Here is a 70711-nt window from a genome sequence, read left to right as displayed (position 1 = left end):
GTCAGGGGCTATGGGGACCCTCACCCTTCTTCCTCAGCTGAGGGAGTCTAGCCCTCTCTAGGCACGTCCCCTCCTGCAGACTACTCCTTCCGCTGGGGTGCAGAGCAGAAGCCTAGGGACCTGTCACTTACCAGATGACTATTGGGGGGCTGTTTAGGTTCTGATAGAGTGGGCTTTTCATTTTGAGAGTTGATTCTCTTTCTTCATTAGTAAGTAGGATCTAGGGGAGAGAAAGCATGCAAAAGGGCAAGAATCAGGAAAATTGGAGTAGTAGCTGGACAGAACTCTAGATGTGTGTTTGTGTGTGAGAGAAAGAGAGGTGGGGGGAGGGAGGGAGGAGTTACCCCTACGATGACCTCCAGCTTCCCTCTCTTCACCCTCATCCTGGGGATAGCGCAGGCTCAAGCCTGCCCTGATTGCCCTGGCGATTGGCCTGGCCTGGCCTGGGCTCTGTGGTCAGGGCGGGGTGCCCCACATTAGCACCTGCCGTACTCCCAGCCCATGCAGTCCTCCTGCTCCTGCCACTGCATGTCTGGGCTCTGGTCATGCCAGGCTTCCTTGTGTCCTGTGTCTGTGGCCTGGTCCTGCCAACCTGTCTAGTCTTTCCAGGCTTGAGGCCCTGCATTGCTCTTTCTGGCCCTCTCCCCTCCCTCCTGCTCCTCATCTAGCCTTTTTTGGGTTCTGGGATCTGCTGACAGACTTTCTTCTTGCTGCCTGCCTGCTTAGATTTCAGAAGACCCCTCTGGAACTGCCCATGGCTGTGATCCACCTGCTGGTAGCAATGCCCTATTACCAAATGCTAGATGATCTGCCGCCGACTGGTGCTGAGCTGCCACCTGTTGTCTCTTTCCACACCCTTGTACACTGCATTCTGCCTGTCACTCTGGATGGCTGCCCAGCAGCTGCAGCTGAGGCTGTCCTGCCAGCACCTTCCGCAGCCTCATGGGTGGTCCTGTCCGGTTCCTGGCGCTCCCAGCCTGCCTCATCTGCTGTACTTACAGAGCCACATCTGGCTGAATACAGAGCTGGGGTAGCCTGGATGCACCCATGGCACACTCATCCCCAGAGAAGTAGGCGTCCTCCCTCTGGACCTCTAGGGAAGGGCCAGATCAGGAGCCCAATAATGAAACACAGTAATGATAATCATAGCTAATGTTTACTGAGAACTTAGGATGTGACAGGCTCAATGATTTACCAGAATTACTCTATACTGCATAACTACCCTATCAGGTAAGTACTATTAATATTCCCTTTCCCAGATGAAGAAACTAAGGCTAAACAATGGAAATTAACCTGTGTGTGGTCCCATGGGCATAATTCAGGATTATTATGAGCCAGGATTCAGAACCAGGTGCTTGACTTCAGGGCTCATGCTCATAACCACTAGACCAAAGCTCATAACCACTAGACCAAAGCGCCTCCTCCGTGACCTCTGCGGAAGGCCCAGCAACGTTCTCTATTGTGTCCAATGACTTCTCCCTGGTCTGAGATCCACTGACCCACAGGGGTAGGGTTAAGGTTAAGGCCAGAGATTTAGCTAAGCTTTGACTATCCCGATCTCCACTCACTGCAAGCTCCGCCTCCTGGGTTCACACGATTCTCCTGTCTCAGCCTCCCAAGTAGCTGGTACTACAGGCGCCCACCACCACACCTGACTAATTTTTTGTATTTAGAGAAGTTTGGAATAAGCGAATTTCTGCTCATCTTCAAGAGTGGCCTGAAGCCACACATCTCCCAGCTCTCCTTGTGTGTCTCCCAGACCCTTCTTCCATCATGTCCCCTCCCTTAGGCTCCTGGAAAGTTTTCAGAGAGAATCACCAAGTAGTAACATTGTTAAACAAAACAGGAAAATGGGACTTGTATGTATATATGATGAAATTATTAATTGATGGATCTACCTTCTTAGAAGGGTCAGAGACTGAATGAATAGAGAAGAAGAAAAGAGAGGGTACCCTGGGGGTGGCAAAAGTCCTTTTTTTTTCTTTTTTTTTCCTTTGAGACAGAGTCTCACTCTGTTGCCCAGGCTCACTGCAAGCTCCACCTCCCGGATTCATGTTATCCTGCCTCAGCCTCCTGAGTAGCTGGGACTACAGGTGCCCGCCACCATACCTGGCTAATTTTTTTGTATTTTTAGTAGAGATGGGGTTTCACTGTGTTAGCCAGGATGGTCTCCATCTCCTGACCTCATGATCCACCCGCCTTGGCCTCCCAAAGTGCTGGGATTACAGGTGTGAGCCACTGCGCCCAGTTGGCAAAAGTCTTTTTTATTTATTATTTTATTTATTTATTTATTTATTTATTTATTTATTTATTTATTTTGAGACGGAGTCATGCTCTGTTGCCCAGGCTGGAGTGCAGTGGCGTGATCTCCACTCACTGCAAGCTCCGCCTCCTGGGTTCACATCATTCTTCTGCTTCAGCCTCCCAAGTAGCTATGACTACAGGTGCCCGCCACCACGCCCGACAATTTTTTTGGGTTTTTAGTAGAGATGGGGTTTCATCATGTTAGCCAGGATGGTCTCGATCTTCTGATCTCGTGATCCACCCGCCTTAGCCTTCCAAAGTGCTGGGATTACAGGCATAAGCCACTGCGCCCAGCCTATTTTGTTTTTGTTTTTTGAGATGGAGTCTCACTCTGTTGCCCAGGCTGGAGTGCAGTGGCATGATCTTGGCTCACTGCAACCTCTGCCTCCTGGGTTCAAGCGATTCTCCTGCCTCAGCCTCCCTAGTAGCTGAGATTACAGGTGTGTGCCACTACGCCCAGCTAATTTTTCTGTTTTTAGTAGAGACAGGGTTTCCAGGCTCATCTTGAACTCCTGACCTCAGATGATCCACCTACCTCGGCCTCCGAAAGTGCTGGGATTACAGGCGTGAGCCACTGTGCCCGGCCAAAAGTCTTTAAGGAAAAGAGGGAGGGGCTTCTTGGAAGAGGCAGTGGTGCAGATCACCTTGGCTTTAGCCCTGCCTAAAAGCAGCTATGGGGAGAGAAAAAGGAAGGATACGTGCTGGATTGGGGGTACTTCAGTTTCTAACAGAATAATTACATACAGGTGCTCCTTGACTCATGACATGATTACATCCCAATAAATCCACTGTAAGTTGAAAATATTGTAAGTTGAAGATGTGTTTAATAACACCTAAACTGCCAGACATCCAGCTTAGCCTAGCCTACCTTAAATATGCTCAGAGCACTTTAATTATCCTACAGTTTGGCAAAATCATTTAACACAAAGCCTATTTTATAATATGTGTTGAGTATTTCATGTAATTTATTGAATATTATACTGAAAGTGAAAAACAGAATGGTCATATGGGTGCTCAGTGTACAGTTTCTACTGAATATGTGTAACTTTCACATGTTATAAAGTTGAAAACTTGTAAGTTGAACCATCATAAGTTGGGGACCATCTGTACTGTGGATTGGTGAAAGGAATGGAGATGGCGTAGGATGGTGGCTTGGAGGGGTGGCGTGACTACAACTGGGTCAATTCACTGTTTCATAGTGAAAGAGTGTTTTGTGATTTCTGAGTCCCATTTATTCTTGGAAAAACAAGTTCTTGAGAAAGATATCAAGGGACATCTCCCCTTCTCTTAGCAGCTTTCAGTTGTTCAGAAAGGAGACAGGTCTATTTTCTAGGAATCTAGCATATGGGCTGCAGCCAACTCAGTCACACTCATATTGTAAGTCCTCAATCCTGCAATATGAGTACATGGCTCTGCTCTGGGCCTTTCTCATTTGCAAGGCTCCTCTAGCCTGGCTGAGCTGGGCTGAGTTGGACAGGGAGCTGCTGCTTATCCCTCCCTCCTCCCAGGTTCATTTCTGTTTGGGAGTATGGGCAGGTTATAGCTTCTGCCTTTTGACTCTGCTTCCTGGGCACCAAGATGGAAAAAGAAAAGGAAGGTATCTGTAGGCTCTAGGTTATTACAGCCCAAGAGGGCAGAAGGGAGAAGGAAGGCAGATGGATAGGAGGATGGACTAAACAGGTTGATGGATGGACAAATGAGCAGGCAGAGGTAATGGTGGCATAAGGTGATATGGATCAGGAACTTTCATTCGGAAGATATGGATTGTAGGTAATAGCCTGAATGTCTTTGAAAGACTCTGGACCCTGGTGGGAAGAACCTGTGTTTGCACCGGCCTCTGCCATTAGCCTCAGCTCTCCTTAGCTGCACAAGATCCCGCCAATTCTAATGGACTCTGCAGGCTGAGAGGTGTTGCTGCAAGTAGGTCAGGCTTTGTGGGGTTCCCCGGTTAGTCTTGGGGTAGTACCCTGGCCATACCTGCCAACAGTGTCATTTTCCGGCAGCCCCAATCATTCAAAAGGTAATTCTGCCTTTTGGTCTTGTCAAGGAGGGAGCTGTTTCAAAGGGCCAGGTGAGAAGGGGACTCTGTGGTGAGAGTCCCGATCTGAGTGCGGGGAGGGCTGGTGGAGCCCGGCGTGACCTCGGAATTACATACGTGCACACCACATGGTGGGCCATGTGTGCTGCTGCCTGGGCTCTGGAGGCTGCCAGGCCCTCCATGCTTGGAATAGTCGGGATCTGCTGACTTGACAAAATGGGGTGGAGGCTGGGCCACATCTGGAGGGGAGTGGGAAGGAGCTCCCAGTGACTGGGCTGTGGAGGGACTTCCCAGCTTCGCCGCCCTGAGCTCCCCCTTCTTTCCCCACAACCACAAGAGTGGTGTAATTCTCCTCACGTTAAAAGTAAACATCTGGCAGCATCTGCAATGCCCAAAATAAACGAAGAACTAATAGGAGGCATTCGTAACCACAATGGGTCCTGCATGGAGAAGGGAGGGACGCTTCACTGTACAGAAGCTAAAATGACTAAGTGGTGAGCCTCAGCTCATTCGTTTATTGATTGGAGATTAATTCATTGATCAGTGCACAAGCTCCTAGAAGACCCTACTGATGCAGTTTTCCAATGCCCCCAGGGCAGCAGAGATGTCATGTCAACTTCATGGCACCAGATGGTTCTTGGTGTGCCAGGGACTGGGGATGATGGTCAGTCCTGGGGTGTCTGTTGCACCTTACTGCAGGTCCAGGGGCCGATATCCACTGTTCCCGAGAACAGTGGGAAATCTGTGTGGCAAAGCCCTAGGGTCACTGCAGGGAAAAGAATCATTTTCTGGAAGTGGAGGTTGCCTGAAGCCTTTCATGAGAGATCAGAAGCAGACACCAGCATAGAGGCAGATAGGATCCCTCCGTGGCAGAGATGCAAAAGGTGTTCCCAAGAATGAGAGGGAGAGGGAGACAGGGGAAGTGAAGCTGGAGCAGAAGAGGTGGCTACCTCTTAAGGTCAGTCCTCTGAAGCTGGCCAGTGTGCCAGACAGGGCAGTGGTATTGGAATAAACAGTGACGATGACACTGACTGCTGAAAGATTGACAGCAAACTGGAAACAGAGCCTAGGACTGGCTGGCACCATCTGACAACTGAGAAGGGCTTAAGGATGAAATTGGTGTATTTGAACACCATCAAATTCATTCCTCACAGCCACACTAAATGTAAGCAACAGACAGAGAAACAAATTAATAACAAAAATGTCTCCAGCTTTCACGTTCTGGCAGGAGAAATGCTTCCAAGGAGGGATATATTCACAAGCCTTCCTAATTTTGAGGACCAATATTCTTTATCACCCTCGTTGCATGGTCGGGAGTGGTGCAGGGCTTGCCAAGGAAGAAGGGACGGAAAGACGTGGAGAAGGTCTGGTTGTCTGAGTGCTAAGAAATCAGGCAGCTGGTTACAACTTCAGAAATGGGTCTCGTGCCAGAGGTCATAAAATTGCTGCCAGCCAGTTGAATCCAGCTTGTAGACATGTTCTGTTTGGCCTGCAAATGTCTTTTTATTTCATTTTAATTTTGAATTTGAACAAGTAACCAAAGTGTACAAATCAGGAGAGTCACAAAAAATTCCAGCTTTCTTGAAATACCTATGCAACTCATGCCTAAGTTCTCCAGGTGGCCTTAGGCACCACTGATCCCTTCCCTGCTGGCTCTATAGTCATTTGTGATTTCAACTCCTATATTAGGCCATCAAACACTTGTTAGGCATCAAAGAATTAGTGGGACTGACTTTCCAACAGTCCAGGATAAATAAAGGTTATATAACAAAATAGGAGATTTTGGTCCCATTTTAGGTAAAAAGATCGAACTACTTTTTTAAGACGTTGAAACATGATCTAAATAAAACCATTTGTATTAACCAGACAAAATCATGACACAGCCAGGCACGGTGGCCCATGCTTCTAATCCCAGCACTTTGGGAGGCCGAGGCTGGTGGATCACCTGAGGTCAGGAGTTCATGACCACCTTGACTAATATGGTGAAACACCATCTCTACTAAAAATACAACATTAGCAGGGCATGGTGGCACATACCTATAATCCCAGCTATTTGGGAGGCTGAGGCAGGAGAATCCCTTGAACCTGGAGGCAGAGGTTGCAGTGAGCCGAGATTGCGCCATTGCACTGCAGCCTGAGCAACAAGGGTGAAACTCCATCTCAAAACAACAACAACAACAACAACAACAACAAAAAACACAGCATGTATAAATATTTGACAATAAAGAAAAATACCTTTGTCATCCTTGCAAAATTATGGATTTTTGTGTATTTCCTTCCAGTCTTTTCCACTTTTCTTTTCTTTTTTTTTGAGATGGGGGAGTCTGTCTCTTTTTTTTTTTCTTTGAGACAGAGTCTCGCTCTGTCGCCCAGGCTGGAGTGCAGTGGCACATCTCAGATCATTGTAACCTCTGCTTCCCTGGTTCAAGTGATTCTCATGCCTCAGCCTCCCATGTAGCTAGAATTACAGGTGCACGCCACCATTCCCAGCTAGTTTTTTTTGTATTTTTCATAGAAACAGGGTTTCACCATGTTGACCAGGCTGGTCGCGAACGCCTGGCCTCAAGTGATCCACAAGCCTCAGCCACCCAAAGTGCTGGGATTATAGGTGTGAGTCACCGTGCCCAGCCTCCAAATTTATTTTTACATAGTTGAATACATTGGTTTGCATACTGCTTTTTCATTTAACACTATAATTTATACATTTTCTCATATTGCCAAACAATTCTCATTTTTGTTATTCTAAATAATGTTGCAAGGAGCATCTGTGTGCATTTGAATCTTTTCATATTTTGAATTATTTGCTAAGAATGTATTTTCAGAAGCAGCATGAATGGATTACATCAAGACTTGAGCATTAAAGAGTTAACCTGTAAGTTCCTAACCCGAAAGTGCCCTGTAGAAATCTCTTCATCTCAGCACATTGTTGGAGAGCCTATAGGAAAAAAAAGGTCACTTCAGCATATGTGATAGGATTGTGGGTAATTTCTAAAAAAATTCGGCATGCCAAGTCCATTCCGGGAATAGCACTATCTTGAGACCCAAGTCAAATAGTACTAAATGTGCTAAGCAGAGGTCTGTGTTTAAAGAAGAAACTCATTTGCTCTTAATAACTGCAGAATGCTGCATAGCTCAACGATGGAGTCAGAAGGCTCCGCACAGCATCAAAGCCTGCTTCAATAAGATACGGGAGGCCAAGGTACAAGATAATCTGTCTTTCTCAATTAAAGTATCTTTGTGCCCTGAGTACAATAGTCATTTCTTAGAACAATGGTTGCCTTTAAAACTTTTTATTGATGGCAGAATAAAAGGACTAAACAAAACCAGAGCGTTTAAAGGTAATCTATATCCCATATACAACCCAAAGAGTGGTGTAAACAAGGTGATATGTCATAAAATGAAATGTGATACAGATAACCGTACTATTATCTTCTGCACAAGTTCAGATGAATTACAGTGCCTGAAATCTCCAAGCAATGGAAAATAAAGCACGCTGTATATTTTGTTTTGTATCCCCTCTCTGTACCCCCTGCCACCTCCTAGCCCAGCCTACTGCCAATAAGTAAGAAGATTGACATCATGGAAGCATAGGACAAAATGAGAGCCTTTTCTTGAGACTAACCCTCGTGCTGAAGAACTGAAGGCACCAGAGGGGTCTCTGGGAAATGTCACGAGAGTTTAGTTTCGATGCCAGGCAAGCTGACAGAACCTCTAAGGGCAGGATTACGGGGCGCTTGAGAAAACTCCACCTCCTGTGGAAAGGCAGCCTGTCTCTGGTAAGGCAAAATCATGCTTCCCTAATCTACTAGAGCTTTTGAAGGGTCAAATAAGTGTGCGGATAAGGGGGAAACAGGAGACACAATCTCCTTACACTTTCAAGCATCCTCTGAGAGGCGCCACACCAAAGCGTGTTAAAGGAGTTGAGTCACCATGGGAATGGGGAGAATGTCGGCGACAAATAGGGAACTGGCTTAGAGATAAGAAATAAAGAGTAAGGATAAACAAGGCTTTATCTGGATGGAAAAATGTGAACTGTGGGGCTCCTGCTGGGAAATCGATGCTCTTAGGGGGACCAGGTTAACCGGCCCTTAGTGATTTGAGATGTGACTATCAAGCCCTTTACTTTCACAAGTCACATGTGGAAATCATCCCCATCGCCATACAGTCATTGATCATATATCACCTTGAATTGTGACATCTCCAGTGACTTAGTGGGCTCCTGAAAGGCAGAGCATAGCTGATATTTCTGGATTCATTACAGTGACTAGTGTCCAAGAACTATTTTGTGGCTTGATCAGTTGAGAGAAGAATGAGTGTACATTGAAATCTTCTAGCTTGCCAATGACCTTGAGCTCTTCCAAGTAGGAAAATACCAGCAAAGGGCTGTGAGATGCAGGAAGATACAGGGGGCTCAAGAATGGCTGAAGATGTTCCCCATGGGCAAGGGCAGGTTGAGTAAAGCATTCGAATTGCACTTTTTTTTTTTTTTTTTGAGACTGAGTTTTGCTCCTTTTGCCGAGGCTGGAGTGCATTAGCAGGATCTCGGCTCACTGCAACCTCTGCCTCCAGAGTTCAAGTGATTCTCCTGCCTCAGCCTCCCGAGGTGCCTGCCACCATGCCAGTTAATTTTGTATTTTTAGCAGACATGGGGTTTCATCATGTTGGCCAGGCTAGCCTCGAACTCCTGAACTCAAATGATTTGTCCACCTCGGCCTCCCAAAGTGCTGAGATTACAGGCATGAGCCACCACGCCCAGCCTGCACTTTGTTTTTATGAGATGTGTAAAGAGAATACAAGTAAATACATCAGATATATCAGTTTAGAAAATATTAGTGAATACATCATATATACCAGTTTAGAAAATAATAGTATAAGCTGCACTTTCGAGGACGAGAGATTTAAAGCTGTCAGTGACAGCCCAAGGAAAGATTTTGGGTCAATAAAATCCAGCGCTTCTCAACCTGTTTTCCATTATTATTCCCCCACCCCCACCAAGTACTTTTTTTAACCTACTTTTCCCCCAGTTGCCACCACCTTCCATGAAATTTTAATAACATGGAATATTGCATTTCTGTTTATGTCCTGTGGCCCTTTGCAGGGCCATAAGTCATTGTAATATCTAAGATTTTTCATCTCCCAAGAACCAAGTGTTGTCTCCTTGGGAATGATGGTGGCTCTGTTGAGAATGCGTGCTGTGAGGGACTTGCTGCAGGATTGGGCCCAAAGTGTGACTTCATTCAAACAACAACAAATTGCTGAATATCTAAGGATGGAACTGGGAACAAGAGTCTTCTCTTGCCTTCCCCTCAAGCCGAACAAAATCCCAAAGATGTGAGGTGAGGTGGGGTGCTCCTGACCAGCTCTTAAGTGATCACATTGAGTTCCTTAGCTCTCTGCCTTCAAATTGGGTTTGGCCAATGGGGAGCTCAGCAGGAGACTGGAGGAGCGAGGAGGGAATGTGTGGTGAGGGTGTATGTCCCACCTTGTGAGGTCACCCTGTATGGTGGGGTCCTTTGCTCACTTCTTCAAGTGCCAACTCTGCATGACTCCTGGGTTCTTCTTCCAGGTTCTGAGTTCTGGTAATAGCTCTCACTCCCTTCCTTTGGTGGGGGATAGAGATGGAAATAGCTTGGCTGCCACTGGCTCAGGTCATAGCTATCCTTTGGGGTTCCCCTGGACATACACATTTGTAAATGTGTCTTATGCACACCGTGCTGTTTCCTATTGGGACCTTGAATGATAGAGGGAGAAGTTCTTTGTGCTGCATCATGGGAGAGGCTTTCTGGAGCTGAAATGAGGCCAGAGGGCCTAGGGCTGGGTAGGATGGACCAGGACAACAAGCCATTAAAATGCTGAGAAAAGGAGGCTGACAGGGCCCTTGACTGGAATGAGAGTGGGAGAAGGAACTTCCCCCAAACACAGCTGTAGGGATCCTCTAGAGCTTAAGAGGCAATTATTAGAAATCTCTTGGTCTATCTCCTTCCCGTAGGTGGGAATGATGTGGCACTTTGTCCACCTCAGGGGGTAGCCTTGGCTGGGGTTCACGAAGAGATAAACAGAGAAACATAAACGTTCTTCACACAGACCTCAAAGGCGTCCTTTAAGGTCAGGGTCCCTGGGACATCCTCACTCTTGTGGATGATGCAGGGGAGGTGGCAGGTGTGAGTGGATCATTGCTCCTGTAGGTTTAGGGCAATACATGGGTGTGCTCCTGGGTGGAGGGAAAGGAACACAGGCTTTTGGGGGCAACAGCTTAGGCTTGGATCCCTGCTCTTCACCTTTCTGGGCCATCACCCACCTCTCAGAGTTGCCGTAAGGATTAAATGAGAAAGTGCACAGAAAGTCACGCAGGCCTGCCCTGCAGCCAGCTACAGCCCCACCCCTCTTCCTAGTGAACTGAATAGTCTCATGCTCAGAGTCCAAGTCTCCTTTCCTGGCTCTGCCCTCAGGAGCAGGGGCAACCAAGTCTTAGATGCTCCAGGCTCCAGAAGCCTCGGAGTGAAAGCAAGAAGCTGTTGTCATGGATGGGGGGTGGGTGGGCACATTATCCTAAGGCCTCCTAATCCCATTTTCTGCTTTCATGTTAATCCTCTTCCTCCTTCTGTCTACCACACACTGAACTCCCAGGGCACTGACCCAGAGAGCCGGGCCCCACCTCCCCCAGTTGAAGGCCCTATTCCCTATGGCAGGAGGGCGGGGCGGGGCAGAGGAGGCGCTGCAGAGCCAAGGGGTGGGCACTCCAGCTCTTGATCCTCCGCAGTTGACCTGGATGTTCTTCCAGGCCAGGCCATGGATAACACTGAGGGCTCAGCTCGCTAGTAAATAGTAACAATGACAGCATCAGCCAGCATTTCCTAAGCATGTACTGTTTGCTGACCCTGGCTAAGGCAGGATTCTACTCAGTTTCTGTAAGGCTGCTGTGAAGCAGATTATTCATCTGAAATTTGCAGATGGGGAAATGGAGGCTCAGGGAGGTTGTCACGAACCAGATCACACTGAGCAAAAAACAGAACCGTCCAGGACTCCTGCCCAGCTCTGGCTGGCTCCAGAGCCTCACGGGGAACCACTAGGTCACATTGCCCTCCTGCATTGCTTCCTCAATTCAGGAACGCAACTGGGGGATCCTTTCCCAATCCCCACCCTTGCCTTCCCTCCTCTGGCAACTGTCAGCTGAGGCTTCCGTTGGGTGAATGTATTTTTTCCGTTCACTGCACCTGGGTATCTAGCATTGCCATGGAGTAGGAAGAACATGGGCTTGGTGGGAGGAAGGGGAGGTGGTGTGTGTTTCTGGCTGAAACAGGTGGCTCCCTGTGAAAGTTGTCCGGGAGAGGAATGATTTTGCTTCAGGCTTTCCTTTACCTCCCCTTTCTTTCTGGCACTCCATCCTTTCTCCATTCCCAGTTGTAAATGCCCTTCTCTCCACTCTGCAGGACTGAATCAGGCCATTTTGCACCCAGAAATAGGTTCTGGGACAAGGCTCACTCACTAAGGAAGAAGCCGTCCACCATCCCCTTAAGCCACTGTATGTGAGTCTTTCTAAAAAGATGTTATGACTTGCAGGACCTCCATTTCAGTTTGTTACACACTCACAGGAAGGAGGCGCTTCCCTAACTCTAACTCACACTCTTCCTGCTGCAACGGGTCCCTTCTAGGACGCAGCACTTAGTACTACCGGCCAGAGCGCAGGCTTGGAGGGAGGCTGGATTAGAATGCTCGCTCAAACACTTAGCAGCTGTTACCTGGGCTTCAGTTTTCAGGGCTATAAAATTGGAATAATTTTGTACCTTGCTGAGGCCAGAGCCTGGCCCTCTGGAAGTATTATTTCCCTCTGTCCCTCTCCAGGGGCTGGTGAATCCCTCATCTGGAAATCTCTCAAAGCCAGGAAGGCAGTGCTTGGTTCACTTTGGTCTTTTTCCCCAGAGTCCTGTGGTTCCTGGGCCCTGCAGGCCTCTCTGCTTATTACTGGGTCCTTGGTCTCTCTGCACTATGCAACCCTCACACACTTCCTGGCTCAGTCCCCTCCCCTCAGGTTCTCATCACTTCTGGTCCCGCCTTGTGCCTCCTTGGTGGATGTGGTTCCTCTGGCCCTCAGAGCCCCATAGGCCATATGACAGTTGGAAGGTAATAGAGGATTGTGTAAGTCCAGTACTGGATCACGTGGGGTGGGCTACGCATGTTGCATGGAGTGCGTTCAGCTAGGGAAAGAGGTCCCAGGGCAATGGAAGCTGAGGTCCTCCTTCAAGGGATAAGGATAGTCTGAGGGTGGTGAGCATGGCAGGATTTGGCTGCATTGTCATGGTGTGAGGCTTTGTGGAGGCTCTGCCTTTCCCCTCCACCCACAATCACCAAGCCCAATACCAGAGGCAAGATGTGGGGTGTGTGGGCTGGGGATGGCAGTGGCAAGCTGCAACCCTGAGGGTCAGAGTGGCGACTGTGACGAGGGCTCCAGAGCTAATACGGCTCTCAATCACCTCGAACTACAGGGACATCTTGTTATGTGAGAAATTACACCAACCACATCTGTTGAGCAGAAATCAGATTAAAGTTTGGTTATTCTTTTTAAAGCCTCCAAAGGTTTGTGTCCATCCAGAATATTCTAGAAGTAGAATGGTGTATAGGAGAGAAGATGTGGGTTTCAAGTCAGAAGCCCTGCATTCATGGCGGCGCTCTCTAGCCTCCATGTGATCCCGAACCCGTAGGTCCTTGTTTTTGCTCTGGGCTTCGATACAGACTGGCTAGACCTTCCCTCCTAAAATCGACAGAATGGAAGCTGGTCTTTCCACAGACCCTCCTTTCTTCTGACTGTTCATATATTTCATGTTCAGAGAAAGACTCAGAGAAGCTTAGTGCCTGTGACCTTGTGGTGGGCCCAGGCCAGGTCCAACCCTGTGCAGAGGTAAAGCTGACCCACCTGCAGGCTGTTCGGGTACCCCGGGTGACCCCTTCATGGCTGACATCCCACCATGAGGACATTACTCCACTGGGTTAGGGCTTCGTACTTAAGAAGCTCATCTGTAAAAATGAGAACTTCCTTGGGGGAAAAGGGAGTCCCCATGTCTTTTTTGGGGACATGATGTGGAGGGCCCAGTGGGAGGTGGGCACCATGGGTGGGAGCAGAGCCTGAAAACACTTTGTGATGACTTCAGGGTTTGCTGCTGAGATTTCACTCATCTTCCCCTGTGACACACGCATCCCCACAAACATATACCAAGGACATAACTGAGGACCAAGAAGTCACAACCTAAGAAACTATCGCTGGGGAACAGTTTGCTGTGAAACATCATTTTATTAACTAATTTTATTTTATTTTATTTTTTACAAAAATAAACAATTTAATGAACAAGAAGTACAAAAGATTCTGGATATTCAAACTCCAGGAAGGGGGAGAGCCTGGTTTTGGCTGCTTTGCGGCTTTCATTGAAAGCAAATGAGGCAGAAAGGCCCCGGCCCCACCCCCACCCCAGGTCCTGGCTCAAACCGCACCTGCTCCCCTCCGACCCCAGTCTTGGCTCATGCTGAGGTGTGCACCTCTGCCCCTGACCCCTGGGCTGGCCTGGGAGTGCCTGCCCCGTCGGGAGGTCAGAGATAGCCTCCCCAGGTACAGAATCACCCACATCCTGGAGCTTCCCCCACCAAGTCTCCTGTCCAGACCTAAGCTGAGAGAACACTCAGCGATGGATTGTCCCCACGCAGCCCCCCGCCTGCCGTGGCAAGTACAGCAGCAGCAGCAGCAGCAGGGGCTTTAGCTACATTCTCACACTACTGAACACAGTGATGGGGCTGCTCACAGAACTGTCCCAGGCAGGGACACAGCCCCTATTGGGGAGACTAGCCTGAGCTTGCTTGCAGCCCAGAGGGTTGGAGAGGCAGTCATCCCCCCAAGATTCCTGGACTAGGAGCCAGCAGTCCCATAGCTAGGCTGGTAAACTCACATTTTAACATTTGGCATTATTGCACGTTTGTCCTGGTCACATCGGTCTGTCTGGGATGTCAGCTTTGTCTGCAGGGGTTCCCAGGTGACATGCAGCGCTGCCAGTGCAAGTCACTCCCTCCACAGGCAAGCCCCACTGCTGAGGATAGTCAGCTGGTCAGCCGAGCCCTCAGACAGGTCAGCCTGAGGCCTTCACATATGTAGTCTTGTTGGGATCAGGGACCACTTGGCTCCATCCAGTCTTGAAAAAGACCAGCTGCCGACCTGGGGGGCAGAGGTGAGAGGTAACAGGGCTGGATGTTTCTCTTCCTGGATGCAGGGCCATTCTCCCTAATTTGACTGCCTTGAAGACATGTATACCTCTCTCTCATCATCTCAGCACCCCCCTTGACTTACGATGGGCCACCACTATCTATCAACCTCCAAAGAGGTCCTGCCATCTCCCTTGGAAGGGCTTCTCCCACTGGCTCACCTGTCCAGGTGGTCTGGTTGGTGACCACAAAGGCCCGACACTGGGCATGGCTCTCACAGACGTCCACAGCCTCAGCCAGGTTGAACACTGAAAGGAGGCAGCTCCCATGGTGGTAGGATGGCCAGCAGCGATAGTCCTCCTGGGGGATGGTGCTGTCTGGGATGCGCTGGTACTCTGTGGGTTGGGGATGGAGTAAAATGAGAACTCTGTATGCCCAGGTTTGAGTGCCCAGGGATGTGTCACTTTCTGAAAAGGGCGGCAAGACTCATTGCCTAGGTTAAAGCTAAAGTCCAGCCCAACCCTCTAGCATGGAGATGAAGGCAGCTACCACTGTTGAAACTGGGCTGATTCATCAAAAAAGACAAAGCACAGACTTGGTTTTCAGGAGATACATATCTCCCAAATCTAAGGGCACATAGCTGGGTCAGGCAGTACAAGATAGCAGGCACATGCAAGGGGGACAGACATATACAGGGACCCATGGAGTCCCAGCTATCTAGGTGAATTGCTGAGGTCAGGACATTTTAGACAGTTAGAGCCAGGCTTCTCAAACTTCAATCCCACCAAGGACTCTTGTTAAAATGCAGATTCTTCTTCTTATTTTTTTTTTTGATGGAGTCTCACTCTGTTGCCCAGACTAGAGTGCAGTGACACAATCATAGCTCACTGCAGCCTTGAAATCCTGGGCTCAAGGGATCCTCCCATCTCAGCCTCCTGAAGTGCTGGGATTACAGGTGTGAGCCACCATGAGATTCTGATTCATGAGGTCTGGGGTGGAACTGAGAATCTGCACTTCTAACCAGCATCCAGTGTGGCCTGCAAGGGTTCAGAGTAACCTTCATTCACATTTTCTCCTGGCCTTGGGGAGAGAAGTTAGGCAAGTTCCTCAGAAGGGCCTGGGATGGAAGGGAGTCAGGGGTTTTTGAAGTTAAGAGGCATGCAAATGGACTGAAATGCAAAAAATCCACAGCTAGAGTGGGGAGGGGGCTGGAGGGAAAATCTGAGATCTCATTCTACAGAGAGAGCCTCAGAAGCTCTGAAAACTCGTCGGGCGCGGTGGCTCAAGCCTGTAATCCCAGCACTTTGGGAGGCTGAGACGGGCGGATCACGAGGTCAGGAGATCGAGACCATCCTGGCTAACACGGTGAAACCCCGTCTCTACTAAAAATACAAAAAACTAGCCGGGCGAGGTGGCGGGCGCCTGTAGTCCCAGCTACTTGGGAGGCTGAGGCAGGAGAATGGCGTAAACCTGGGAGGCGGAGCTTGCAGTGAGCTGAGATTCGGCCACTGCACTCCAGCCCGGGTGACAGAGCAAGACTCCATCTCAAAAAAAAAAAAAAAAAAAAAAAAAAGAAGCTCTGAAAACTCATAATCCAGTGAGCTGCTCAGCTGCTGGCCTCTTGTTTGCTCCTGTCTTTCCCACTGCCTGGAGAGCCCCAGCTCTGGGCTGATAATGCAGAAGCCCTGGGCCTCTGGCCACCCCGCCCTCCTGCCTCCTTCTACCAGGGACTAGACCAAAGTCCAGGGCTGACTGTGATTTACAGCCCCATAAACGGCATCCTCAGGGACAGAGCCAGCCATTGTTCACCTCGTTAAACTTTATTTACAGGGCTAACAGGGCTCCCCTACCCCTAAGACTAGCCAGAGCTCCTTGAATATGGAGGCTGCTCACCCCTCAACCCCTGCCAACCCCAGCTAAACCCCAGGGCTTCAGCAGAAGGACCACAGCCTGAAACCAGTGGCCAGAATTCTCCCCCTGCCCTTGGGGCTTCCTGGCTGGTTTCAGTGTGTGCCTCCCCTAACATCCAGTGCCCTTCTAGTCCCAGGAGATTAGAGGAAGGAAAGGGAAGCAAACATATACTGTGTTCCAGCCGTGTCATAGGAACTGCACTAATTGCTTTCACACATTTCACCTGACATTTAATTCCCATAAGAATTTGGTGAGGTGGGTAATGGTGAACCCAATTCACAGATGAGGAAAGTGAGGTTCAAGGGGTAACTTGCTCAAAGTCACAGAGCCAGTACATGACAGGGTTTGGAGCCATCCAGAGTAGGGTGTCAGTGTCCACCCCCAGGTTGAAGGCAGAATTATAGTTGCTCTAGCTCAGCTAGAGATGGAACCTCAGATTACTCCATGTCAGCCCCTCCACGATTCTATGTGAGCCCCTAGAGTGGCCTTTGGAGACAAGGGTAACCAGAGAAAGGGTTATAGAGAAATAGGCCACTTAGCCTAATTGGGCTGGGTCATTCACCCTCCCACCTGTTTCTCGCTTCCCTGTGGATCAGGTTGGGGTCACTCACCAGTACTGCTGCTTGCCGTGGAGTTCTGCAGATACTGCCCACTCCGATACAGGTGCAGCACCTTCTCCAGCTGGGCCAGGGTCTCATCCACCCCCCAGGCGAGCTCTCCTGCAGAGTGCAGCGTGGCTAAGACAGGAGGCCTGGGGCTCCCACTCCTCCCTGAAGTCAGCAGCCAGCTGCTCCCCGCTCTGCCTTCAGAGCCTGTGCCCCAGTGAACAGAGGGTTGGGGAGTGGGGAGGTTGTGGCAGAATGCCACCTTAGGAAGTGATGGTTTCTGGACCCCCTGCTGCCCTGGGTTATTTTTCTCCCCACTTTTGCTGGGGGTGGGGGGTGCGGGGGGAAGGTGCCTGGAAGCAGATGGGCCCTGGAGAGCTCACCTGTGGCGTTGACAATGCTGTCCAGCAGAGGACGCAGTGAATGCGGGGCACTGTGAGGCAGGAGGTATGTGAAGAAAAACCTGTGGCAGAGAGAAACCAGTGGCTCAGGGATCCAGCCTTTGGAGACACATCCTTCCTCTATTCCAACCTGGGGTAAACGCTAACCTGGCCAGGGAGCTGGATCCCTCAGGCTTAGCAACCAGGCAGGCTGCTGTGAAGTCTACTCAGCCTTGGGGGAGGGGGCTGGGCGCATGCTAAGACCACACCTAACTTCACACTAACTGAAACCAGGGGCCTGCTTCCCATCCCTTCCCAGGACTTGCCCACCTCCCAGCCCCACATCATCCCCTGACTGACCCCCGGTGTCAGAGCAGCCCCATGGCTGGGGCCCAGTGAGGAATTTCCCAGAGCACAAGGGCCCGGGTAGGAAGGGAAAAGTGCCAGTTCCACCAGCCCTAGGCTCCGAGTCCAACACTATTTTAAGAAGCTTCCAGCTGCCACCCCCTAACACAGATTCTCCTTGGAGCTATTTTTAGCCTCCCCATCAGAAGCCTGAACGTTCCCTTCTGGACAGGGTAGAAGCCTTCCCTCACTCTGGTCAAGGCTGAGTCTCCCTGCCCAGCTGGCCTCCACGTTGGCTCTCTTCCTGCCATGCCCTCCTGGCCCATTCTCCTTCGATGGAGTTCCTGAATCGGGGGTGGAGGTCACCTGTAGGCATTATAGAGGTTCCGCTTCTCGTTCATGCCCTCGCACCAGCCGTGGGCTGAGCAGGGCAGGGTGAAGTTCCTGGCCGGAAACTCGAGTATGCAGTCAGCACTGCCTGCACACGGCGTCTCCTCCACACGTGCGTCATCCAGGTCCGTCACTTTGAGCTCCCCATCCACCAGCACAAACTGTCGAGGGCGGAAGTCTAGCAGAGTGACGGAGCCCAGTGGGGAGTGGGCCAGGTGGTGGAGGAGGCGGCCCAGGCTCAGGCAGATCTGAGGGGCAGAGGAAAAGACTGCTCACTGCTTCTCTCCTGGGTGGGGGTCTGTGGGACTCGAGGGTGCCCTCCTTGTGGAATCTGAACTTTGCTTGTGGGGGTTGGCACTTCTCTTCTGTAGGTCCCAGTGCTCCACAAAGGCCAAGGTCAGCAGCCTTAGAGAGGAGGCCAGTGATTTCCTATTAACTCTCAGCTGGCCTGACCCTGCAAATGATATGGAGTGGGTGGGAAACGGCAGCAGCGAGGGTCTAGGGATAATGTGTCTCTTCCCTGAAGTCGCATCCTGAATGTAGTTTTAGTTCAGTGTATGGAAATAGTGGGAGGGTCAAGATGGTATTAAGGTCTTTCCTAGTTCCAGGACACTGGCCCTCCCACAGTCAGGCTGAGTGTGAGTGTGTGAGTGCTCCCCTCTTTAAGGTGCCAGCCCCCACAAGCTGGTGTGTACATGGGCACAAGGAGGGGTGAGGAGGGCAAGAGCACAGAATGTCGGGATCCTCTACATCTTCCTTCTGTTTTGAACACTTTGGCCGGTGGCTGAGTCAGCCTGTGCGCCTTCTTCTCCTCCCTCTCCCTGGGTGGAGGAGGAGTGGGAGCTGCTCTGGAGGGCTGGCCTTCTAAGGGAGAACCATCCTAGCAAGGAGCCCAGGGCCCAAGCCCTCCTCTAAGCTCACTCGGAATCGATCCTCCCAGGAAGTTTGCAGCAGCTGGATCATTTCTACAGGGGCGCCCAGCTCCGTGATGGTGGTCAGGGTGTCTGGGATGTCCTCGCTGTCCTGGTAGCAGTAGCCATAGAGCTGGGGAAAGCCGAGGGCAGGTCATTAGGTCACAGGGTGGGGGTGGGGACAGGGAAGGGCTGGACTGTCAGGGTCCCCCTCTCTCTCCCCGCACCATCCCTAGGCCTTTGCTTCAGCTCAGGCCAGAAGAGAATGCAGCGTTGCCTGGGAAGCATGCCCTCTCTTCCCTGCAGTCAGACTTCCTACTCATCATGCCAGCCCTTCACCCCTTCCGACTCAGGTAAATGGGCAGGTCTGGCCACTGGGAGTTAACCACGTGCCAGGCACCCTGCTAAATTGCTCTATGTGCATAACTCAATTCTTATAATGGGCACAGTAGGTACTATTATTATCTCCAACTTCAGGTGAGGAGGCTGACTCAGAGAGGTTAAGTTGCTTGCATAAGGTGGCACAGCCGATCAGTGCAGGAGCTAAGATGTGAATTTGTGCCACTCAGATTCTACAACCTGTCTTTCTTTCCTTCTTTCTCTCCTTCCTTCCTCCCTCCCTCCCTCCCTCTCTCTCTCTCTCTCTCTCTTTCTTTCTTTCAGAGCCTCGCTCTGTTGCCCAGGCTGGAGTGCAGTGGGATGATCTCAGCTCTGCTCCACCTCCTGGGTTCAATCAGTTCTCTTGCCTCAGCCTCCCGAGTAGCTGGGATTACACGCACTTGCCACTATGCCCAGCTAATTTTTGTATTTTTAGTAGAGACAGGGTTTCACCATGTTGGCCAGGCTGGTCTCAAACTCCTGACCTCAAGTGATCTGCCTGCCTTGGCCTCCCAAAGTGCTGGGATTACAGGCGTGAACCACTGTGCCCGGCCACAATCTGTTTTTTCTAAGAATGCTGTTTGCTAATACACAAGCCAGCATACGGTTGGGCATTATCCCTCCTCCCCTTCTCCAATCTGTATCCCTCACCATTTCTACCTTTTGGCAGCTTCAATTTTCTCTGTGTGGGTCTTGAGGGAGGAAAAACAAGTTCCCTCAGATTGGTAACAAGTGTTGATAAGAACAAGGTACCTAAGGGCACATGCCGGGGTGTGTTTTGCATATGAGTGATGTGTATCAGTGCGTTGGTAGTGAGTGATGATTCCTCCTGGAAGATCAGTTCTTTTGGGGTTACCCTCACAGGGAACTGCCCACTCTATATCATGCGGGGAGAAGCTCTGCACTGCCCAGGGACTTCTGGGAAGCACAGTCTGACTGTCACTACCACCTAAACAGCATCCTCAGGCTTCTCCCTGGCTCTTCCAGCATACTCCACAGCAGCCAGGGGCTCGTATAGTGCTCAAAACAACCAGCACCCTGTGGGGTAGAAACACAAAGGCCGAGTTGTCCAGGCCCGACTGGGGGAGAGGAGAACTATGCAGTGGAGGGGTGGGGATGCTAAGCCCATGGCCTGGATATCCCTGTGCACTGTCACCCTCATATCATCGTTCATACCCTCCCCAGAGCCACTCTAGGTCCTCACATGTCCTCTTCCCACCCCAGGAGTGCCCCCTCAGCTCTCCGTCATCCTGCTGGCATGGGGGAAGGCCTCACTCTCGGGCTGTGACTTGGGGGGCCAGGGCAGCTCCAGGCACCCTCTTCTCTCTCCACCCCCTTCCCATCAGTCCAGGGAGGCCCCAGATCCTGGTGGGGTGGGGGGAAGGTAAGGGGAACAGCCCTGGGGCCTGGTTCTCATTTTCTTGCCCAGAGTCTGAGCCTTTGTGGGAAACTTCTGAAGGTTATTAAACACCCGGAGGTCGTTAAATGCGCTGTTAACGAGGTATTAATCAACACCCCTCAGGAAAAAATAAAAAGACACCATTAACCCCCCCAGGAAGCGTGAGGCTGAGCATTTCAGTCACATCTTTTGTTCAGCTGGGAGAAGAAATATACTTTAGCAGGGCCAGAATCTGGGCCCAGGCAGGCCTGGGGGCCCCAGGATGACAGGGGAGAGGTGGGGAGAGATTGAGGGGAGGGAAGACCCCTGTGCCCTTTGGCCCTGGGCTATAGAGGAGTCAGTCACATGAGGGAGTGTGTGTGCGTGTGTCAGGGGTGGGATGGGGAGGGGTCAAAGAAGATGGATGGAAAGATCTCGCCCAGGCAATCCGTATGACCAGAGAAAGCTCTGGGAGGTGCAGAGTGGGGCCTGCTAGCCTGGGCATTTTCTACTAGAATCCACAGCACCAACTCTGCGCTGCTCAGAGAGGAAGGGTGGTGGGCCTGCACCACTAGGAACTCTAGAAATGTTCTCTGACTCCTCCCCAGTTCAGCAAACAGTCAAATGGTTTTGAAATTTTAAATGACTCAGAGGTATTAAAGCAGCATTATTTCTAGTTCCCTGTACACCTGCCCTGAAGCCTCCTGGGCAGGAAGACCCCACTGTAGGCTTCCCTGCCAGCAAAGACAGCCAGTTGAGGAAGCCAGAGCAACATGGGCCTGGGGGTCAGAAGATGAATGGGGGAGAGCCCTCAAAGCAGTCCCTGAACTCAAACTAAAGGGCCCCCCACTTTTCACTTTTCCTGGGTAGAAAGGACCTGTGACCCTCTCTCCCTTAGCAACCCTGTGCCCTGGGGCCACTAACTCTCGTCTGGGACTCTACAGTAAAGAGTCACACAGCCAACCCCAGACAACCCTGGTCTTGGTTTGGTGAGGGAAGGGTGAAAACTATTCTGTTGTAATTTGTTCTTTGGTGCCTTCAGAGTTGGGATGGGGGCCTGACATTTCAGAGGAGGACCGTCCTGTGATATATGCGTGGGGCATTAGCTGAATGCTTGTCAGGAAGTTTGGGCTGGCAGGAAGAGTGAGGCAGAAGTTTCTTAAAAGATAGGAAAGCACATCAAACATCAAACTCGTCTGAAGGGAGAGGGGTCTTGAGTCAAGCAACTAAGACTTTATGTCCTGCTAAGTCACTCAAGATCTCTCCACTCCCTCAGGATCTGGCTGACACCCTAGAGTTTCCAAAAAGTTCCCAAGAGTCCCTGGGAAGCAAAGAGTACAAGATCCTCCCAGTCAGAATGGCCACGTAACCAGGGGCTCACTCCCTGAAGCTGCAGACAGACACAGTGTGAGCTGTGCAGCCAGGCTTCACTACACACAACTGTTGGTTCTGCCGGAGCTCCCGAGACCAGGTTGGGGCCCAGGGCCCGGTCACAACTGTCTGACCAGGGTGGGGGAATACAATGGAGGAGAGTGAGACTGGGAGCCAACAGGAGTATAAACAGCTTTTTGGCCAATCTCTCCTACTCTACGATGCCCACCCATCTCCCTCCAGGGCTAGGGCGCCATCTCACTCCTGAGGAAAGGAGAGAGGGACTCCTGGGTTTCCGGTCATTTCTGCTGGGTGCAGAAAGGTTAGTTTGAGTGGGCTGGGAGGTGGAAGGTGTGTGCAAGGTTCATCTGTTGGGGAGGCTGCACACACCCCATGTTCACCAGGCCAACAGCGGTCAGGGATTCCCCTCTCAGTTTGCTCAGACATGTGCAAAGGGAATAGTCTGTCTAATCTTAGGATGGAGGGAGACCTGAAAGAGAGGAAGTAGTGTAAGGGCAGTGCTAGGACTGTGAGAGGCTCACTCTAAGTCTAGCTTGAGGGCACAAGGTGGGGGTTTCAGCTCTCCCATGTGTCTCCAGCGAACAGGCGAGGCAGAGTCCCACGGAGTAGGAACCTGGGCATTTGGCCTTCTCAACCTTCCAGCCTCTTGGCTATCTATATACACTCAAACAGTGTGACATTTAGATCCTCAGGCCGCCAGTCTGTCCACTGAGCTGAGACCTTGAGGCTTCTCCAGGGACTCAAGGACCCGCTTTAAGGTCTGGGGAACCCTTGGTTCACTTCTGGGAAGGGCTGTGTTCTCTTTTTCTAGCCTGCTCCCCAGCCCCCTTCCAGTGTCTTCTGGGGTAGCGCTGGGGGTGGGTGGGTGGGGAGACTCTATGGGAATCAAGCCTGACACATGGTGTCTTTCCAGCCCTTCCCAACCCCGTTGCTGGCCCGTTTCATTTTCAAAACCAGACAAATCACTGGAAGTTGAGAGAAGTTCCATCAAGAAGGGGGACTTTATCACACAGCTGTAATTCTGACTCAAGTGTCTTGGCTTAGGGTCATTTTGGCTTGGGGTAATATCCCTGGTGTTCAACCTCCTAAGTCCAGCCCAAAGTACAGTCCTAAGCCCTAATGGACTGCCCCACCCCTGAGTTTTGGGAGCCTCTGTCCTGGTCTGTCTTTAAGAGGTGTGTGGAAGCGGAGAAGCCCAGGAGTTCTTCGGTAAAGGGACGCCCACCCAGACGCGAGAAGCAGGGTGGTGCAGTGGGAAGCGCCATGGTCCGGCTTCTGCGTCTAGCTTAGCCTGGGCGCAGTCACTGGCACTCCAGATCAAGGGTTTATCTTCCAGCCAGGTTGACAAGGTCTTGGGCACTCCCAGCCAACACCGTCACCCCCGCGTCCCCACCCTCGTACCTGCAGCACGTTGGGGTGCCGCAGCCGCTCCAGCAGCACCATCTCCTTAAGCAGCTTGTGGGCCGCGAGCCGATAGCAGCCCCTCCGTACCCCGAACTCCCGCACGCAGCTGCCCAGATCGTGGCCGCTGAAGTCCACCGCCTTGAGCGCCACCGCGGCGCCGCCGGGCAGGCGGACCCGGTACACGGCCTTGGTGTAGCCTGAGCCCACGTACTGCGCGCCGGACACGTTGCGAAGCGCGGCGCAGCCCAGGCGCGGGACCGGGCCGGGGGAGCCTGGGCCGGGAGCCGGGGGCCAGCCTGGGGCGCCGTCGGGCAGGGGCCGGGCCCAAGGGGGCCGGGGGCGCTGCAGGCCGGGCCCGCCCGGAGCCAGGTCCATCAGGCGCCGCCGCTCCGGCCGGCCCGCCCCGGGCCCGGGGCCCCCGCGGGAATAGCGCTGCACCTCCTCGTAGCGCGCCTGGATCTGCCGGGCCAGCTCCCCGCGGCCCCCGCGACGGCCCGGTCCCGGGGCCGGCGAAGGCTCAGAGGACTGGCCTGGCCTCGGAGGCTCCGAGCCCGGAGCGAAGAGCACGTTGAGGACGGAGCCCAGCAGGAAGGAGGCGCAGAAACCCGCGGCCACTGCCGCCCGCCGGCGCCGCATCGCTCCCCTCCCCCCGGCCGGCCGGCCCCGCGCGGCTCCCCGGCCCCGGGCGGCTCAGGCTCCGAGGCGGCTCCGCTCTGCGCCCCGCTGGCCCCCTGCCCAGCCCACGCGCATGGCCCCGGCGGCCCCGACCCCGGCCCCTCGCGGGCGACACATCGGCCTGACACTTGCCTCCCTGCCGCCCTGCCCCCCGCCGCTTATAAGGCCCGGAGCCGCCCCCACCCCGCCCCGCCCCCGCCCCTGCCCCTCCGCCTCCGCCTCCCAGCTCCCGGCCCGAGCCCGTCCTCGGCACCGCCCCCTCCGGCCGCCCGGCCCGGCCTTCCCCGCTGACTGACAGCGGGACCTCCTCCCGCGGCCGTCCGGGCCTGGGAAGCGGCGCGGAGGCGGCTCCGGCCCTGCCCAGCCCGCTGTCCCCCAAGCTCCGTCTGGGGCGCGGGTGAAGGGGCGGCGGCCAGGAGGCGCGCGGGGACTCCTCGCCCAACGCGAGGGCGGACAACGGGGCCGGGGCGGCCGGATAACGGGATCGGGAGGTGGATAACGGAGCCGGCCGGGCGGAGTGGGAGGAAGATAAAGGGGCGAGGCCGGCGGGTAACGGGCTGGGGAGGGGACGGGCAGCTAAGTCCGGGGTGCGAAGATCCGAGTGATCTCAGCGCTCCCTCCTGGGACTGGAGGCCTCGGGGCAGTTTGGGCGCAGGGAAGGCGCGTGGACCCCGCCTCTTGCGGGTGGGGCTGGGGGTGGTGGCTCCTCGCTCAGCCCCGGATTCCGGGTTGGGGCGATGGTGAGGGGGAGGCGGCGCAGCCGGGCCAGCACCTGCGAGCGCGCGTGGGATAGGAGCTATAGGCATAGAGGAATGCTCGTGAACTCGCCGGAGATGCCCTGTTCAACTCCTTTTACTAAGTGTTTCTGATTTTCCTTGCCCCTAAAGCCCCAAATGCAGCTGGGGGTCGCTCCCTACCCCCCAGGATGCCTGGGGTCTGACGGGGTCAGCCGCGTACCGGGAACGATGTGCATGCTAGTAGCTTGCGCAAAGAGTGCGATTGTGCCCACGGACGGCTCTCTGTGGAGTGTGTGCCTCGGCGTGTCTGAAGGGGCCATTGTGTCCGATGAAGGGAATGTGTACCTTGTGTGTAAGTTGGTGCCGACGCCACCAGAACTTCGGTCCCTCCTCCTCCCTCCCTGATTGCATCATTAGTGCTAATTGAGGGGCTTTCACACGCCAGTGCATTAGCTGTTTGGAGTGAGCTCCCCCCTCCTGGGAGAGATAAGCCGCTGCCCCTCCCCCTCGCAGCTCTCCTCTTCCCGGCCGCCCTGACACTGCCCACCTAGATCCTCTCACCTTCCTGGGCAGCTTCCTGCCTCCCTCTGGGCCAGGTTAATCTCTGTCGTCCTCACAGTGTCAGGGATTGGCTGGGGAGGGGTCAGGGAGGAGAAGGGTCCAGAGCCTTTTTTTCTGGGGGGGGGGGTGTGGAGGGGGTTGGGGGGGGGTGTCCAGGAAGGGGAGATTTTCACTGAAGAGGTCTGGCGTTCCTACAGAATGCAGTGTCTGTGATGAGAAAGGGACCAGAATTTATGCCCTGTTCCTTTGGACATGGAAGGACCAAGGAGAGAGCCGAGTCCAGCCCGGACTTCCTTGTTCTCTATGGCTTGGGGAGTTGGGGCCCAGTCCAACTTAGCGAGTGTGGAAAGGCAGCGTGAAGGAAGCCATTATTCCTCCGAGAACACTGGGTCTGGTGGAGTCCCGTCTGTACCGATGGAGCTGTTTTATCCCGCTCTGGGCCGTGGCTGCAGGCTGCAGGGTGTCGGGGGAAGGCTCTGAGCAGATGCCCTCCCCAGCCTTACACCAGATGTCTTTGGTCTAATTAACTGTGCTGGGAAAACCAACCTGGGTTTGTAAACAGAGCTACTGGCTAAAGTCAACAGGGAACAGCAGCAAACAGCAAACATTCCCCTCACACTCAGCCTCGGTTCAATTCAGGCCCTTGGGGAAAAGGGGGAGCTGGGTGGATCAGGAGCCCCCCCCGCCCCCCCCCCACCCCCCGCCCCGGCCCACAGCTGAATCAGGAAAAGCCTGTCTGCCTGTGTCACCCCAATATGGCTGCTAGTTCCTTATCAGTTCCATGTCTTCTCTTCTGGAGGGGAATGAGGATTCTGGGAGGAACAGTTGCCATCCCAAGATAGGCTCTGTCCTCCTTCCAGCAATTTCCCGACAGACATCTACCCAGCCAAACATCTCAATCCGTGAGGGAGCTATTGTGGGGGAATATTCCCTGAAGAGCCTTCTTTGGGGCCTGCTCTGCCCTTGTGTCTTGGAGAAACTTCTGAGGGTAAAACTTGGCATTGTGAGTCTGTAGCTCAGAGTAGGTGAATATAACGTGAACATTGTTAAGTTCGTTACACATCATGTAGGTATTATAATAACATGTTCTGAAATTAGATAATTATTCCTGTGATATCTTTGCCAAGCTTCAGTGTTTCTGTTATGGTTTGAAAGTTCAAGGAACACAGGGGCCTGAGAAACAGGCACAAATGTGCGTGCAACACACCCAGGTCCACGGAGCAGTATGGAGCAGTAGCTCACACAGCAACAAAGGCATCTCAGTGGCCTCCCTCTCATACGCACTGTCTCCCTCACCAGCTCTCAGACACACAGACATATACAATCTGAGATGAAAATGGGTTTTTGGCTTCTGAAAGAAAGGGATTGAACTTTTTGAGCAGATTAGAGTTTCTGAATTGGCAGTTCTTGAGTTCTTAACTGTATTTTGCTTATTTGGTTTTTTCTTTTTTTTTTTCTGCCACCCAGGGAGAGGAATCATTTCAAAGAATTGAAATACATGAAATGCTACTGTAGGCCCCTGATCTGCAGTCTGCCCACCCACTCAAAGACAGGTGGAGCCCATAGCCTGGGCCTCACAGGCCAGAGTGCAGGCCAGTGTCCAGCTCAGAGCCCTCAGTGCCATCTTCATACAGGAGCCATCAGATGGCCGTCCTCCCTGTCTCCCCCAGGGCTTCTGGCAGCGCTCACACCACAGTGTCTGTGCGAGGTCTAGAAGGCTCAACATGTCCAATGCTCTATGTTTTCTTGCTGCCTGTATGTTTCTGCCATGCTCCTACCCCACTCAAAACACTTACTTGGATATTAATCCTTGGGAAGAGGGCAGATGGCCCAGACACCAAAATGCTAAATTTCCTTTAAAGTGTCTTTTCAGTATCTTTTTTTCTGCATGTTTCTGTCACATCATCCTACACTGTCTGAAGGGTTATTCCAGCCTCCCAGCTGCCTTCTTTATTGTCTACCTTTTTCCCTGCAGGCCAAGACTCAGACACCTCTTTTGGAGTGTTACTCTCCTACTCAAAAACGGGAGGATAAGCTGAACTGGCCTTCAGGCCTCCATGAGCTGGCCCCAGCCCCCCACCTAGGCCTGTGTCCCCCTTTCCATTTCTCCACACAAAGTCAGACTCCCCAGCCTGGTGCCTGTACTAGCTCCTGCCCCAGCGATCATGTGCGTTTTCCCATCAGTGCCTTCTCTCCCAGTTCCTCTTCCTGAAATGCGGTCTTCTAGCCTTTCCACTTAATCTTTGCCAAGTGGTGCTTCGAGGCCTCCCAGGAGGTGGTAAGGTAGAGATAATGCTTCTGCAACTGGGGTCCTGTTGCAGAAGGTCCTTGGGATATTGAATGTCTATTCTTAGAGTTTTGTGGAGAAAGGAAATGTACAAAATATATTTCTCAGGTCTTGGAAAACTTGACGTAAAGAGCTTGGGATTCGGAATCAGGGATTCAATCTCATTAATTGAGTGACCTACTAGTATTTACACAAATTTCAAACAAACATCTGTGACAACATCTTAGACAACTTGGTTGGGTATAACTCTGCCAAGGGGCAGAAATAACTTGAACCTCTTTTATTCTTTCTTTCTTTTCCCTCCCTCCCTTCCTCTCTCTCTCTCCTTCTTTTCTTTTTTCTTTTCTTTTCTTTTCTGATAGGGTCTTGGGTCTTGCTCTGTTGCCCAGACTAGAATGCAGTGGCCTGATCTCGGCTCACTGCAACCTCCACCTCCCAGGCTCAAGTGATTCTCCCACCTCAGTCTCCCAAGTAGCTAGGACTATAGGTGTGAGCCACCATGCCCAGCTAATTTTTGTATTTTTTTGTGGAGACAGGATCTCACTATGTTGCCCAGGCTGTTCTTGAGCTCCTGGGCTCAAGCAATCCTCCCACCCCAGCCTCCCAAAGTGTTGGAATTACAGGGTTGAACGACTTTCTTTTGTTTTTCTTTTCTTTTTTTCTTTTTCTCTTTTCTTTTCTTTTTTCTTTTGGAGATGGAGTCTCACTCTGTCACCCAGGGCAGTGGTGCGATCTTGGCTCACTGCAACCTCTGCCTCCCGGGTTCACGCGATTCTTGTGCCTCAGCCTCTGGAGTAGCTGGGATTATAGGCGCAGGCCACCAAGTGTGGCTAATTTTTGTATTTTTAGTAGAGACAGGGTTTCACCATGTTGGCCAGGCTGGTCTCAAACTCCTGACCTCAAGTGATCCGCCCACTTTGGCCTCCAAAAGTGCTGGGATTACAGGCGTGAGCCACCGTGCCTGGCCTGAACCACTTTCTATCCTGTTCCCCATAGGTGAAATCTCTTAACCTCCTGGGCTCTTTTGTGCCTGGAATTTCCCCTTTTTCCCAAATCAGCAAACCAGTAGTCCATCACAGGAGGCCTCACCACTTCCCCTACACTGTGGTGAGCTTCAGAGGGAAGACCATGAATCAGGACCTGGGCTGAGCCTCCTGATGCCAGAGTCTGAGCGCAAGGACAGCCCCAGCTTGTCCTCCCAGGAGCAAGGCTCTAGGGGAGGGGACTGATTCTGAAAAGAGCGGGGGTGGGGTGGGGGGGGAGGGTGGAGCCAGGCAGCCGGCTCCTCCACCCCCACCTCCCTCAGGTAGGAAGTGAAGCTGATGTTTCCAAAATATAAAAAACAGATGATGAAGGTCAGGTTTCCCACATGCTGGAGAGCGGGAGCCCCAAGGCAGAGTCCCTAAAAAATTATCGGAGGCAGAGACAGAGGAGAGCGCGAGCGAATGTGCAAGCGTGAGTGCAGAGATAGATAAACATGAAGAAACAGAGAGAGAGACAAAAAATTCTGAATCCTGAGAAAAGTAGTCAAACAAAGACAGAGGAAGCCATGGCTCAGGAGAGATGCTTCCACCCGTTTCTGGAAAAGAGCTTAGTTCCCCTCCATGGGTTTCAGGATGGGAATACGAGCCATTTCAGCTCCACGACCCTGTCAGATGGGGAGGCCCTCCTGGAACCCAGAAACCAAAAGGCTCTGTGGGCTGTCAGAGCCCTCAATGCCTGGGCTGGCTTCTCTGTCTCTGCCTCGGAGTCTGTGGCCCCCAGTGTCCCTCTCAGACCCCTTCCTATGCCTGGCTGTCTATTCCTCCTGCCTTCCTCCTACTCAGCCTCACCCACCAGCCAGAGAGATGTTCTGTGATACTTAGTCTTTCTGTCTCTTTTCTGGCTTTCTGAGCTGTGTCCTGCTTCACTGTTTCTTGAGATTGGAGGAGCTAGGGGTGGGTGGCACTGAGGACTGGAGAGGGGGTTGGTGGTCCCAGAGAAGGCTTAGAGGTACCTGTTTAGAGCTCTCACCGGAGAGAAGGAGTGAGGGGGTAGCCTTGGGGTGGGGACCCTGTGGTGAATGGGGACTGTGTTCTGGAGACTTTTTAGGGGAGTGAGAAAAGTGGGGGCTGGTCCCCTGGGCCTCCGTAGTCCCTGGCAGATGGAGCAGCAGGTAGAGGGATGGAGAATTGGCCATCGATCAGTGAGTGACAGATGGACTCAGGCGGCTCAGGTTGATGGAGCAGAGGCCTTTGTCTTTGTCCAGATGTGATGGGGATGGGTGCATAGGGGCTGGGTGGTTAGGAGTGAACATATCACACCTTCTCTGACAAAGCCAAATGTACTCCGAGTCAATGGGGCCATGTTTCTAGGCCATGGTCAACTAGAAAGAAGCAGTTTATTTCAAGTGGTCACAGAGCAGCAGTTTGGGAAATGGAGAGAAAAGAGGAAGAAAAGAGGGGCTGTTGAGTTTGTACATTTGGTTCTGAACCTCTAGGGGGCTGATAGTTCTCTCCTTCTTTCCTGCCTCCCCCAGGAGGCCAGCCTGGACCCAAACCCAGAAGAAAGACTGCTCCTTATAGTTAAGAAGGCCTTGCCCCTGCTTCTGCCCTCAGGAGCTTACAATGTAATTGGAAAGATTTGCCCCAAAACATCAGGGACTAATAGAAAGGAGTATGTGGAAGATGGGGTAGGTCGGGGCGGGAAGCAGGAGTGGACAGGCAAGAAAGAACTCAGAAAGGACTGGCCCCTTCCTGGAACCCTGATGGAGAACTATCGTGTCCTGAAAGCCTGCTGTGCACCAGGAGCTGTCTAACCTCTTGACACATACTGTGATGTCAGAATAATTACACCCATTTTATAGATGAAAAAATTAAGGCTTATGAGATTAAGGAATCTGATAACTGTCACATCAATCCTAAGAGGCAGAGAAATGAAGAAGCAGTGCCTCAGGCCCCGATTCAGGGTCTTTTTTCAGCTTTTTTGTTGGTTTGAGAAAATAGAAAATTCCAGTTAAAGGGAGAGGCAGAGAAGCAAATACATGTCACCAATGGGAACCGACGTGGAAGTTCATTAAGGTCGTTTTTGCCTCCAAGCAACAACGTTTGGTCAAAAAGATTTATTATTTTATTGTTCTTGTTAATACTAATAAAAAGCACACTTATTAAATGCCTTTCATTATCACTTAATCCACTTAACACCTCTAGGAGATAAATACTGTTATTATCTTCAATTTTCAAGATGAGAAAATTGACATAAGAGAGGTTACTTAGGTAAGAAAGCCAAAGAGACTGTTAGGAGGCAGAGCCCAAATTTGGATGCAGATGCCTCTGACCGCAGAGCTTGTGCTCTTCCTGGTTCTCTCCTGCATTTTAGTTCATGATCTGAGCTGGGTTGGGCTTCATTCAGCTACAAAAATCCCAAGGTCAGTCTTTCCAAGCCCAGTGCTGCAATCATGGTTCAAAGATAAGTGTCTGATGATGTGTAAGCCTTATAGGATAGAGGCAGGCCCTCCTGGGGCAGTAGGGGAAAAAAGATGGAGACAAGAAGAGTCACATTGAAGAGAATCTTCCCTTGCCTGCCACCCCATTCCCCCGCCGTATAAAGAAAACCACAGACTCAGGAGCTGAGACCAGACACCTGTGAAGTGTTTCTCAGAGACTCCAGAGGGCCCTGCGGGGAGAGAGAAGAAATCAGGAGTGATGGTTTATAAAGGGTTAACAATACCCTGGGAGTCTTTGTGGAATTAAAACAATTATTTGAAAAATTCCAAAAAGCACAAAAAAGGAATAAAAATTACACAAACTCCCTCCATTAAAAGAGATTATCTATAGTAAAATGTGCGAACTACCTCGTCTGTCCCTCCAATCCCAACCCCAGAGGTAACCTCTGCTAACCATGTGGTGTGTAAAGGCTCTCTAAGATCCCACACACATTCATTATCTCCTTGCCTCCACCACCATCCCATAGTGACTGTTGTTTCTGTACCACCAGCTTCAAGCTTAGACATCTTGGAGTCTCTTTGATGTTTCCAAACTCAAATTCAAGTCCTGTGCTTTAAAAAAAATATTTCTTGGATTTCCTCCCTTTTTCCTCATTGCTGTCCTCCCAAGTCTTGGCTCTTCCTCTCACATCTGCTCTGTTGATTAGGTTTCCTAAATGTTCTCTTCCCACCTCAAAGCATGTATGGGCACCAGATTCATCTGCCAACGACATCACTCCAACACATCATTTTCCTGTTCTAAAATCTTTGATGATTCCCCATCATTTGGAGGATAATTTAGCCTGGCATTTAAAGTCCGTTGCAACCTACCTCTTCACTTCTTGTATCCAGAAGTGCTTCCTGACTCTGTGTTGCAGCCTGGCGGGTTGCCTCACTAATCTTAGAGCAAACTCTGCAATTCCTGCTTGACGCTGACCTTTCTCCACCCAGCCAAACCTTGTCCATCCTTCAAGGCCCATCTCAAGCCTTTCTTTCTTTCCTTCTTTTTTTTTTTTTTTTTGAGATGGAGTCACGCTCTGTTGCTCAGGCTGGAGTGCAGTGGCGTAATCTCGGCTCACTGCAACCTTTGCCTCCCAGGTTCAAGCGATTCTCCTGCCTCAGCCTCCTGAGTAGCTGGGATTACAGGTGCCCGCCACCACACCTGGCTAATTTTTGTATTTTTAGTAGAGGTGGGGTTTCACCATGTTGGCCAGGCTGGTCTCAAACTCCTGACATCAGGCGATCCACCTACCTTGGCCTCCCAAAGTGCTGGGATTACAGGTGTGAGCCACTGTGCCCAGCCTCAAGCCTTTCTTTTCCTGAAAGCCATCCATGACCTCTCTAGTCCACATCCGTTGCTTCTTTCCAAAATACCTGAACACAAGAGGGTTATGCTTCATGGTTCAGAGAGGCCCCTAATTGAAAGGGATCTTGGGTATGACCATAGAATGGTAGTTCCCACCTTAGGGCCCAAAGGTTTCCAGGAGTCTACAAATGTATTGGGAGGAGGGTGGCTATCAGCTATTGTCAATATTCCAGAAAGCCTATAGGAAATCATATATATTTCATGATAAGCCGGCCCAGTCGAGAGAAACATTGACTTTCTTCGCCTATGGCTGAATTATATCACGCATTCGGCATCTCATCTTGACAAATGACATTGGTTTTTCCTTAAGAAAAATTTGGAAATAGGCTGGGCATGGTGGCTCACACCTATAATCCTAGCACTTTGGGAGGCTAAGGTGAAAGGATTGCTCAAGGCCAGTAATTTGAGACCAGCCTGGGCAACATAATGAGACTCCATCTCTGTAAAAAATTTAAAAAGTAACTTAGCCTGATGGTGCATACCTGTAGTCCCAGCTATATGGGAGGCTGAGGCGGGAGGATCACTTGAGCCCAAAAGTTTGAGTTTGAGATTGCAGTGAGCCATCATAGTGCCATTGTGCTCCGGCTCCAGCCTGGGTGATAGAGCAAGATCTTCATTTCTTGAAAAAAAAAAAAAAGAAAAATGAAATAAGTTTGTTGTTATGTAAATGTACCCAGGTAGGTGGGCTCTTTCAAAATCTGGGGTTTGTGGGGGCAGCAGGATGAATAAAGGGGACCCTTTAAAATTGTGTTTAAAGATGTTTTTTAGAGATAGGGTCTTGCTGTATTGCCCAGGCTGGAGTTCACTGGCATGATCACAGATCACTGCAGCCTTGAACTCCTCAAGCAATCCTCAAGCAATTCTCCTGCCTTGGCCTTCCAAAGCATTGGGAATATAGATGTGAGCCCCCGTACCCAGCATAAAAGGGATTATTGGTGGTGAAAAAGTTGGAGTCACTGGTCTCAACCAATCTCCTTACCAAAGCAGGACTCTTCCCTAATGGACAAACAGCTCAATCACTCCTTGTGATGGACAGCTCTATGTACCTGTCCATTACAACACTCACTGTGGTTGTGATTTCTCTAATTTGTGGGTTGTTTGATTAAAATTAGTCTACTCTATAAACTTCATGAGGACAGGGCCCTGTTTGATTTCTGCTCAACATATATTCCCCATCGTCTAGCACAGGATCAGGGCCCATAGGCAATTAGTAAATATTTGTTATTAGTAAATATCTGTTTCACAAGGCTGTCGGAAAGAGTAAATGTATGTAAAAGTGTTTTGTAAACTATAAAGCAGGGCCTATAACAATCTCAGGAGCGGTTGTTATTACTGTTTCTTCAATTAAATGTTGATTTCTTCAATTAAATGTTATTACTGTTTCTTCAATTAAATGTTGATACCCAGATGTGTAACCCCCATACCCTTTCCTTCACTCTACCTCCCTAGCTTGGTAACAAATGACTTAGTATGTAGACTGAGCTTTTGTCCATTTGTTTGTTTTTCTCTTCTCTTTTAATCTCTTAAGATAAACAATAATCTGACTAAGGCTGGGCACGATGGCGCACATCTGTAATCCCAGCACTTTGGGAGCCAAAGTGGGAGCATTAGTTGAACTCAGGAGTTCGAGACCAGGCTGGGTAACATAATGAGACCCTGTCTCTACAAAAAATGAAAAAAAAACAAAAAAACAAAAACTGGGTATGGTGGTGAGCCTGTAGTCCCTGCTACTGAGGAGGCTGAGGCAGGAGGATCGCTTGAGCCCAGGAGTTTGAGGCTGCAGTAAGCCATGATGGAGCCCCTGTACTTCAGCCTGGGTGACAGAGTGAGACCCCTCTCTAAAAACGAAAAGAAACAAAAACAAAAAACCTGACTAAATGTAGTTCCCCCCAAGTGTTGACCTTTCCCTTCTATCTCATTCCCTTCCCCACATTCCATCCTACCTTATTGATCGTCTACTCTGTGCTAGACACCAAGCGAATAACCAAAAACACAAAGATGAATGATGCGGTCTTAGTCCTGAGGCATTTCTTGAAACATTCTTGCTGAAAGAGGTCTTTGAGGCCCCTCCCTCCATCATGCTCCTCTGATTACTTAGTAGTTTGGTGATGCTCCTCTCCAAAGGCAGCCCCAGGATCTCTGCACTTGACACTCGCTCTGCCTGGAGGGGTCTTCTGAGGCCTCAGACCTTCCTGTGTCTGGCTTCTCCATATTCAGACTCAAATGTCATCTCATCAGACAGGACTGATGGCCCGTAGGCAATTAGTCGATATTTTTTATTTTGTGTTTCTGGTCACTCTACTACATTGCTCTGTTTTATGTTCTCAGAGCACTTAACATTCTTGGAAAGTATCTTCCTACGTCTGTCATATTTTGACTTTTTGTTGTTAGTCTTTCCTCATTAGAATGTAAGCACCATGAGAGGAGGGTCTTTGTTTTGTTCACCGATGTATGCTCCAAGCTCCAAGCAGTGGCAGCATATAGTAGGTGCTCGATAATAATTGTAGAAGGACTGAACGTGACGTTCCAGAGATCTTCTGCCAACTCAAGCTGAGCCCTTCCCCTCCTGTGTTTTGGACATCATGCATCTAGTGATGCACTCATCCTCTGATTTTTTTTCAGGGATATCATTCTTGTGTCAGAGGCTAAATGACAAGTGTCTCTTCACCAGCAGAAGAAAATCCTCTCCTCTGTCGTCTTTTTTTTTTTTTTTTTTTTAGACGGAGTCTCACTCGGTCGTCCAGGCTGGAGTGCAGTGGCTCCATCTCAGCTCACTGCAAGCTCCACTGCCTGGGTTCACTCCATTCCCCTGCCTCAGCCTCCCAAGTAGCTGGGACTACAGACGCCCGCCACCAAGCCCGGCTAATTTTTTGTATTTTTTTTTTTTAACTGAGACAGGGTTTCACCATGTTAGCCAGGATGGTCTCGATCTCCTGACTGCGTGATCCACCTGCCTCGGCCTCCCAAAGTGCTGGGATTACAGGTGTGAGCCACCGCTCCCGGCCACTCTCCTCTGTCTTAACCAAACCCAGTCTTTTCATCAGGAGCTGGGTTTCCTGTTTCCTGCAACGGTGACCTGCTCTGCTCTTCAGAATTTACCTGCCTTGTGTCGTATTTGCTTAGGGCTGTCCTTTGTGACTTTGAAGGTGACAATCAGTTAATCCAATAACAGAATCCTGCTAATGTGCTAATGGGAAAGGGTGAAAAAAAGGCACCCAGATCCCTCCCTTCTGACTTAGGTAACATCTGTGCATTTAACACAGCCCTTCTGGAGACAATTAAATAAATGCTTTATTGAAACAATAAAATTAATAGGGGTCTCATGGAACTCAATGAAAGGTTTTTAAAAATTAACTTCATTGTTTTTTAAGCTTCCAATCAAGCTCTGCTAAGCTAGGGGGTTGGGCAGGGCCAGATTCTCATTAAAGCAGGTCTCTGCCCAAAGGGTTGCACATAGCTGGTTGGGAGCCCAGGCCTGAGCTTTCCATGGGGAAGAACCACTGGCGCTGTTCTGAGGGCCTGGCTCTAATGGGCTCCCCCAGTAACAGGCAAGGCTTTTCTAAATCATAGGTCTGGTTCTGTTCCTGGGACACTGTGACCTTGTACATTTATAAATCCCAGACTGCATGGGATTTGGGTGCCCTAGATTAGGTGTCCCATCAAAAGAAATGTCATGATGACATTTGTCATGTTGAGTGAGTAAAACGATGAATGCTGGGAACACTCACTCTGCCAGGAAGTGGGCGGGACATCGGTCTGGTCTGCATTTGTCTGGATCCAGGCTTATTGACCCTGCCACATTGCTCCACACCCCCTTCCCAGCCTATAAGCCCCGGCTACTCATTTCTCCCTAGCAATCCTTTTCAGCCTCAAGAAAGGCCTAAGAAGTCAGAGCTTGTCAAATCAGAAGGCCAGAGATTTTGGAAAACCTGTGGGTGGTTCTGCTGGTGGGGGCCAGGGAGCAGGTGTTGATGTGGTACCAGGGACTTCCTCATGAAGTATTTGCCAGGCTTAGGGGGTGATGGGACCTTGGACAGGGAAACTCTCGTGGAAGAAGTGGTTCTATGTCCAGATGGATGGAGCTGGCATAAGACTGTCTTCGAGACTCCTCATTATTCCTATCAAGGTAGCATGTTGATTCAAACCATCTGTGGGCTTGTGAGGTCTGATTAGACTTGGCGTTTCCAACTCTGGGCTCCCGACTTACGCCCTATGTGAGTGTGAGGAGTAAGCTGAGGGTGTGGTTGAACTTGGGAGTGGACCCTCTCTCCAAGCCCCAGACTCCTGGCCCCCAGTGATTCAGGGCACAGGCAGCTCCAGGCCCCTCCCCTCCCCTAGTCTGGTCTGCCAATAGGCGTTGGGAGGGGTTCTGAGCTGAACGTCAGAAGGCTTCTGTTCTCAACTCTGGCCTGAACTACCTATGTGACTTTGAGCAAGTTATTTAGCTTTTCTGGGTCTCAGTTTTTTCATCTGCAAAATGGGGATAATGACACCTGTGGTGGTTGTTTTGAGGATCAAATGAGGCATAGCTGTGAATCACTTTGAAGTGCATGAAGAACAAATTATACAAAGGTTGTTTTGGTTAATGGCGTTCCCAGTCTCAAGGAAAAGGGCCTTCCTAACAGTAACTTCCTGGAGTTACTGTTGCCTGAGTACTGGGTTCAGGATATCTTTTGACTCTGGAAGAGAGAATGAAGCTTTTGGGGGATTTGCTTATTAACTCCCCTGGCTCCCCACTTGCCCTCAAGGTCAGTTTCCATTACCCTTGCCCCCTCCACCACCCTTCTATCCTCCCAGACTAGAGATTTTGGAGGTGTCTTTGACTCCCTCCTATATTATCTTATATCTATTCTGTCAAAACATCTTGCTTCCTCCTTTGAAATCTATCCCAGACTTACCTTCTCTTTCCTAGTCCCACTGCCACCACCTTAGTCTAAGCCATCATTATCTGGGTGTCTGCTGGAGCTCCTCAGCTGGTCTTTCCACCTTTGCTCTTTCTCCCCTCCATGCCTTCCTGCATAGGGCTACCACATTAATCTGCCCAAGGGCCACCTTTTATTGGGTCACTTCCTGGCTCAAGAGGGCCCAGTGGCTCCTTAATGATCTCATCAGGGCCATTTTCCCTATGTGCTTTTGTCAGAGGTGTTTGAACCAGAGCAACTCCATCTTGAATAGGGGCTGGTTAAATAAGGCTGGGATCTGCTGGGCTGACTACATTCCCAGGAGGTTAGGCATTCTAAGTCACAAGATGAGCTAGGAGGTCGGCACAAGATACAGGTCCTAAAGACCTTGCTGAGAAAACAATTTGCAGTAAAGAAGCTGGCCAAATCCCACCAAAACCAAGATGGCGACGAGAGTGTCCTCTGGTCATCCTCATGGCTCATTATATGCTAGTTATAATACATTAATATGCTAAGAGACACTCCCACCAGAGCCATGACAGTTTATAAATGCCATGGCAACCTCGAAGTTACCCTGTGGTCTAAAAAAGGGAGGAACATCCAGGTCCAGGAATTGCCCACCGCTTTCCTGGAAAACTCATGAATAATCCACCCCTTGTTCAGCATATAATCAAGAAACAACTATAAGTATCCTTAGTCCAGCAGCCCAAGCTGCTGCTCTGCCTATGGAGTAGCCATTCTTTATTCCTTTACCTTTTTTTTTTTTTTGAGATAGAGTCTGGCTCTGTTGCCCAGGCTGGAGTGCAGTGGCGTGATCTCGGCTCACTGCAATCTACGCATCCTGGGTTCAAGTGATTTTCCTGCCTCAGCCTCCTGAGTAGCTGGGACTACAGGCACATGCTACCATGCCCAGCTAATTTTTTGTATTTTTAGTGGAGATGGGGTTTTACCATGTTGGCCAGGCTGGTCTGGAACTCCTGACCTCAAATGATACGCCTGTCTCTGCCTCCCAAAGTGCTGGGATTACAGGCATGAGCCACCGTGCCCGGCCTACTCCTTTACTTTCTTAATAAACTTGCTTTCACTTCACAATATGGACTCGCCCCGAGTTATTTCTTGTGCGAGATCCAAGAACTCTCTCTTGGGGTGAATTGGGACCCTTTTCCCGTAACACTTTCGAAGTCTTTCTCTCCTCTGTTCCATCTGCTGTACCCAACCTGATTTCCCTTAGGTCGCTTACATGCACCCTCCTCCACAACCAGACCCGCTTCCTCCAACGAAACTGTGTCCATTCCTTCTGTGCCTTTGCACATTCCATTTACCCTGCTTGGCGTGGGAATACCCTCCCCTGCACTGAGACTGCAGAAAGACTGTCTTTCTGCCAGTCTCCCCAGTCTGCAGCATCCAGCTCAGGTCACAAGCAGCCACCCCCAGAATTTTCTTAGGAGATTGTCTTATGGAGCTATCTCCCCACTCTATTTGTCCTAAGTTTGTGTGTGTGTGTGTGTGTGTGCGTGTGTGTGTGTGTGTGTGTGTGTGAATGATGGAGTTTCACTCTTTTGCCCACGCTGGCGAAAAGTGGTGCAATCTGGGATCACTGCAACTTCTGCCTATCCTCCCGCTGCCGGCCCCACCCCGGGTTCAACCGATTCTCCTGCTTCAATCCACCCACCTCATCCTCCCAAAGTGCTAGGATTACAGACATGAGCCACTGCATCCAGCCTGCAGGACTGATTTAATATCAATGATCTTTCATGCTTCTCCCCCTGCCCTGACTGTTTTACCTAGATTATGAACTGATTGAGGGCTGAGACTCTTTCTGTCTTTCCATAACATCGAATAGAAGGCCAAATGTCCAGTAAATTCTTTGTGGTCTAGGTGCTGAAAGAGGTCTGGTTTGCGTATGGAGACCAAGTGTGGAGAATCTCTATTCCAAACAGAGATTTTTTTTGCCCCCTCCACTCCTTCCTCAGCTCCCCTCCCCCTTTCTTGAGAATCTGCCCCTGCTGCTATGTCTTCATCCATCAGTAATAAAGCGGGAACAATAGGGGGTTTCTTTCTAATTAAAGGGAGCAGTTAGTGTTTCCACTTCAAAGCCCTGAGAGAGAAGACTTTTATTTCTTGGGCCTGGGAGCTCTGGGATCCCCGATTGGGTTGGGAAGTGGAGCTCCAGGCCCAACCAAGCATTAAGCTCATGAACCTGAGAGCCCCCCATTTGCAGGCAGAGAAGCTCAAATTTAAAACAACAATGTAATTTGGTAACTTCGGCTCTGATAAAACAGTTGGGGGAATTTCTTCTCTCCTAGCGTCTGAAGCCAATGTTATTACAGGTGTGTGCTTGCCTCTCTCACACCCTTCTCAGCCTCTGTTACCCCAACACACACAGCACACACATGTGCCACACCATGCACTCTCGTGTATGTGGCACTCAAAATCACATGGTGCATACTTAGTGGGTCTGTCCCCACACTCCCGTTCCTGGGGTCCTCTGGCCCACACTCTCCCACACACCCACACCCAGTTACTCTCACACATATCATCTCTCCACCCTGAATGCCCAGGAACAAGGGTCTCTGGCTTGAGAACTTTCCATTCTCTATTCAGTTCCAAGTCAGCTTGGCAGAGATGTGTTCTCTTCGTGCAACTTACACTGGCTACAGACTGATCCTCTAACATAGCCCCAGACTGATTCCCACCCTGAAGATCAACTGGGTCTTATCTCTGACCACACTCTGAGACCTAGAGTGGACACAGATGATGTTGCCCTAACAGTAGTCATAATCTGAGACTCAACAAAGAGCATAGCATTTGTCTTTGGTCTAACAAATCCTTTCACAAATTTGACTCGTTGATTATAAAGGAGATGGGAAGAGTTTTTGGCTCAGCTCCACTGCTGAAATTCTTCAGAGCGCACATCACCCATTTATCCAGCCAAACAGCCATCTTATATATTGAGCACCTATTCTTTGCCATGCCGTGGTAAGCAAGGCTAAGGTGCCGTCCTCAGGTACCTTTGTGTCATAATAATAGCATGTGCTTTGGCATTTTACAATCCTGTGTTCAAGGTTCCTTTCTTTGATTTACTAGCTGGGTCACTGTGGACAAGTTACTTGACCTTTCTCAGTCTCAACTTCCTCTTGGGTAAATTGGGTATAGTAATATGAATGACCTCTAGGATGTTAAAAGGATTAAATGAGGTCATCTCTCAAGGGCTAACACAGTGCCTGGCACATAGAACATGCTCAGTAAATAATAATGATCATTCATTTAGTTATTCATTCTGGTGGGGATAAAGATGTAAACACCTACAATTACAGAACAGCATGATAAAAGCTACGCTGGTTACATACATGATGTATTTCCCCCCTAGTTGGAGGGAGAACCCAGAAAGAGACTCTGGGTCTGCTGGGGACTGAAAGGGGAACCCAGAAAGAGACTCTGGGTCTGCTGGGGACTGGGGAAGTCTGGAAGGCTCTGGAGAGGAGAAGGGAGGCAGCCCAGGGACAGAGGCTTGAGGGAGTAGGAGCTTGCTTGGCTGATCAGACTCATTGGTCCAGGAGGAGGAAATAAGCATGTTCCACTGAGGCCAAGAATGGCATCCCCCTGCAGACTAAAGACAGTGTATTTTGAAGACCACAGAGAGGCCCTATTCCCATGACACACTTAATCAGCACATGCCACTAACTGATGAAGGCGGGTAACATTCTGAGCATCCCTGGGTCTCAAAGGGCATTTGCTGATGGTGATGGATGGTGATTGCAGGGAAGCGATGGCATGATTAGGAAATGATGGCTGAGGGCTTTGGGCTGCACAGCTTCCCTTTGCTCTGACCTTGCCTTCTCCTCTCCTTTTCTTTCCTGATCTCCCCGCTGCCTGCCTTTCTTCACTCTCCTTTGTCTCTGTGGAGCACAGAGGGGCACCGTTGTCCTCACTGCTTGATTCCCTCGTCCCCCCAAGGCCCCTCTGGTCCGGGGTCTGCGGGGCTGTTCTGCACACGTGATCCCAACGGCGTGGGGCATGGCCGTCCTGCTGCGGCCTGCTTGCTCCCCTGATTATTTCTCCTTAATTGAGCGTAAAGAATGTGAGGAATGTGGAGTAGACTGCATGAGGAGGGCTGCTGCAGCCGACCCCCTCGGGGAACAGGGGATCCGGATTCTGGGCCCTGGGATGGGAGAATTGCAGATGGCCGGCTGAGCCCCACATCATGTGTGTGTCCATTTCTGGCACCCCAGCCCTTCCCCATGGGGGTGGCCCACTTCTCCAGACTTGATCTGGTCCCTTCTCTGCTCTGGGGCTTGCTTCTCCCTGCTTTCTGCCACAGAGAATTTCACTTCTTTGTAAAACTGGCCATGGTCTCCTCTATTCCTGGAAGCCTTCCTTTGTTTAAACCCATCTGACATGAATAATCCTTCTGAATCTATAATTCCAGGTGGAACTCTAAAAGCGATTCCTTCTTCTCTTAAGATAAAGGAGGAAGCAACGTTTCTGGCTGCCCTTTGACCTTGCTGGGCTGCCGAAATCCTGTTCCCCGGGCAGTGAGAAGGTGTGAGAGCCGGGGTGAACCCTGACGCTGGCTTCTTAGGAAGGCAGCCAGGGGAGTCTCAGCTGAGCACTGCGACTGCATGTGTGCCTTCTCTTTCCTCTGTCCACTCAGTAAATGTCAGGTCCAGCCTTCCTGTCTCCTCAGGTGGGAGTGTGACTTAGAGGAGGAAGTGCAGGTTGAGGGCGCAGACCTGGGTTCCCATCCTGACTTTGTCATCTGTCAGTTCTGTAACCTCAGGTGAATTTTTTATTCTCTCTTAGGTGGTTTCCTCACGTTCAAGATGTTGGTGGTTTTTTCTCACTTGTAGGGTTGTAGAGATGAAATTAAATGTGCTAAAGTATATGAAGAGTGAGCATGGTAGCTCACGCCTGTAATCCCAGCACTTGGGAGTTGAATGGGAGGCCTCAGGAGTTTGAACGAGGCACATGGCGATCTAAAAGAGGCGGGCACGGTGCTATGCTGAATCCCAGATTTGAAGGCCAGCAGGCAGATACGAGTCAGGAGATCGAGACCATCTGGCTGACATGGTGAAACCCTGTCTCTACTAAAAAATACAAAAATAAATTAGCCGGGCGTGATGGCAGGTGCCTGTAGTCCCAGCCACTCGGGAGGCTAAGGCAGGAGAATGGCGTGAACCCGGGAGGCGGAGCTTGCAGTGAGCAGAGTTCATGCCATTGCACTCCAGCCTGGGCGACAGAGCGAGACTCTGTCTCAAAAAAAAAAAAAGAAAAAGAAAAAAAAAGCGGGATATGATGGCATGTGCTGCTTGTGGTTCCAGTTACTCAGGAGGCTGCAGTAAGCAGTGATCATGCCACTGCACTTTAGCGTAGGTGACAACACAAGACTCTGTCTCTGTCTCTCTTTCTCTCTCTCCTTCTCTCTATATGAAGCACCTAACAGGTATAAGTATTTGTTTGGTTCATTGGAGATGACTGGAAGAAGAGGATTACTTTTTCTAAAAGAGGTCATTTCAGAAAGCCTTCTCTAGGGAGCCCCCCGAAGGGACAGGGTAGCGCTGAAAACCCAGTCCTAGGCTGTCCACTCAGAGGCACATTGAACTGAGAGCTGCACTCTGCGAGTAAATAGGTCGGTGTAGCATGCAGACAAGAAGTGTGTTAGTTGGGGGACTTGGCAAGCTCAGCACTGTGGCTGTGGCTCCTTAGCGGAGGACAGGGACAGCTGTCTTCTTCCACCTCCCCTCTCCTGAGGCCTGACCAAAGGAAATGACTGATTCTGCAATAGGAGGGGTTCAGGCTATATTTAAAGAAGAACTTCCTGCCCAGGAGAGATGTTCTATATTGAGATAGCCAGTCTTCCCAAAATAGCAGAGTGTGGGCTGCTCACCTCATTTTCACAAACAGGACCCAGATGGGGGCTGGGTGGGATGCAAGCCAAGCTCACCCAGAGGCAGGGGCTGGGCCAAGCTCCCTGGCTTCTTCCCACCGCAGGCTCTGTTGGCTACCTTCAGCCTCCTGCCTCCTCTGCTCCCTGATAGGTGACTCCTTGGGGAAGCTCTGTCTGAGTGTGACAAATCTGAGAATGCACTGATTATATTCTACAACTTCCGCAAAGTTCCTGCTGTTAGCGATTTGCAAGTTTCTCCTGAGATGAAAATTCAAAACAAAGTGGAAAGTAAATGGGCCTTGAGTGCAATGGTGTAGGGAGCTCTATCATTGGGGGTGTTTATGTGCAGGAGCTGGTGAGCAGGGCTGTAGGACCCTTCATCTTTATGGTGCCTGGAATGCTGGGTATTAGCGAGGCTTAGGACAGAGGCTGACCTGCCAGGCTGAAACTGACATTTCCCTCCATTTTCCAGAGATGGAGGCAGTTGTTGCTGCCCTCCCTTCTGTGGCAGGAGGTGGCCAAGGAGGAGGCTGCCTTGGCCACCAGTGGATAAGGGTCCTAATGAAGTTGAGGTCAGGATGGGCAGCAGGAGTTGGAGGAGAGATTCGAACGGGGTAATGAAGCTGGGGCGGATGAGGGTGGAATACCTATTTGCAGCAATCTATTTTCCCCAGGAACAGGCTGAGTGTTTTTATGAAGTCAGACACAAGACCCCTCTCTTTCTCAGAGCTGTGTTCTTCCTGGAGCCCCAAAAAAGCTCCGTCCCCTCCTCCAGCCCTCATCCCCACCCCAATCTGGGTTTACATTCCTGTTCATAGTCACAGCAGCCCTGGCGGTGAACATGGCTGAGCCACATCTGGGGTGCTAATGGCCACATCTGCATCCACCCCTCTGAGAGCTGGTTGTTTCTATTCTTTTATCTGCAGCTGTGGAATCTGGAGGGGATCTGGGCATGATGGGTTCCCAGGCCTAGGAGCTGTCAGTTTCTATGGGAGGGCTTGGGAAGACTCCATGTCATAGGCCCCTACCTCTTTGCAGACATGGATCCCTGGCTCTTAAGTTTCAGACAAAGACAACCAGGGAGCCATTCCATGAGAGCCATTGCATCTCCCTCTGCAGGTCTTCTCCCTCCTCTAGGTCTACTCTGCTTAGCCCACTCACCTCTCTCCTCCAGGAGCCAATTATGCTTATTACTGTTACTGACCCCACTTTATGGGTCCCAAATGACAAATGAGCAAGAGGGCAGAAGAAAAGGAACATTCAGGTTGGATATGAGAGGGAGATGAATGTGGGAGGTAGGAGGAGGAAGAACAAGATGGTATTGGATGCTGGTGGATTCAGGAGGTAACCCCTGGCTGTCTTGGGGTCCCCAGGCTGGTTTGGGAGAAGCTCTAAGTTATGCCAACATGTAACACATGGGTCAAGGGTTGTGTGGGCAATAAGTTCAGTGCTTGCAGGCCAGTCTCCAGTATCCATGAGGGACTTCTGTTGGCTTTTAAGCCAGAGCACTTCGGGCCATAGGCTGGGTCCCTCTGCTGGTCTCTGGACAGGTTTCTTTGCATCCAGGGTGTCCTGGCTGGATCACATTTTCCAGACTGATGGAGAGTGGTATGGGCCAGGGCTCTGAGCATGTCTTAATGTGGTCCTTCATGGTTGGACAGACATCCTGGCCATAAAAACCCTGACTCAAAGCCTGACCCAGGAAGAAATGGAGGACTCCAGAGAGTAGATGCCTTTCTTCTAGTCTGGCCAGACCTGCTGATGTCCGTGGATTCTTGCAGGCCAGCATGCCCCTGAGTGAGGTCCTCTAGGATGAAGGAGGTAGACTTGCTGTGGGCTTTCCTCACTGTACTAGAGAAACCATCAGGTTTGGAGCAGAGAAAAGACACGGGAGAGGACCCGACCAGGACAGTGTATGAATATATGAACAAGCCCATCTGTGCATGTGTGCATGGGATAAACACTGTGCTTAGAAGGTTGTCATCCTTGTCCCGATCAAGGATTCTCCTCACTGTGTACTGGAAGGCTCGGGGAACTTGTGATTTAGAATGCTGTTTTATGTGGCCCCTTTTTCCAGGAAGGTTTGGAATATTAGCTGAGCCCAGTTAGGGTTGGCTGATTAGAAAGAGGACCCCCAAAGTGGTGGAATGGGGACTGCAGTTGTGGGATCCTTGGTGGTTCCGTGGAACTGGGGGCTAACTTGCTTTGGGGTGATTTTTCTGGATTTGATCCTGCCTGTCTGTGCTATGATTCTTGTGTCACTCTGCAGTGTGTTTCTGGGCTCTGAATCCTCAGGGCCAACTCTCACTCCCTATCTGAGCAGAGACCCCATTTGGATCTCATCTGACAGGGCTTGGTGTGGCTTCTGGGGCAGCCATAATAATCTTGGTTCTCTCTGCAGATTGAAGTCCTCCTAGCTGAGACCTCTTATTCACTCTGCAAGATACTGCTGGTGGGAGTAGATCATTCCGGCAGTCACCTCCTAGGCTAGAGACGCCTTACCTGAGTAACTAGCTTAATCTTTTTGAGCCTTGGTTTTCTAATCTGTAAAATGGTAATAATAGTAATGTCTAACTCATAGGGTTGCTATTAAGTAAATATGGCAATAAGTAGAAAAAGCCTGTTATACTGCAAACACCTCATAACTGTACAATACATGTTAACTTTTCCTTTTTGTTAATTCTCACCTCACAACAGATAGAGTAGTCAGGTTTGTGATGCAGATCAAGGTGACAGTCCGGATTTGGGGTGAGAGTAAGGTTTAGAATTTGGATGAGGATAAATGTGTGGGGTTACATTAAGTGATTTTGAAGTGTTTGGGCTGAGACTGGTGTGGAGTTCCCGTGAGGGATGGTTTTAGGATTGAGCTTAGGGTCAGGATCATATGTGGGATGGAAGTCACTGTGAGAATTAGGGTTAGAGGGGGAGTTGGCTTTAAGGAAGTTATTTCTGTTGGAAATAAAAGGCCTATATCTGTCTATATCTCAGTATATACTCAGGAGACACATTGGGGCTCTAAAATTCTGGCTTCCTCAGGGGCTGACCTTGTCTACCTCAGCCTGAGCTACTGCCAGGATAACTCCTCCAGGCTCTGTTCTGGGGGACAGAGCAGTGTACAAGGTCAAGGCCTCCCTTGTGGAAAAGCCTAGAAGATCAAGACTGGAGAGAACACAGGGAATTCACTGTGGCTGCCCAGCATGTTTGAGTTCTGGTAGGTTCATTCCTCCTACACCTAAGCCCCAGGCCTCCCACCTCCAACCAACTCTCTCCCTAACGCACTCCACATTCTCCCTGGACTGGCCTCTGATTCCAGGACTCTGTGTCCCCATAGAGTCCGATCTGACACAACTGCGATCTGATAGCTCCCTTCCATGCTTTACAGGGAGCAGCAGGGAGAAACATTGGCCCAGTCTGGGTGCCCGCTCCAGTGCCCCTGCTCCAGCCTCCGGTTCCTGGGAGAGGGTAGGACACAAAAGCCGGATCTCCCTGACAGCCCCATCCTCCTCCCGCCAGCGCCTCTCCCTCTCTCTGAGTTCCCTCCAGGGCTGGAGGAGGCCAAAGAAAACAGAGCGCTTCCCCAGCTCGCTCTCCCTCTCTCCCTCACTTCCTGCTGGGGAAGATGGTTTACTCCCTCCCCTGCCCTGGCTCAGGACCTGGCCTTGGTGTCAAGTTTCTCCAGAGCTTCCAGAATCAGAGGCCCTGCCTGCACTCAAGCTAGACCCCTCACCTCTCTCAATTTCACCTTTTCCATGTCTTTTCTCTCTCATTCCAAGGCTGTTTAGCCCAATCTCCACTCCCTGTAGTAAAGTTTTGTTCTTCAGATGGTGGAAAAAATCCAGTGGAAGAAAGGTTTCCTTGGAGTGTTGGGCATGTAGGCACGCAGGGTAGGGTGAAGGAGGACACCTACCAGGGTAGGGTGAAGGAGGACTCCATAGCTGCTATGGAGAAGGGGTCTCTGTGCAGCGGATAAGAAAGAGTCATGTGGACAGAGGGATCAAGCACAACTCCCTTTAGGCCTGTTGATCATGGGGGAAAACAGTTCCTTCTTGCAGCCCAGTAGGAATGGTCTCCCTGGTGCCGTGTAACATGGTGACCCTGGCCAGTGGGCATCCTTAAAAGACCCTCCAGTAGCACCAGTGGGACAAGAGGCCCCAGGTTCATTTGTGGCCAGCTCAGGAGATGCTTTGTCAAAGAGCCTGAGCTCCTGGGAATTATGGAGGCTCTGAAGCCCTGGACATCTCCTACCCCTGCTGAGAAAGCAAGAAAAAGAGAGAGGAGGAAGCAAGAGCAAAAAGAGAAGTGCAAAAAGAGTGCAAAAAGAGAAGACGAAGGACAGTCTGGGGGAGCCAGAAGAGAGGCCTGCTTATGGAGATTATTATTACTGTTGCCATATCTTACGATTACCCCCCTGCACCTGCAGGCAATTCCACAGAGACTGTTCAAGGATGATAGAAGAATCAGGGTTCCTTTTATTACTATTTTTTTTTTAATTTTTGAGACACAAAGTCTCACCCGGTTACCCAAGCTAGAGCACAGTGGCATGATCTCGGCTCACTGCAACCTCTGCCTCCTGGATTCAAGTGATTCTCCTGCCTCAGCCTCCTGAGTAGTTGGGATTACAGGCATGCGCCACCACACCAGGTTAATTTTTTTGTAGTTTTAGTGGAGGTGGGGTTTCACCATGTTGGTCAGGCTGGTCTTGAACTCCTGGCCTCGTGATCTGCCTGCCTTGGCCTCCCAAAGTGCTGGGATTACAGGCATGAGCCACCGTGCCTGGCCTCAGGGTTCCTTTTCATAGGACTGAGGCAGGACTCCTAGGATTATTGAGTGGGGGCTCAATAATTAGTCAAATCCAGGAGTCCTAGGTTTGCAAATCTACCACCGTGTAATGCCTATCCTTGCATTTAAAACAAAATTAGGGCTGCCTTCTTTGCTTTCATCTTCCCTCTTCCCTCCCTCCTTCCTTTCTTCCTCTCTCCTATCTTCATTCTTCCCTTCCATTCCTCTTTCCTTCCTCATTCTTTCTTTTCTGCACTTAATACTTATTAAGAATCTAATCTGGCCCAATAGTTTGCTATGCACCAAGTAAATGATAACAGATAAGAAAGAGACAAACAAACTGAAGTCTGCTCTTGGGGATGAGGAGACAAGCATGTAAGCCAGAAAATACAGTGTGGTGTCCTAGCTACCTATAGTAAAAGGAAACCCAGATAGGGTGGAGCATAAAAAAGCTGAGTTAGTAAAGCTTAAAAGCTGAAGGGTTCAGGGCAGGTTTTCAGGCAGAGCAGTAACAAGAAGGTGAGAAATACAATATTTCATTGTGAATATCTTTTCCAGCTTGGAGTTGAAGACTGAGCATGAAGATGGGATCTGTAGAATATATTTTTCTTTTGGAGAATGCTAGAAGAGCTAAGTTTGCTTGCTCCCTCTAGAATTCATCTGGGAAAGCCCTTCTTCCAGTTACCTTATGGCTTGCTCCTCTTCTCCTTCAAGTCTTTACTCAGTTGCCACTTTCCCAGTGAGGTCTTTCTTGACCATCTGGGAACTGCAACTTGCCTCTCTGTATGAGTCCATTCTCACGCTGCTTATAAAGACATACCCAAGATTGGGTAATTTATAAAGAAAAAGAGGTTTAATGGACTCACAGTTCCACACGGCTGGGGAGGCCTCACAATCATGGTGGAAGGCAAAGGAGGAGCAAAAGCAAGTCTTACATGGCAGCAGGTGAGAGAGTGTGTGCAGGGGAACTGCCCTTTATAAAACCATCAGATCTCATGAGACTTACTCACTATCACGAGAACAGCATGGAAAAAACCCATCCCAACATTCAATTACCTCCCACCAGGTCCCTCCCATGACATGTGGAGATTATAGGAACTATTATATTATTCAAGATAAGATTTGGGTGTGGACACAAAACCAAACCATATCACTCTCCCTCCACAGCTCTATTCCATACACCTGCTCCCTGCAAATCCTTCAACTTGCTTAATTTTTCTCCATAGCACTTATTGCCTTCTAGTGTTCCTTACATTTTATTTTTTATTTGTCTCCTACCAGTAGAATGTAAGCACCATGAAGAAAGGGATTTTTGTTTCACTCATTGCTCCATCGCTAGTATCTGAACAGCCTGGCACATAGTGGGGGCTCAATAATTTGTCAGATTGGTACTCATTCCTTGATTCATGTAGGAAACATGTTTGGCTGTCTCTAAAACGGGCCAAGTGTGGTGCTGGTGAGCTGTAGCCAATGACTCTCAAGTGCAAATTTCACAGACTTGCTCTATCAGAATAGGGTGTTCATTAAATGTACAGATCCTGGAATCCTACTCAAGACCTAATGAGTTAGAATCTCCACAGGTGAATGATGCATTTTAGTAAGGATGCCTGGTGATTTGATGTGCAAGAAGGTTAGAAACCACAGCTAGACAATCTGAACGACAGAATAAGCTTCGTGTCTCAGTAATGGTCAATAAGAGAATGGAGCCTCAGGGTGTGAGACCAGTCAGGAGACTCTTGTTATAGTCTAGGTCAGAAAACAAGGGGGCTTGGACTAGGTAAGGGTTGAGGCATTAGAGATGGAGAGAAGCGAATGGATTCAGGGGGTGTTCAGGAGCTAAAATCTTGAGGATGGGTTGCACATGGCAGGCAAGGGAGAGAAGGTGTCAAGAAGAACCACTAGATTCTAGCTTGTCCAAATGTGTGGATGGAGGGGCCATCAGTCAAATAAGGCTACTCTGGAAGAAGACCTAGTTTGAGAGGTAAGATACAAATTTGTTTTTAGACATATTAAGCTTAAGGTGCTTCTGGAAATCAAAAGGGGAAATGTCACGTCAACAGATATATGCCCAGGCTAGGAGATTTTCAAAGCCAGTTCTCCAAAAATATCATGGTCAAAATGGAAGGAGACAACTTTCAGCTAAGCAAAAAAACTGAGATCAAAGGAATTAACATGGACTACCTCAGCATGTTTACCTGTCATGTGAAAAAATATGCAAACAAACATGTAGAGTTTCCACTGTGAGAGGCAAATAGAGCAACGAACCTAGAAATTACATGTGCTCTAAACTAAAAAAAAAGAAAAAAAGCAGGAGTGTTACAATTGTAAAATGCATGTGTAGCTCTTACTGCAAGATTTAAATCTTGCTGACACCAATATGAAATGATGGGTTGTGATTCACAGGGAAGGTAATGTGATTTCTGCACATGGGCTCTGACCTTGGGCACCCCAGCTGAAGCTTGGAGAGCGGTTCTAATTGAATCAACACTGAACTGGGTGGGGGTGGGGTAGAGACAGAATGTTTACAAGGACTATGGGAAGACACTGCACTTTAAACAGAAAGGAAAAAAATCGGTCCCCAGACAAGAGGTGGTTCACATGGAAAAAGGGCTTCAGAGAAGCAGGATGTGTCAAGCTTCTGCAGCCTGGCCTCGGGGTTGGTGCACAGGACATGAAAAGCAGCCTGGTGACGAGAGGGTGTTCAGTGCTGTGGGGGACGAGGGATATTTCACTGATGTCTCCCAAGTGAAGGGAAATGATCTCCTCAAGGGCTCTTTGTTCTGATTTTGGGCTTGCCAAGCAGCCTTCTGGTGAATTTGACTTAATAATAGAGAACACTTTCTATGCACATAGGGAACAACAGAGAACATTCTGCTCAGTCCTGTACTTGCATTATCTCATTTAATCTTCACTATAACCAATGATATAGGTTGTTATGATGATCTGGACTTTACAGATGATGGAATTGAGGCACAGAAAGGTTAGTTATTTTGCCCAAGGTCACACAGATATTAAGTGAGAGAGCTGGGATTCAGACTCAGGCAGCTGGGCCCTCAGATCTCCTCCACTTTTTCTTTTTTTGAAACAAGATCTGGCTGTGTCACCCAGGCTGGAGTGTAGTGGCACGATCTTGGCTCACTACAACCTCCACCTCCTGGGCTCAAGCCATTCTCCCACCTCAGCCTCCCGAGTAGCTGGGACTACAGGCTACTGTGGTGTCACCATGGTGGTGTCTCTATGTTCGGCTAATTTTTGTTATTATTATTATTATTTTTGTAGAGATGGAATTTCTGCATGTTGTCCAGGCTGGTCTCCAACTCATGAATTCAAGCCATCTGCCAGTCTTGGCCTCCCAAAGTGCTGGGATTATAGGCATGAGCCACCAAGCCCGGCTTAGGTCTCCACTCTTAACCACTTCCTTGCATACTCAGGTGGTGGCTTTGGCTGGTTTTTGGTGCTGGAACAAGGAGTCAGTCTCATATTAATTTAGCACATTGGAACCCTTGTTTCCATAGCTGCTTCCATGAATTTTGATAGCCTGAGTCTGTTGCTGAGAGACTGTTAAAAGACTAACCAATTTCTGTCCTGAGAGGTGTGGGCCAGACATTAGAACGTGGTGTCTCAATCTAGTTAATCCAGTGCCTAGTATGTGAATGGCTCTGGAGGATATATATATACACACACATATATATATGTATATATATATATTTTGGGTTATGGGAATGAATCAAGTAAAAGCATAGCCTAGAGGACTTTGAAGAGTCCCTGGGCAGTATTCCATTAGTGGCCCCCAGCCAAAAAGATGATACCCTCTTTGATAATTTTTAGCAAATTTCCAATATTAAAATTTTTTTCCTTTTTTTTCTTGCAAACTCAGACTCCCTAAATGTACATTTGTTAACACAACTCCATCCTTGTATTTTAAACATAGCTATGGAAGAAAAAAAAATCTACTTCCAGATATAAATAGAGCCAAAAATGTGCAGAAAATGTAGAGCACAGTGAGGCCTTTCAATGTAATCCTTTTGTGGAGAAAAGTTTCCCAAAGGCATCCCCTCCTCAAGGTTTCAAATAGAAGAAAAGTAGATGTTTTGTAAACTCTTAAGCCTTGAATGGCTGCAAATGTCTATAATTTTGAATCATTTTTTTGGAGGCTATATTTCTATACATCCTCTGGAATGATAACAAAGTTATGGAAAGTGGTGGTTTTTCGGCTTCAGTGTCTTCAAAATGCCATTCAGAGTCTTCAGATGATGCTGAAAGACAGAATGAGATGAAGGGGATCTCCAAGTCGACAGGGCTACTTGCTATTTTCCTGTTATTATTTTTGAACTTTTAAATTTTGAAATAATTATAGAGTCAAAGGAAGTTGCAGAAAAATGTACAAGGGCTCATGTACCTGTCACTCAATTTCCCCCAGTGGTAATATCTTGGATATTATTATTTTTAATTGAATAGAGAAAGTGTAAACATGGCCCAGGCCCTTCTGTGACAAGCTTTCAGAAGACCATTTTGGATATACACTTGAAAGAACACATTGATTTGAACAATGAGGGAAAAAATTATTTTTGTTTAATAATCTAATTTGAAGAAGTTTAAAATGTATTTTAGAATTTTATTTTTTTCTTAAAAAAAAGTAGAAATTGGTTCATAGTCACAGGTCAGGGAACGTCCCAGCTCCTTATCCTGGCTTAGAAGGTTCTGTATAATCTGAGCCAAGACCACTGGTCCAGCCTCATCTCTTCCTTCTCTTCCTCTCCCCTACCCTCTCCTCCTCCATCTCCATGTACCAGCCACACTGGTCTCCTTTCTTTTTTTCTTTCCTAAATCTTAGTCCACTGTTCAGGACACTTTCCCTTCATTCTTTGCTTGGCTGGGTCTGCTCAACCTTCTTATTTCATCTTAAATGTCATCTGCTGAGAGCTTCCCAGCAATTTAATCTAAATATTCCTTCCTTGATTGTCTCTTGTTGCACTCTGATTATTTTCTTCATAGGTTCTATAGAATTTACAATATTTGTAATCATATTGATTGCTTATTTTCTTGTTTATTGTCTTTCAACACAACTAGATTGGGAGGAAGGATCATTTGGGATGTTCAATGAATATTTATTGAATGAATGATTGGATTGTGAGAAACTTAAGTGACAAACCAAAGTAGCAGTCATTTTCTTTTCTTTTCCTTTTCTTTTCCCTTTTTTTTTTTTTTCAGACAGAGTCTTGCTATGTCACCCAGGCTGGAGTGCAGTGACTGGATCTCAGCTAACCTCCTGCTCCCATGTTTAAGCAATTCTTCTGCCTTGCCTCTTGAGTAACTGGGATTACGGGCTTGCACCACCAGGCCTGGCTAATTTTTGTATTTTTAGTGGAGACGGGGTTTTGCCATGTTGGCCAGGTCGGTCTCGAACTCCTGACCTGAAGTGATCTGCTTGTCTTGGCCTCCCAAAGTGCTGGGATTACGGGCGTGAGCCACCTCTCCTGGCCAAAGTAGCAGTCATTTTCTATGTCAATTTATTTCTTAATCTTTCTTCATGGAAGTATTTGTAGCACTCCCTGGGATCAAGTGTCCTTATTGAAATTCATCAACACAGCAGATGACAAGTACAATGGCATAGCAGTAATATTTAACTTTTTCTTAACATATTGCTTTATAAATGGAATATTTCCTCTGCTACTACCGTCTATACTTATTATAGAGTGAACATCTACTATGGGCCAAGCTTTGGACTAAAGAGCTTTTTACACAGTTTAACTCATTTAATCTGTACAAGACCCTGGGAGATGGTCATTATTGTCCCTATTTTACTGATGAGAAAACAGCCCAGAGAAGTGAAGTGACCTGGGTACAGGTAATACCAGCTAGTACATAGTGGATATGGCAACATCCACTGTCTTTTTCTCTTTCTTAAGAACTCCATAAGGTGGGTGTTTTACCCAAGTGTTTCCAGTGACATTTGTGACTTGTTTTAAGTGTTCTCAATATATCACTTTAACAGTTAAAAAATGTCAGCCCCCACAGTGGAAAGTTTGTAAAGAAAAAAAAAATCTAGATTAACCGTGAAAGCTTCAGTGATACTTTGGGCTCAAATGAGTTCTCAGGCATTTTCAGTAATATAAGGACTCTCATTATAACAGCTGAGAAATTCATAGCAAGGGAAATTACTGACTGTGGTTATGTATATCACTTACTCTCTCTCCCTTTCTTTTTTTTTTTTCTCTTTCTTTTCTTTTTTTTATTATACTTTAAGTTCTGGGATACATGTGCAGAACGTGCAAGTTTGTTTCATAGGTATGTAAGTGCCATGGTGGTTTGCTGCACCCATCAATCTGTCATCTACATTAGGTATTTCTCCTAATGCTATCCCCCCACCTAGTCCCCCACCCCCCGACAGGCCCTGGTGTGTGATGTTCCCCTCTCTGTGTCCATGTGTTCTCATTGTTCAGCTCCCACTTATGAGTGAGAACATGTGGTGTTTGGTTTTCTGTTCCTGTGTTAGTTTGCTGAGAATGATGGTTTCCAGTTTCATCCATGTCCCTGCAAAGGACAGGAACTCATCCTTTTTTATGACTGCATAGTATTCCATGGTGTATATGTACCACATTTTCTTTACCCAGTCTATCATTGATGGTCATTTGGGTTGGTTCCAAGTCTTTGCCATTGTGAACAGTGCTGCAATAAACATACGTGTGCATGTATCTTTATAGTAGAATGACTTACAATCTTTTGGGTATATACTCAGTAATGGGATTGCTGGGTCAAATGGTATTTCTGTTTCTAGATCCTTGAGGAATCGCCACTGTCTTTCACAATGGTTGATCTAATTTACACTCCCACCAACAGTGTAAAAGTGTTCCCATTTCTCCGCATCCTGTCCAGCATCTGTTGTTTCCTGACTTTTTTTTTTTTTTTGAGATGAAGTCTTGCTCTGTTGCCAGGCTGTAGTACAGTGGTGTGATCTTGATTCACTGCAACCTTCACCTCCAAAGTTCAAGCGATTCTCCTGCCTCAGTCTCTCGAGTAGCTGGGACTACAGGTGTGCGCCACCACGCTCAGCTAATTTTTGTATTTTTAGTAGAGATGGGGTTTCACCATGTTGGCCAAGATGGTCTCGATCTCTTGACCTCATGATCTGCCCGCCTTGGCCTCCCAAAATGCTGGGATTACAGGCATGAGTCACCATGCCCAGCATGTTTCCTGACTTTTTAATGATCGCCATTCTAACTGGCATGAGATGGTATCTCCTTATGGTTTTGATCTGCATTTCTCTAATGACCAGTGATGATGAGCTTTTTTTCTTTTTTTTTTTTTTCTTTTTTTTTTTGAGATGGAGTCTCGCTGTGTCGCCCAGGCTGGAGTGCAGTGGCCGGATCTCAGCTCACTGCAAGCTCCGCCTCCCGGGTTTACGCCATTCTCCTGCCTCAGCCTCCCGAGTAGCTGGGACTACAGGCGCCCGCCACCACGCCCGGCTAGTTTTTTGTATTTTTAGTAGAAACGGGGTTTCACCGTGTTAGCCAGGATGGTCTCGATCTCCTGACCTCGTGATCCGCCCGTCTCGGCCTCCCAAAGTGCTGGGATTACAGGCTTGAGCCACCGCGCCCGGCCGATGATGAGCTTTTTTTCATATGTTTGTTGGCTGCATTTAAGTCACATTTGTGTCTTAGTGTTTTTAGGAATAAAGACAAGCATCTGCCAGCTGAAAGGGTCTTTCCACCTCTTCTTTTGCATGAGGGACATTTTACACAAACCTTTTTTGGTGTCATGCTTTTTTGTCTTGCTCTCTCATAATGTAATTTGCTAACAGGAAAGTGCCAACATTTTCTTGAAACTGTAATTGGTTCTAAGAGAAGACTCAGTGGGATGCTACCATGATCTCAATATCTGTGTCCCCTCCAAATGTATATGTCAAAATCCTAGCCCCCAAGGTGATGGTATTAGGCGGTGGGCCTTTGGGAGGTGATTAGGTTATAGGGGCAGAGTCCTCATGAATAGGGTTAGTGCTCTTAGAAATGAGACCTGAGGCTGGGCGTGGTAGCTCACGCTTGTAATCCCAGCACTTTGGGAGGCCGAGGTGGGTTAATCATCTGTCAGGAGTTCAAGACCAGCCTGGCCAACATGGCAAAACCCTGTCTATACTAAAAAAAAAAAAAAATACAAAAATTAGCTGGGCTTGATGGCAGACGCCTGTAATCCCAGCTACTTGGGAGGCTGAGGCTGGGAGGTGGAGGTTGCAGTGAGCTGAGATTGTGCCACTGCACTCCAGCCTTGGCAACAGAGGGAGACTCTGTCTCAAAAAAAAAAAAAAAAAAAAAAAAAAAAAAAGAAAGAAAAGAAAAGAAAAGAAATGAGGCTTGAGAGAGCTGCATTGCCCTTTCTACTTCCTACCATGTGAGGGAGGGCACAGCTAGAAGGTGCTGTCTGTGAATCAGAAAGCGGGACATCGTTAGACACTAAATCTGCCGGCACCTTGATCTTGGACTTCGAGCCTCCAAAATGGTGAGAAAATAAATTTCTGTTGTTTATAAGTTTATAGTATTTTGTTATAGCAGCCAGAGAAGACTAAGACAGATGCCTTTAGAATTCACCTTTGTATTTGTTTCAAGTAACTTTTTCAAGGTGATATTAATATTTCTCTAGGACTTCTATTGGAGGTGAAAATATAACACCAACTGACTGTGATGCCTTAGCTTCAGAAAAGAGAAACGGGCATCCTTGTTTAAAAAGTCCATCAGTAATGAAACATAATCTTAGGGTTTTTTGTTTTTGTTTTGTTTGTTTGTTTGTTTGTTTGTTTTATATTGAGACAGGCTCTCGCTTTGTCATCCAGGCTGGAGTGCAGTGGTGCAATCATGGCTCATTGCCACCTTGACTCCTCTGGGCTGAAGTAATCCTCCTGCCTCAGCCTCCTAAGTAGCTTGGGACTACAGTTGTGTGTCACCATACCTGGCCCCAATCTTAGTTTTTAGAAACAATTTTTTTTTCTTTTTTTTGGAGAGACTGTCCTTTAGTCATAAAAAATTACAAGACATTAAAAACTTACAAGTGATTGGAAACTACTCAAATGTCCAGAATAGGAAGCTTGTGGAATGTTCATACAAAGAGATACTATACAGCAATGTTAAGTAAATGAACTGCAAGTGTGTACATGGAAAATATAAATGACTATATATATATAAACATTTTACTTTAAGTTCCAGGATACAAGTGCAGAATGTGCAGGTTTGTACATAGGTATGTGTGAGTTAATATATTTGTAATATAATGTTGGACAAAAACTTTATGCTGAACAAAAAGGCCAGATGCAAAAGAGTACATGCCCTTTGATTCCATTTATATAAAGTTTTGAAACAGGTAAAACTAATCAGTGGTGTGGGAAGTCAGCTTTTTGGGGGTGGGTTAGTGCAGTTACTCAAAGGGGGCAGTAGAGGGGCTCCTGGAATGCTGGGAATGTTCAGTTTTAATATTGGTTTCTTGGATATGCCTGATTGTGAAAATTTATCAAGCTCCACGCACAATTTGTGCACTTTCAGTATTGTAAGTTATATTCTCATAAAATATTGGGGGAAAAAAGCCAGTAAGTGCAATGGACATATGGCAGAGCCTGGGTCTCTGGCAGACATCCCAGCATCCTTTACTCCAGACATGGTGGCAGCCTCCATACAATTCTGTCTCAGACTGGATGGTGGATGGAGGAGGAGGAAGAGGCTCCCTAGAGACAGCATGATGGTCTCTAATTATACTTTTCTTTTTAGAAAGAGAATTTTTTTTCTTCTAAAAGAGTGACTTTAAATGATAGTTCATGAAATAACCTCCTTGGTGTCATCTACTCTTGAAATCCTTTTCTTAACCAACAAATCCCTGCATTCTGTGTGACTAAACCCAAACACACATCCCCAGCTCAGCACATACCACCAGACAGGGTGGGGCAGTGGCACCCAGAAGGCTTGGGATACCACAGATCTGGATTTAAACCTCAGCTCTACTTCTCACCTGTTCTGCGACCTAGGGCAGGGAACTCTCTCTGATACTCAGTCTCCATCTCACAGGTTGACACTGGGAATTAAATGAGGCCTCTCCAGGGATTTGTGCCTAGTAAAATGCTAAACACAAAATGGCAGGTGTTTGAGGAGTTGTTCTTTATTTACGTCGCCTCCAGTTATAATCCTGCATAGTAGGCAATATTTTTATTTTGCAAAGGAGGAAACCAAGTTTTCTGAAGGAAGATTATACCTACTGAGTGACAGGGCAGGATTTGAACCCTATCAGCCCTGAGCCCAAGTATCCAATCCTTCTGCTATACTGCCTTTGCACCTGCAGCTGGCCATACCGTTGTGGTTCCAGGAACCTTGGGGGATGAATGGAGTAGAATTCTCCTGGATCCCTGATTGTTTCATTTCCCAGCTCCCCTGGCTGTAGGCCCTGGAATCCCATTTCTCTTCTCTTCCACCTTCCTTCCTAAATCACAACCTCTTTCTGCCCTCCCTCTGTCCCCAGAGTCCTAGATGCCAGGGATCCAGATAATTGAGCTGTGTCCTTCCCTGGGCCAGCCCTGAGTTGCCCCTTAGGACAGCAGTGTTCAGCTCCATGGGTGGGGAGTGAGGGCAGGGAGCACTTCTGCCCAGACCAGGCCTCCAAGATCTGTAATTGGCCCCTGCAAGACCCAAGGAGACAGCCTAGGCCATAGAAACAGCAGCGCTGTTGGGTAAGACCAACCACACAATCTGCATGGCCTGGTACGAAATACAAATGCAGGGCTCCCTGTTAAAAAAAAAAAAAAAAGTAATAAGAATTTTGGCTGGGCGTGGTGGCTCACGTCTATAATCCCAGCACTTTGGGAGGCCGAGGGGGGGCGGATCACCTGAGGTCAGGCATTCAAGAGCAGCCTGGCCAACATGGTGAAACCCCATCTCTACTAAAAATACAAGAATTAGCCGGGTGTGGTGGCAGGCGCCTGTAATCCCAGCTACTCAGGAGGCTGAGGCAGCAGAATCACTTAAACTCAGGAGGCGGAGGTTGCAGTGAGCTGTGATCGCACCATTGCACTCCAGCCTCGGGGAAAAGAGCGAGACTTCATCTCAAAAAACAAACAAACAAACAAACAAAGAAACAAAAAAACCCCATAACCAAGCATGAATCCTTCTGAGCATGGGACCTTGGGCCTGCCCCTTTGAGTCCTACCTTGTGATTTTGCTAAATGGAATCCTGAGATTTGTGGCCCCGGGCCCTGATCCAGACCCCAGAATCCAAGCTTGCTTGATTCCCTAGTCTCAGAAGGAACTAGGTTGTTAATGAAGTCAGTGGCCTGTGTGTGCTTAGGGCCTGAACAGAAAGATTGCAGTGACCTGGGAACTTGCAGCCCCAGTGATCTAAGGTTCTTAGGTCATGCTAACCTCTGGGGTAAAGCCTCTGCAGTGTGGCCTCAGGCTTTAGGGCTGTGGCTGGCTGATGGAGCCAGTCTGTGGTCGAGGTGGGGATATTAGAGGGATGGATGGTTGGGGCAGTGATGGAGAGATGAAGTACCTGAGTAGTATATTAGAAGGCTAAGGGTGGGGCTGAAGGGATGCTTGGGATCTGGGATTTGGAGAAAAGAGGGAGCTGTGGTCTCCAGGGTTAGAATGCCACAGGCTAGGACTTCAGGAAGCTGGGGCTATTGCCCTACAGACTCTTAGCTTAGAATGGCCAGAGACTTCCAGGGCTCTGGAGGCACATCCTAGTGTTTGAGGAAGGGGTTTGGGAACATGCCAGCCCCTTTGGACCGTGAGGGAGGTTGATAACTGTCCTCTCTTCTTCAGTAGGGACCTCTGCATGCCTGCCTAGTGTTCAGGGCAAAGCCTTTAGTTTGTGGGCCACCCCTTTTACTAACCTCCACCCACAATGTCCCAACCCCTTCCTCCAGACCCTCTTAGCCCAGACTCAGACAGGAAGAGCACAGCCTTTGGCATTAGAGAGATCTGGACTCCAATTCTGACTCAGTCATTTGCTAACTGTAAGACCCTAGCTAAATAATTTAACCTCTCTGAGTCTTGGTTTCCCCATTTATAAAAGGGAATAATAAAAGAACCTGTCTCATATGAGTGTGAGGATTAAATGAAGTAATAGAGCCAGAATGACTGCCATACAGGAAATGCTCATTGTAGGAAATATAAGACAATTGATGCCAACAGGAAGCCTGGTGTAAGGGGTTAATTTTTTATTTCTCTCCCTCCCTCCCTTCCTTTCTTCCTTCTCTCTTTCTCTCTTTCTTTTGACAGGGTCTCACTCTGTTACCTAGGCTGGAATGCAGTGGCACAATCATGGCTCATTGCAACCTTCACTTTTCAGCTTAAGCAGATACTTTCTATCCCAAAGTGTGGGTGTGAGACTCAAAATCAAAGTGCCTGTGGCTGGGCTCAGTAGCTCACGCCTGTAACCTCAGCACTTTGGGAGGCTGAGGTGGATGGATTACCTGAGGTCAGGAGTTCAAGACCAGCCTGGCCAACATGGCAAAACCCCATCTCTACTGAAAATACAAAAATTAGGCAGGCGTGGTAGTGGGCATCTTCAGTCCCAGCTACTTGGGAGTCTGAGGCAGGAGAATCGCTTGAATGCGGGAGGCAGAGGTTGCAATGAGTCGAGATCGCGCCACTGCACTCTAGCCTGGGCAACAGAGCAAGACTCCATTTCAAAAAAAAAAAAAAAAAGTAAGTAGGAAAGTACCTGTGGTGCAGAAGCTCCTAGCGCAGTGCCCAGTGGAGGCACACATTTAATCTATTTGTTCACCTCCTCTCTGAATGTCCCCCTCTGTTCTGCACAGCACTTGGGGTCCCCTTGGAGCCTTTCAGGTTTGTCCCTAGACAGCTTATGTCATATGGCAGTCTGGCTCAGCGAGCAGCCCTCATTAGGGGGTTTTGAGCAAGGATGAGTGAGAGAAGGTCAGGGGAGGGGCAGGGAAAGTGCCCTGAGGGGAGGCCTTGAGATCTTGGGTGCACTCCGTGAGAGGGGTGGTCTAGCTGGCTGCTCTGCCCACTGGTCCTGCCTCTGGTCTGACGCCCCAGTGTCTGTATCTGCCACCCACCCAGAGCCAGTCTAAACCTCCCTGCCCCATTGACCCCAAAAGGGGCCCTTATCTCTCCACTCCTTGGCCAATAATTCAGGCCCAAGCAGGCAGCCCCCCACTATGCTCTTCCTTTACCTGCGTGTCTTCTCAATCTGACTGTAACCCTCTCTTCTCTTGATTCCTCCCAGGCTTCGAGTTTTTCCCACACCTATTTAGCCCCCAACCCACCACCATCACACCAGATTCTAATCCAAACCGACCACTCCATCCTCCGTATAGCCTTTCTGCCTCCCCCTTTGTCCCCTTCAGGGCTCTGACAAGGTTCCTGGGCCCCCTCTGAGATCTCTAGAGGACAGTGCCCTTCAGACTGGAGGAACGCTTGCCATTCATTCCACTCTGGCGAGGGCAGAAGCCTCAGGCTGGAGCGTGGCCTGTCGCCTTGCCTCAGGCCTCCAGAAGCCCCCGAAGTGCCCTTCTGTTTGCCCTTCTCCGTCCCCCACTGAGGGCTGCACGGCTCTTGGGTACAGTGAGTTAGGTCTCGTCCCCACCTTTGTTTATGTAATCCTTCCCTGCAGTAACAAGGTGTTTACTGTTGCACAAACACATTTTGGTTTAACGGCTGACAGTAAAACTGTCTGATAAAGTTTGATTTAGCGAAAGAAAGCAAAATAAATCTGGGGGCACAGGGAGCTGTTGGGAGGAGGGTCTCCTAGGGCTTCTAAAGAAAGGGCAAGACAGCGTGGCCGCCGGAGGAGTCCTTCTGCACTTCCCTAGCCACTCCTGCCTGTCTTTTAGCAACACCTCTGACAGCTCCACTTCAGGAAGCTGAGATCCTGCTAAAGCTGTGAGCTCCTGGCCCTGGCACTTTCTTGCCACAGCATTCGCTTTTGTCTGCCCTCATGCATTGCCTCCATTCTTCAACCTCCAGTGTAACTTGTTCCTCCCCTGTGGAGGAGCCTCCCGATTGCCTCAGCCCAGATGCAGCTGGCAGTGTGGCATGCGAGGGAGATCCCTGAACTAGAAGACCTGAGAACTAGATCTAGCTCTGGTATTTACTGGCAGTGTGGACTTAAGGAAGTCACATTGCCTTTAGAGATTTCTGCTCCCTCTGCTGTAAAGGCTGCGTGCATGGAACAAACTATGTGAAAGTACTTGTTTTTTTGTTTTATTTTATTTTTTCGAGACAGAGTCTTGCTCTGTCACCCAGGGTGGAGTGCAGTGGCATGATCTTGGCTCACTGCAACCTCTGCCTCCTGGGTTCAAGTGATTCTCCTGCTTCAGCCTCCCTAGTAGCTGGGACTACAGGTGCCCGCCACCATGCCCAGCTCATTTTTGTATTTTTAGTAGAAATGGAGTTTCACCATGTTGGCCAGGCTGGTCTCAAACTCCTGATCTCAAGTGATCCGCCTGCCTCGGCATCTCAAAGTGTTGTGATCACAGGCATGAGCCACCGTGCCTGGTCAAAGTACTTGGTTCTTAATAAAACCCTACTCACATTTAAGACACTGCTATCTTGCCTCCTCTGAAATCTCATGTATTGGCTGTGACCTCCTTTGTACCCCACTGGCAAAGCAAGGCAGGGCAAGGATTTGTTCTTGTATGTAGACGATGATTCTGCAACCCGTTGCCAACTACCCCCTCTACCTTCAGAGCTGTCTCCTATTCCTGATTTGTCACTATGATGCTGGGGCTGGACAGTAGGTGCCCATGTAATATTTCTGAATGTTTCATCAAAGTATAAATACATACAGAAAAGTTAAAAAATCATAAGACTACATCTTGATGAAATTTCACAAAGGGAACACACCCATGGGACCAGCACCCTGAAAATTTCTCCCACTTCTTCCCAGTTGATATCTGCTCAAGGGTGATCACTGTCTTGACTTCACCATAGACTTCACCACCTGGTTTTGTACTTTGTGTAAAGTAAAACTGCAGTTCTTTCATTTTTGTTGCTGTGTAGTATTTCATTACATGAATATAACACTATTATTTATCCATATTATTGATGAGTCTTTGGGTAGCTTTCAAGTTTTGTATTGTGAATAATGCTGCTGTGAACACTCCTTTTTTAGGAGACAGGGTATCACTGTGTTGCCCAGGCTAGAGTGTATGAAACTCTTGGACATATATTTCAATGAGCACATTTCTTTTGGATGAATTCCTAGGATGGAACTGTTGGGTCAAAGGGTATGCACAGGGGCATCTTTAGAAGATATTGGCCAAGTAGTTTTCCAAAGAGGATGTGCCAATTTACATTCCAGCCAACGTTTGGTATTGTCTGTCTTTTTCATTTTAGTCATTCTGGTGGGTGTGTAGTGGCATCTTATTGATGTTTTCATTTGTATTTCTTATTATTTAAAAAGTTGAGCACATTTTTATACGATTTTTGCCATACAGAGATGCTCTTTAATGAAGTGCTTTTTCAAGTCTTTTGCCCATATTTCTATTGAGTGGTTTGTCTTTTTCTTACTGATTTGTAGAAGTTCTTCATATATTCTAGATCTGCGTTCTTTGCCATATATATTTGCAAATATCTCATCCCACGCTGTGGATTCTCTGTTCAATCTCTTAATTATGTCTTTCAAAGAACAGAAATTCTTCCTTTTTTTTTTTTTTTTTTTTTTTTTTGAGACGGAGTCTCGCTCTGTCCCCTAGGCTGGAGTGCAGGGGCCGGATCTCAGCTCACTGCAAGCTCCGCCTCCTGGGTTTACGCCATTCTCCTGCCTCAGCCTCCCGAGTAGCTGGGACTACAGGCACCAGCCACCTCGCCCGGCTAGCTTTTTGTATTTTTTAGTAGAGATGGGGTTTCACCGTGTTAGCCAGGATGGTCTCGATCTCCTGACCTCGTGATCCGCCCGTCTCGGCCTCCCAAAGTGCTGGGATTACAGGCTTGAGCCACCGCGCCCGGCCGAAATTCTTCCTTTTAATGTAATTCAACTTATTTATGTTTCCAGGAAATATGTTTTGGCTGGTTAAATCTAGTCAAACCGGTTAAATCCAGTTTTCCATGCTCTGTCTTGTATTTTGGAGGTAATAAAAAGATGGTTTCCAAGGAAAACCTCCCAGTTCAGGTCCAGTGGTTCTCCTGGAAACATTTTCCATTTGTAAGCTTGAGCACCCCTGGTTCCTATGCCTGGAGACCTTTCAACCCTTTGGACTTTCCCAGGAATCAAGATTAATTAAATAGATGGCTCTTCCCTCTTCCATTTTAAATCTGATTAGCTTACTCCAGAGAATCTAAAAGGCCAACAAATATATAGAGAGTTGCTCCAACACATTAATAATTAGATAGTTGCAAATTAAAGCAATAATGAGATATCACTTTATATCTGTTAGACTGGCAGGCATTAGAAAACTGGATAACACCAAGTGCTGGCAGGGATATGAGGGTATATGAATGCTCATCCTCTGCTTCTGGGAGTATCTCAGGGAGCAGAGCAAGCAGGCACTACTGAATTATGACTATACCCTATGAACCAACAGTCTAACTCACACAGGCCCAGGAGGGGACATGGCAGGCATGTGCATCACAGCATTGTCTGGGTGTTATCCCTGGGGAAGCAGATGGGTAAGATGTGATAGGTACACACCATGTTATGTAACAATTAGAAGCAATGGATTAGGTGTAAATGTAGTAACACACATGAATCTTTGACACAATGCTGGGGGAAAAATTAAGTACACAACATAATATTATTTGCACGAATCAAAACACTTATGCACAAAAGAAAAATAAGCACTTTGCAAAAGCACAAAGAAACAAAATGATACACATCAAACACATTGAGAAGGTTGCCTGTGGAGTGATGGGAGTGAGGAATAAGGATAAAAAGGGATTTTAAAAAGCTCTGACTCTCAACCTTCTCTTGCTTACTACATCTTCTGGCTCAGTGTTTAAAAAGCTCCTTCTTCCATCATCTCTTCCAGTTCTGCTTCCCAGTGATCTCAGCCCTCACTTGTCAATCTCCTTTCAGACCAGCCCCTCTCAGGCCATGTCTGGACAACACAAGTTAACATTTACAAGTACCCACATTTTACCCTGGATGAGTACTCAACACACAGCAGTGGCCAAGGTTCAGCACCACAAGATTGGGGAGGCAGAAAGCTTGAGGCATCATATCCTATTAGCTATTGGGTCTGGCACCTGGGTGTTGTTCAGCAAATGTCTTTTGAATGAACTGAAGAATGGCTCTGCTGTTCCAGCTGTGTCAACCGGGGCAAATACTTTTGCCTCTCTGAGCTTTGATTCTCATATATGTCAAAATGGAGATGATAATTACAATTCTTCTTTCCCACGGTTATTGTTAAGGTCAGATGAGATCACTGCATTGAAGGCATTTTGTTAACTATAAAGAGCTATCCAAAGCAATGGAGAAGGGGAGAAAAAGGATGTTGGGGGCTTGAATCCCAGCACAGCCTTGCGAGACCTTGAAAAAGACAGCATCTCCTAATCTCAGATTTTAGATTCTGTAAATTGAGAAACAATAGTGTCAACCTTGCAGAGTTTTTATGAGGATTAACGACAATGCAGGCAAAGTACTTGCTTTGTAATAGTCATTAAAAGTGATGGCTGGATGCACGTGGTGGCCCAGGCAGGCTGATACCTGAGGTCAGGAGTTCGAGACCAGCCTGGCCAACATGGTGAAACCCCGTGTCTACCGAAAATACGAAAAATTAGCTGGGCATGGTGGCAGGCACCTGTAATCCCAGCTACTCGGGAGGCTGAGGCAGGAGAATTGCTTGAACCTGGGAGGCGGAGGTTGCAGTCAGCCGAGATCACGCCGCTGCATTCCAGCCTGGGCAACAAGAGCGAAACTCCATCTCAAACACACAGACACACACACACACATACATACACACACACACACACACATAATGGGAAAAACCTCAATTACTTTGCACCAACCAAATAGTAGGTGCTTGAGAAAATGAGAGCTCGATATCTTCATTCATTAATTTATTCAATGAGTACTTGTTGAATGCTGCTGAATGTATGTGTCCCCCCACTCCAAATTCATATGTTGAATCCTAACCCCCAAGGTGTCGGTGTTGAAACTTGCCCAATTGTCCCATAGAACTGACGTTTAAGCTTTCTTTTGAATGAACATAGAAATAGACCCTCTCTGTCTTAAAACTTAAGAAAGTTACAATAGTTTTATCTGAGTTCCTTTCTCAGGAAACCAGTCATCAGGACTCCCAGATAGTATCAAGCAACTGAGACCAGATCACTGCATTTGGGCCATGAGAGGCCAGACCCTTCAGCCACCATGACTGCCTAACTGACCACCTGCTTCCTATTGACCAACTCCTCTTCTTTATCCTTCTCTAATTCCTGTTCCCCACATGTAGTTACATTTCTTCCCTGCTATATAAACCCCTGATTTTAGTTGGTCAGGGAGATGGATTTTAGGCTGATCTCCTATCTTCTCAGCTGCAGTCCCTGATTAAAGCCTTCTTCCCTGGCAATACTCATTGCCTCAGTGATTGGCTTTGTGTGTGGTGAGCAGCAGGACCTAGATGGAACCCCTGGTGTTTCCGTAACAGTGTTAGAAGGTTGGGGCCTTTGGGAAGTCATTAAATCATTGAGGTGGAGGCCTTAGGAATGGGATTAGTGGCCGTATAAAAAGGCGACAGAGAGCTACCTTGCCCCTTCCCATGGGAGCACACAGCTAAATGGTGCCACCTATCAACGAGAAAGTGGGCCCTCACCAGACACCAAATCTGCCAGCACCTGGATCTTGGACTTCCCAGGCTCCAGAACTATAAGAAATAAAAATTTCTATGGAACATTATTATAGAGCTTGAATGGACTAAGAAAAACCCCTACATTGTGCCAGACAGGGTTCTAGAAACAGAATGGAGCAGTGAACAAAACAGACGAAACCCTAAAAATTCCTGTCTTTTGGCCTGGGGAGGAGAGAATCAAACAAGAAATAAAATGAGTAAGATAGATAGTATGTGAGATGATGATAAAGGCTATGGCAAAAACTGAGCAGGAAAGGGGAACAAGGAGCCCTAGGGGTGAGATGGAGGTTATTTATTTATTTATGCAGAGTGGTCTGGGAAAGCCTTTTGAAGAGGTGATGTTTGAGCAAAGACCTGAAGGAAGTGGAAGAGCAAGCCCTGGGAAGTGCAAAGGCCTTGAGTTGGGTCATACCTGGTGTGTTCAAGGCACAGCAAAGAGGCCAGAGTGGCTGGGATGAGCTCAGAGAGGTAAAGGCAGCAGTGAGGCTGATGGTGTAAGTTCTTAAAGGTTGCAGTAAATTCTATCTGACTGCACAGGAATATCCCATGGGAGGAGAAAAGATCGAAGAAGTGGTGATTTTCAGTGGTGGAAAAGGAGCCAAGTAGGTGTATTAGTTACCTATGGCTACCCAACAAATCACCCCCAAAACGTAGCAGTTTAAAACAGCAAATATTGATTATCTCACTATTTCTATGGGATCAGGAATTTAGGCACAACTTGGATCTTTTCTTAAGACTACAACTGAGGTGTGGTCTGGGGCTGCAGTTATCCTGTCTTGATGGGAAAGGTCGGCTTCTACTCTGGCTCCAGGAGCTGTTGGCAGGATTCCATCCCTCGCAGGCTGTTGGCTGGAGGTCTCCCTTGGTTCTTTGCCATGTGGTGCTCCCCTAGTTCAGCTGACAAAATGGCATCTGGCTTCCCCCAAAGCCAGAGACGCCCAAGAAGGAAGCCACAGTCCTTTGGTGACTTAATCTCGGAAGCGACATCTCATCACCTCTGCCAGTAAATCCAGTCTCACTGGGCAGAGGAGATTAGGCAGGAATACCAGGGACGGGGAACCAACCAGGTGATCATTTGATCAAATCAATCAATTTAGAGGGAAAGTTGCCTGCCTCCAGGGAGCTGTAATTTTCAGGTGTGGTGAAGTTGCCGAAGACTACAGACAGGTGAGAGATTATTTGTCCAGATGCTGGAGGGATATTTGGGCCTTACTTGCAAGTATAATCCTGTAGTACTTTCTACAAGTGTTAGGAGTAATTGAATAACTAGGAACATTTATTTACTTATCTTTGTGGTCCTAGCTAACCTGGCCCATTAGGCCTTCTGGTTGCTCGTTCTGGGCCGTTTCCACTTGCAGGGAAAGAGCATTTATTTATGCGTGTGAGGGTGTGTTATTTTAGTCCGTGTACAGCAGCACGTGCGCATGCGCATCTGTGCTTACTTGCTGCATCTGTGCTTACTTGTTATGTCTCTGCATTGTGGGTCCTACTCTTCCCTGGGCCTACAGACCCGTGGGTTCACCTTTCCTTGGCTCCCCGCTCTGCACTTTGTCGGGAGGTCACGTGTGAGGAAACAAGCCCCACGTGGTTTTAATCATTTTGCTATAAAAGCTGAGCTGCTCGCCGCTTTGATCCAGGCTGAGCTGCTGGAGGAAGGGCTGGGGCCGAGCTGGCCTGTCCGCGGAGTGCTCCGCACACAGCTCCCACATCAGACGGCAGCCGTAAAATGGAGCACAGCTCATTAATTCTGTCTCTTAACCAGGGCACCTGACAAGAAGTGACTTTGAAAACCCGGAGGACGGATGGGCGGGCGGGTGGGCGGCTCTTGGTCTAGGCAAGGAACATCTGTTTCCAGGTCCCTGGCTGTTAAATTGACATCTTTTTATTTGAAAAGTTTCTTTTATTTCCCAACTTCCTGCAATTGGCAAGGTCTCTGTGCCAGGGAACAGAGAGTCATGGCTTTGCAGACAATACGAGCTGAGTGGCCTTACTGTCCTGCAGGACCGACGTACAAGTGCCAAGGTTGGCCGCCTGGTGCTTTGTCGATTGTTAAACCTAGGTTTGGGCAGAGAACATCAAACCCCATTTTAAAAAAGCAAAAATGGCCTTGAAATTGAAAACCCTGTGAACATCGTGAGCCTCCATCTGAGAAATATTAACGTTTCGGAGCTAGAAAATTCACGGGGAGCCTGATGTGTTCCATTGAGTCTTCTCTTCCTGGGCTCAGCAGTCAAGTTTCCTTAAGAAGAGTGACTCACATGCCTGCTGTCTGCAGTCTTCATCCTGTTTGGTGACCAAAGACCCAACTTTGACCTTTAACCCCTAATGGCAAAAGCCACTAGCAAAGGCTGGGTGGCTCTTCTCAAGGTGAAAGCCCTCAGGATGGGAGACTGAAAGTGATGGGTGGAAGATTCCTTTATCTCCACTGTGTCTGGGAGCCTTTGGATCATCTTATATTTCTGGCCATCTGATCCACATGCTTTATCCTGCATCCTGTAGGATCCGCCCTTGGCTAGGTGGATCATTGTCAGTAGGACAGACAACAGTCAGTCAGTATTTGAGAAACAAAGTCATGGTGGAATTCCAAGGGATCATCAAGAGATAACTGCATCTCGTATCCCCCTCGGCGTACACAAGTGTGTGTGTGCATGTGTGGTGCCAGATGTGAGTGTGAATGTTGGCGCATCTGTGTGAAAGTATTGGTGCCATAGTGTTTCTGAAGCATGTGTCTGTGAAGTGAGTAGATGAGTGCATAAAATATCTTTTGTCAGAACATGTTCCTGTGTATTAAGGTGCATGAGGAACCACTGGGATGAAGTGGCGGTCTGCGCTTGTGGGATGTGCATGAGAACTAGCATTTCCTCATAATCATGTTTCCTGAAAGTGATGAAACTATCCTTACTGGTTCTGCTTTAGCAGTGATTGGACACTCATGCCTCTCAATTTTCAAGGCTTCAGATATTCCCATCCCCATGTCTTTGAAGCCTGCATCAAAATTATAGTCTGTCCAGTCAGATTGCCTGGGTCTATCTCTTTCTAGTCTTGGTGAGTTGCTTAGTTCTCTACACCTTAATTTCCTTATCTGTATAAGGTCAACATAGTACTAGATTGGAGAATCCGTGAAATAATTCACGTAAAGGAACTTGAAATGACCTGGCACAGAGTAAACATTTGGTTAGATGTCATCAGTACCACCCTTTGTCACTTCTTTGTCACTTCTGTCACTCCTGTCACTCCTACCTCTTATCTCAAATCATGTCCTTCCATTGTGCTTCGGTAGTCTTCCATTCTCTCCCATCTCCCTTCATCACATTATCAACCCTCATCAACTCAATGACCCTAGCACCTTCACCACTGCTGCTGCACACCACCTTTCTAATCCAGATGACCAAATTAGGGAGCCCCCAGAAGGGTGAGACCAGCGGAGTGTGACCCTGCCAAGATGGGTCACTTGAGTGGCAGAATCAGAATGTAGAGACTCCTTGATTTCTCAGTGACTTGAGTGCAGATCAAGAACAGGAGAGTGAAAGTAGGAAGGGAGCCACCCAAATTGGCCCCTGTAGCATGCTTGCTTTCCTCCTCTCCCCTTCCCTTTTTGGACTTGGCTCGGGGTGAGGAGGGAGGCCCTGGGGCAAGTCTATGCCTGTTGTCAGCTT

General features: G+C 48.7%; 1 protein-coding gene across 2 annotated transcripts; it reads right to left on the bottom strand.

The window, feature by feature from the left end:
* Positions 1–13600: 13600 nt before the first annotated feature.
* Positions 13601–24466, bottom strand: PKDCC (protein kinase domain containing, cytoplasmic). 2 transcript variants are annotated; one of them, XM_030921729.1, is made up of 7 exons: positions 23616–24466; positions 19077–19199; positions 18132–18403; positions 17424–17503; positions 17047–17247; positions 14746–14919; positions 13601–14537 (listed from the first exon to the last, which is right to left on the bottom strand). In XM_030921729.1, exons 1-7 carry the CDS (start codon positions 24252–24254, stop codon positions 14452–14454), a joined length of 1575 nt encoding a protein of 524 aa, XP_030777589.1. In that variant the 5' UTR covers positions 24255–24466; the 3' UTR covers positions 13601–14451. The 2 variants fall into 2 exon arrangements, with proteins under 2 accessions (XP_030777589.1, XP_030777590.1); XM_030921730.1 differs by having other exon boundaries at positions 17047–17154.
* Positions 24467–70711: the final 46245 nt, after the last annotated feature.

The sequence above is a fragment of the Rhinopithecus roxellana genome, chromosome 17 (genome assembly GCF_007565055.1).
Source record: "Rhinopithecus roxellana isolate Shanxi Qingling chromosome 17, ASM756505v1, whole genome shotgun sequence".
Classification (NCBI taxonomy): domain Eukaryota; kingdom Metazoa; phylum Chordata; class Mammalia; order Primates; family Cercopithecidae; genus Rhinopithecus; species Rhinopithecus roxellana.
This window is presented reverse-complemented; position numbering and strand designations above follow the sequence as displayed.

What these genes read in the sequence shown, in the direction of transcription:
- PKDCC (XM_030921729.1), bottom strand. Translation starts at nt 24,254, where the DNA reads ATGCGGCGCCGGCGGGCGGCAGTGGCCGCGGGTTTCTGCGCCTCCTTC. An exon ending in GGCACCCCAACGTGCTGCAG is followed by an intron (nt 19,200 to 23,615) that starts GTACGAGGGTGG and finishes GGCTTTCCCCAG; the next exon opens with CTCTATGGCTACTGCTACCA. An exon ending in CCTGGGAGGATCGATTCCGA is followed by an intron (nt 18,404 to 19,076) that starts GTGAGCTTAGAG and finishes TCTGCCCCTCAG; the next exon opens with ATCTGCCTGAGCCTGGGCCG.